The sequence below is a fragment of the Eptesicus fuscus genome, chromosome 20, assembly GCF_027574615.1.
Source record: "Eptesicus fuscus isolate TK198812 chromosome 20, DD_ASM_mEF_20220401, whole genome shotgun sequence".
NCBI classification, from domain to species: domain Eukaryota; kingdom Metazoa; phylum Chordata; class Mammalia; order Chiroptera; family Vespertilionidae; genus Eptesicus; species Eptesicus fuscus.
In genome coordinates, this window is record NC_072492.1 from 4,441,587 (window position 1) to 4,513,675 (window position 72,089).

Here is a 72,089-nt window from a genome sequence, read left to right on the forward strand (position 1 = left end):
ACTGTATGGGTGGACCCGATGTGGAGACTCAGGACATGCTCAGAACATATCCCTGATGAACAGGAAGGCTCTGTTCCACATGAAGCATAGACTGGTAGGGAGAAAGTCTCAGGAGAAGTTTAGGAAGATTTTGTAGCTGATTCTTGGAAGATGTTATATAATTACCATGTGATTAACGTCAAGTGATGAGAAAGACCATACTTAGTCTATGAGGGAAATACTAGTCAAAAATGAGACAAAGAGACTTCTTTTTCTGGCCAAGAAGGAATGATAGGGACTATTTACCTCTGATCAGAAAAAGAAAAAACAAAAAGAAAAACAAACAATAAAAAATACAGGCAAAATATACGGAAAGTGGACACTGGACATCAGACAACAAGCAGCAGTAATCTCGAGAGACAAGAAACAAATTAGGGCCCTGGCCAGTTTTGCTCAGTGGATAGTGTCAACCTGCAGACTGAAGGATGCCAGGTTCGATTCCGGTCAAGGGCACATGCCTGGGTTTTGGGCTTGATCTCCATTGTGGGACTTGCAGGAGGCAGCCGATCAGTGATTCTCTCTCATCATTGATGTCTATATATCTCTCTCCCTCTCTGGTATATAATATACACACACATATACGTATGAAAGAAATTAGGTGAACCTTGTGTTAGCACCCAGTTTCCAATGCTCAAAGAGTTTTCAGGCTCCAGGATGCAAGGAAGAATATGGAGCCAGTTGAAGGAGACATCCCCCGAGGGGTCCTGGACTGCCAGAAGGCATAGGCTGGGCTGAGGGACCCTTCCCCCTCCAGTGCATGGATTTTGTGCACTGGGCCACTAGTCTATATATAAAAGAAGAAGAACATTGTAATGCTTCAAGACCCTCCCTCAGGAAGATGCTTCAAGGGACACTCCTTAAAGCACTCTGCAGTTTTTCCTGGAAATTATACCCTTTGTACTCCTAGTGTGTGCAGGTCGTTAAGAAAGTGTAGCTCGATGGAGGGGGAACAGTTGCCTGGGGCGTGGGTGCATCGTCCCACACTGGAGTGCTGTCCCACAGCCCCAGGAGCACTGCCCAGCAGCGCCCGTACCACGTCCAGGGCAGGGCTGGCCCTCAGCTCAGTGCTACCATCAGGACTGTGGCTCACAGGTGGTTGCAGAACAATGCTTCTTACTACAACTACTTTTTCTAACCAACGAGGTGCTAAATGTTGAGTTATTATTTTTATTATTCAGCATCTTTCCCAAGATAGGGTTCTTTTCCTGTTATTGGATATTACATTGGGGTTTGAAGAAATGCCATTTGGTTCAGTGTTCAAAGGAAAATGGTAATAGTCAGGCTCCTGCCACAGAGGAGAGTCTGGTTCCAGGCCAGGGACTGTGGGTGCCATAGGGCCAGCCTCAGCCCTTTGACAGCAGTGCTGCTTTAAGTGTGGTCCACACACGTGGCCAGAGCCAGCTCACAGCCTGTTCCCGGCTGCCGTGAGCTAAGCACAGACATTGAGAACAAGAACTTCGAAACTCTTCTAGCAGGTTTATGCTTCACAAGGTCCTAGTGCAGGATCAGTGGGTGTGTGCATCTCGCATGTCTAGCAGGATCCTGTAATTGGTTGATAGATTAGGAAGAAAGACAAAAAGGAAGAAAGGGAGGGAGGGAGAGAAGAAATGGGGAAGGGAGGGAGAGGAGAAGGGAGGGAGGGAGGGGGAAGGAAAAAGAAAGAACGATGGCGTTTCACCTCTGTTAGTTTGAGAAGCCCTGCTCTGTGCTGCACCTCACACTCCATGGGTACCCAGAGCTCTTGGAGACCCACAGGCTTCTCCCTAGAACCACAAGATTCTCAGAAATACCTGAAAGTCTCCACTTGGAAGCAATTCCCACAGAACCTCAGGAATCTTCTCAGTGTCTTTCACCTCACCACTCTCCTTCCTCCAAGACGCTGCTGAGCCAATGACTGCAGTCCATCGTCCAGGCTGCCGAGCAGCAGGAGCCAGCGGAGCCAGTCTGCTGCGGCAGGGACACTGCCTTTACCCCTGGCAGAGTCCTGCCCCTGAGTATAGCGTGTTTGGTACCTAAGCCCGACTTCTAGGATTCTTAGTGTACCAGTTTCTTCTGCTGTGTAACAAATCACCACAGAACGTAGTGGCTTAAAAAGACAAATTATTGGTTTTCCAAATTCTGAGGGCTGGCTTAGCCTTAGTTGGTGTCCCTTCTGGTCTGAGCAAGGACCAGGGGTGGTTCACCTCAGCTGGGTTGGCTGGGATGGCTGGGATTGCTCTCCAGGTGGTCTGTCGGTATCCAGCAGGCCTCCCTCGGGCCTCCTTGTTCAGATGATGGGGCCACAGAATGCAGCAGTAAGCAGACAAGCACCAATGAGCAAGCACCACTTAAGTCTCTGCCTATGTCATACTGTTTATGTTCCATTGGCCAAAGCGGGTCACTGGGCCTGGTCCAAAGTCAAGGAGTGGAGGAATAGACTGCACCTTTTCATGAAGGAACATGAACGCTACGTTGCAAAGAGGCATGCATATAGGAATAAGAAGTTTTTGTGACTATTTTTGCTTTTAATAAAGATTGAAGAGGCCAAGTGACTTTGTTTGCTCTTGGCCTACAGTAGCTGCTCAATAAATAGCTATTGAATAAATACTGTTTTAAGAGCCTTTGGTTTTTCTTCTCTTCACCTAGTTGAGGTTAAGATGTTCAAAATACCCTTCTCCCAGAGTCTGGTGTTGACTGTGGATGGCCTGGGATTCCAAAAACACTTAGTCATCTTTTGCCTACTCTGTCATCATGAAAGAAGCCAGCTAAGTCCAGGGACCTTAGTAAGACTGACTGTATGGCTTTTATAGAAGCAACCACTGGTGTAGACTGGGAACTGATGCCTCAGTGTGCAGTAGTTAACAGCCAGTTTTAGCTCTACTGTAGTATTCACACATAACACTGTGTATAGAGTAAGGGTTAGGGACCAGCTGCTGGAATTGTTGCATTAAAAACAGCTCCACCAGGCACCTGAGTGGGACATATGCACTGAGTGTTGGGCTCTGGTGGACAACCCATATGCACAGGTTAATGTGCAGGTTATTATTTTCCTTAGCTCCATAGCTGAGCAGCCCATCATCCAGCCTCATAACTGATCTTCTCCCTCACCCTGATGGTCTGACAGTGCTTTTCCAGTTGGGGGCCCACTGGCGCTTCATATCTATGACTTTCACCCTGGGTTCTCTGGAGGAAACTCTTCATTTGGATTATTTGTGGAAGCTGGGATGGGCAGTGTGATGATAGCTACAGAATGCTTCTGCTTCTCTGGGGGATTGCCCATCCTTCTCTGCAGCATGAATCCCAGTGGCATCGCTGGGTCTCTGTGTACCAGCTCCAGTGCTCCTCTATGTCTTACCTCTCTCTATGGGTTTGTCAGAGGGTCTTGGGGCTGATCTAGGAAAAAATATTTGACCGTAAGAAGCAGTAACAGGCAACAAGCTTTATCAGGACACTTGGACAGGGTTGCATGAGAGGCAAGGTCCCACACAGAATGAGACTGGTGAGCAGAGGGCCTACCACCCAGAAAGGAGGAAACAGAACTCCTGGGAAAGAAGGGGGCCTGAGAGGGGACTACCTGTTTAGGTGATGTTGCTCAGCTGCATGGTGGGAGTCTCTGGGTCTGAGAATTCTGAAAGACTGGAGCAACTAGGGGTCTTATAACTACAAGGCTCTCTTTCATCAATGGCCAGCAGATGTGAGGTGAGGCTTCCTGGGGTATGCAAAGCATACAGATTATAAATGGCTAAAAATCTTGTTTGGGCTATTTTTAAAATAATGAGACGTGTAACACTTTGAGTTAGATCCCAATAGGCTTTGACATAATGGATCTCAGCCTGCAGTGAAGAAATTAACAACATAGGGACCAATACACAGAGGCCACCTGTGGATCACTCATATAGCATTATAACTATATGGTCTTCAAAGACCAGGATGAGGCCACCCCCTGAGATGAATCATGGTGGTCCTCCCAAAAGGGGGATGAACATATAACAAGGGAGAGCCTGAGTAGCCATTGGGAAGGACATGGCAGAGGTGGCCTCAGACCACACCTATTCAGTTCCTTACTTAGGACCACAGTGATGACTCTCTGGCCTCTGTGGATGCTTCTCTTCCCTGCCTGGGAAACATTGCCATTTCCTCCATTTGGCTTCACCAATAGAGACCAGACTGTCAGAGCGGGAGAGGTCATGGGGAACTCCCATGTTTCCACGGGAGTTTCATGGAAATGAAGTCTTAGAGAGAATCTGAGAACAAACGCTCCAGGGTCTGATAAATTTAGGAAATACTTCATAAATATGCCCCTTCTACAGGTCCACAAGCAGGTGCATGTCAATGATTTGTGGTTATATAAGAGTGAGGCCTGAAGCCATGGCAAGTAGGCCACCCCTGAGAAGGCTGTTGAAAATATCTTGCTGGGAAGGAAAATTCAAAAAAAGTCTTGAGGTCTCCCAATCATTGAGGATCTTGCAAAGTAGTGAAATTCAAACATTATAGGTATTTTGATTTCATTATGATTGCACATTGTAATGGATGAATGAGGCGAGGAAGAGAGAGAAAGAGATTGATTATGAGAATAATGTGGTAGGTGACAGACCACTGACAATCATGTAGGGTTTCCCTTTGGTCAAATGGACCATAATTTTCAGTGCACTTTTACTCATCTGAACCATGTCTGACGCTCTTGGTGTGGGTTGTAGGGATTCTCAGGTTCAAAGTCACATAACTTAAATCAATGAACTGTTGGCTTATTTGGGATTCCTCAAGATCAGTAAAGGTCCAGGCCCCTCCCTATCCTAAGTTTTACAGGGTGAGGCCGTGTGCCCCTGGATCCGGGTGAGGCTGGGTCCCGGGTCCAGGTGAGGCCGCGCGCACCTGGGTCCAGGTGAGGCCACGCACCCCCTGGGTCCGGGTGAGACCACGTGACCCTGAGTCTGGGTGAAGCCGTGCCCCTGGGTCTGGCCGAGACCAAACCAGAGGGAGTCGGACCTGCATTACCACCATTTGTCCACCATCCAGAGCTGAGGGGTCAGTGCTGACATGTACACATAAGGAACTGGTGGACATTGATATTGGGTCTCAAAAGAACTGTTGGTCCAGAAAGAAACTCACTACAGACTGATTCATTTGCCTGTCAGCATAACTATTATTGCTCGTCTCACATTCAGTTCTTATAAGTATATCTCTAGTGACACATGACATATTTCGCTCATCTAGGGGAAATGATGAACAACATAGACTGATGAACAAGAACAGAACCAGAAACAAGGAGGCATCGATAGGACTATCGGGCCTCAGAGGGAGGATAGGGGAGGGTGGGGGGAGGGGGGAGAGATCAACCAAAGGACTTGTGTGCATGCATATGAGCCAAACCAATGATTAAGTTCAACAGGGGGTTGGGGCATCCGTGGGGAGGGGTGTGGGATGGGGATGGGGGGATGAGGACAAATATGTGACACCTTAATCAATAAAGAAATTTAAAAAATAATAATAATCTTACCTAATAATAGACAAACGTAAAAAAATAATTAAAAAAATAATAAATAAATAAATAAATAAATAAATAAGTACAAATAAACTTACCAAACTCATGGTCCATATAAATGATTACATTTTACCAGCAATATTGTAGGATGCGCAACTTAACTCCACCCTGACATGACACCTCAGGATAGGGAATGGCCTGGACCTTTACTGATCTTGAGGAATCCCTGGATGTATGACTCCATTTGGAGATGGCACAGAAGAAGAATCAGGACCTGCCTGTGGCTCCCAATTCCACCGCCCCCCCCCCCACCCCATGCCCCAGCCATCCCTGAGGCAGGCCCCATGCTTGTTCCCTCCACTTAAGCCAGAAAGCCACAGATTCGTCATGATGAAGGCATGAGGCTAAGATGTGGGGTTATTAATCACTATTATCCCCATGATATGCTCACTTCCGTGTGAATTTATTTTCCCCCTTTTATGTTAGAACTTGAAAACACAATGTTAAAAGAATTATTTTATACTGCATCCTCCAAGCTGTACAGCATTTCAGGGTTTGCTTTCATTTTTATCCCTGTGGAACTTGGGGTACATCTAAGACTACACATGTGATGAAGTTCAGTGGTTAAGAATGCAGGGTCTTGGCCTCTGGTGTCAATGTTTACATTTGGCTACCCCACCTGCTGGCTGTGTGTCCCTGGGCACTGCATTCACCCCTTGGTGTCCTGGGGTCATGGCAGGCCACTCCTGCTGGGGTTGCTGTCTGTAACAAATGAGAGGTGTAGCACAGTGCCTGGAAGTGTCCAACAGATCACAGGTATAGGAACTTGAAACATTTTCCCAACTAACCCCATTGTAGCTCCTCATTTCACTAAATAATCGTCCTCACGTTATTTTTAACATCTACATAACATTACATCTTTCCACTGTACCAATATTTGCCCAATCATTTTCCTATTGTTTGAGTTAGAATGTTCATATTTCCTTCATCAGAAAGAGTGCTACAATAAATACCGCGAGAGCCACATTTTTGCATACCCTTGACTATTTTAAGATACATTTCTACAATTTTAATTCTGAATCAAAATTCTAAGGTGATTGTGCCATGAGGCCCGGGATTACCACTGGAGTTTCCTAGATTGGGTATTTCCTAGTCTTTAACAACAAAGAGTAAGAATACTTGACACTTGGCCCAGTGTTGGCTTGAACCTCTCAGAAGGATTTGGCCTTTGTCGGTGACCTTACCTGGTGTTAGCTGCGGGATCACACTTGGTAAGTGGTTCAGGGACTCAGAGATGAAGAAACATCTGCTCTCAAGTTTTATGTTAAATCACTGTTTCTCCAGGTCAAAGGTGGGTTGAGGGCTCATGGGTACAATGGTGCATTGTGGGAATTGTTCTCCCAGGTTCCCTTTCAGAATATGTATTCATATGGGTCTCCTCTTTGAGGGAGATTTCTGTCTCACAGCTTGGTGTGGCCTTGTCTGACTGAATCAAGCATTTCCTTGGCTTATAGTTGCCTTTCCTGTCCTCCTCCCACAATGAGTCCAACCACTGACATTAAGCCCAGGCTGCCTTCTACAGCATTGTTGTGCCTGCTCTGAGACGCCCAGAAAATCCATCCCTTGCTGTGTGGCCAGGCGGCTCACATTCCCTGCCTCAGTGAGCTTATCCCTGGCTGGAGTAGAAAAATGTCCCTTAGGAGGAAGAGTCTTAGAAGAGCTTCAGAATTTTCAATTCCAAGTACAAATGAGTTTCAGAAGCTCTCTCGCTTAAATGGTTCTTGAATCCTTCCTCTGCTAGCTCATGACGTGTCAGAGAAAGGACCGCTTTCCCCCTCCACTTGCATCTGTGGAATCTGGCTTTCCCAAGTGACACTGCATTTGGGAACAAAGAATTCTTTGTACTTCATATTGTTCCAATGGCACAACATAACCATTCTGTGCTGGTTCTCCCCAACAGGTGAAGGAGCAAAGATGCAGTGTATCCGCAAAGGAGTTTATTCATCATGTAATTTAGGGACTGGCCAGTGCCACGTGAGTTTGGGTGTCTTAGCTGCTCTCCACCTGTTTCTGCGTTGCTCCTTGAGGACACCTTCTAGGGACTTGGAGGTCACATAACTTCAAACATGACTTTATAGAGGGACCTGCTCTTGGAAGGTAAACTGGCTCCTTCAGGTTCTTCCTTCCTCCCTTCACCTCCCCTTCCTTCTCTTTCTTTTTTTCTCTCTCCTCTCTCCCTCCCTTCCTTCCTCTTTGCCATTTTTTCCAGTTTGCTTGCTCTTTTAATAATCAGCTACTCTAACCCGAGGTCAGAAGAGTCTAGATGAGACTAGATGAGGCAATAACCTGACTTTTGAGGACCCTTCAGGCCAGCGGTGCCCCGGCTTCGCCAAGCACACCCACACCCGCTGTGGCTGCCAGGAAACAGGAAAGGCTTTGCTAGTGTAAACACTCCCAGATGCTGACCGCATGCGGTGCGCAGACGCTCCACAGACAACTGCATCCCCTGGCCAGAGGCCCAGCGGAGCCTCCCTCCGCGTGCTGGGTGGGGCCTCTGCGTCTGGAACGTTCACCGGTTTGGGAACCAGAGAACTGGCTGCAGGTCGCAGCGCTCAGTTTCTCCACATAGAAAATGGCCGCAAGGAGTCCCCGCTGAGGGAGACACTCCATGAAACGGGATTAGTAGCTGCAAATGCATTCAGAAAGGGCCGCCCCCCACTTCCAGAGTCTGCTTGGTTCCACTCCCCAAGGACAGAGGCAGCCTTGGGAAATGAAACTCACCTCTGTGCAGGACCCACGGGCACTGAGGGACACAGAGGCCTCGTGGGGCAGGATGAGGCAGGATGCGTAGAAGGGCACTCACAGGACTGATGCAGTTGGGGGGGCAGGGAGGGTTGGGACACTTTCTCGGTTTATTAACAGGAAAAGAAACGTGAATGCATAAGTAGGTGTAATGTGTCTGGATCTTCGGTAAAAAGGAAATTAGATGGTACAGTGTCTATGGCAGCAGCATGAAAAGGGCATGGATGTGCTATGACTGCATGGTAGGCTGCAAAACTTCACAGGTGCCTGGTTCGAATCTGTCATTCTTTTGTCTTGAGAAACTCACTCGATGTCATGCTGTGCCTCAGTTTCCCCTTATATAAAACAGGTGGTGGGGTATTTCATAAGGTTGTTGTGAGGATCAAATTATTGGATTCATGCAAGAGGCTCAGCATGGCGCCTGGCACATGGTGAGTCCCAGGTAGCTGTGAGCCACTGTGGTTGTCATCACTTTCAGCTCTGACTTCCGGGTGACTTGTCGCTAACAAGCTGAAGTAGCACCCTGTGGTGGAAAAGCTGGGGTGTGGGAATTCGCCATTCTGGCTTTCCTCAAGACGTTTGCCTAATTCTCACTTTCCCCATCTAGAAGATAGGGAAGTAATGATAAGTGTGATTTGGTAAATAGCCTATTCATTATTATGGCAAGTGGCCTAGTGGGATATTCTCCATGACTCTGAGGACAGACACATTGCTCGACGCAGATGCCTTGGGTGCGGGTCCGCTGGAGGACCAGGAAGGCACTGCCTTGGTTGACTGTGGGCAGGCCTGTGTGAGTGAAGACAAGGGCGCCGAACCAGGTGGATGGGGCCGTGGTGTGCAGTGACCAGCTCTGGTGCCTTGCAGCCTCAAGGGCGTGTCTCACAGGTCACAGCCCATGCCAGCAGGCTCTCCAGGGCTTCACTCAGGAGATGGGGCAGCAAAGGAGACCCAAGGCCAGGAGAGCAGGTCCTGAAACCTGGAGCCCTGGAAGCGTGAGGAGCTCACCAGACTGGCTCTGCCTCCTCAGAAGCAAAATGCAGGTGCTTCTTCCCCTGAGCAGAGCCATCCTTTCAGAGGTCTCCAGGCTTAATCCCAGCCTGAAGGGCAGCAGCCTTCAGAGTCTCGCTGTGGAAGGCACCCTAGGAAGGGGGCTGTCTGGGAGGCCTGAAAACCATGCTCACAGGTCCCCCCAGGAGGGATTGAGTGAGGTCTCCCCCCGCCTCTCTCTCTCTTGTTCTCTCTCTCTCTCTCTCTCTCTCTCTCTCTCTCTCTCTCTCTCACACACACACACACACACACACACACATACACACACACACCGTGATCTGTCTGGCAGGACTGTGAGCTATAACTTGCAGAACACTGCAGCCCACACTGGGACTTGCCTCCAATGGGGCTCCACAGGCAGAAGGCAGCTGGAGGGAAACCAGGAGCAGTTCAGGACTGGGAACCACTGCTGGGAAAAATAGAAATGAGTTGCCCAAAGGAAAAGGCTACCTTATTTCCTGGGGACTGGAAAGGCAGGCTGGGAGCAGAACAGGGGAGAGAGCAGCTTGGTCCTAGACCACCTGCACAGCCCAATACACAAAGTATCTGTGCTGAGAGCACTTCCCCAAACTCTGTGGGGTGCTCCAGACTCCGAGTCCCTAACTTAAGAGGTAGGGAGCCCTGGCCGGGTGGTTCACTTGGTTGACACGTCATCCCATACACCAAAGGTGGTGGGTTTGATTCCCAGTCAGGGTACATAACTAGGTAGCAGTTCGATCCCCAGTTGGGTCATATTCTCTGTCTCTGTCCCTGTCTCTGTCTCTGTCCCTCTCTCTCTTCCCCTTCCTCTCTCTAAACAAAAAACAATAAAACATATCCTTTAAAAAAAGTGAGGAAATTGCCAGAATTTCAGGAAACTCATTCAATGAAACCAACTCCCCTTGTCCTGGAGTTTCCAACCAGGAGGCCTTGCAAGAGATGGCGGGCTCTTTGGGGGCGCACAGAGGCACAGAAGCCACAGAGAGCCTGCGAACACCATGCCTTCAGCGTGCGCCTCTTCACAGCTTTCTGATTGCTCCTCTGGCCTGTGCTGCCTGACAGGTTAGAATGTTTTCAGTAGAGGGTTGTTGCTTTTTTTCTTGAATTATCTCATGAAGGTCAACACTTTATAACGAATGACATGGAGACATTTGGTTCCCTGGGGTGACGCTATGAGAGGTGATCTGTGCAATGTTTCAGCTCCTTAAAATGATATTGTTGATTAAAAATGGAATCTGTCTGCACACATATACCACTATGGACATGGACCTTCACACTGTATTTCATCTTTACAGGATTCACTGGGAGGTGGGGTGGGCACTGAAAACCCAGGAGACCTTTTTGCTATTACACAAGCTGGCACTTCCAGTGAGAACATCCCAGGTTTTGGGCATACAAAGAGCTCATCTTATTGATTTCAGGTTCTGCATGCCCTGCAGGGCCTCTTAGGATCACCATGTTCTGCAAAGCGCACAAAGCTGGGCACTGTCTCTTTAAATAGTAGAGGCTGAGATGCTCTCAGGCCACCATGACATATCCCAGCATTGGACCAGCCCCTGAATAACTGGAAGGACGCCTGGTTCGGCTCTCAGTGACAGGGAACACCACCAGGGAGCATCTTGGGAGCCTGGTCAGAAGCAGCGGGCTTGGTCTGCCAGCTGCAGGCCTCTCAGCTGCCCTGTGGGAGGGCCTTGCCTCTGCACCCTTTGCATTTGACTGCAAAGAAAGCCGCGTGGAGGAAGGGGTTACCCTGTTTGGCCGGGTGAGTTTTATTGCAAACTGTGCCTCTGGGTGGCGTGTACTTATTATGCTTTATAGAGTGTTTGTTGCCGAATCCCCCAGTCCCTGCAGAACACAAATGGAAAGGAATCCAGTGGAGGCTGCGCTTGTGTTGGAATTGACTGGGGAGTCAGAGAATTTTTTAATCCGAGATTAAGAGCTGGACGTACACTCTGGCTGAGGTGGTGAGAGTGACCATCCTAGGGCATCTAGAAAGCCCAGTACATCCGGTTTGAAGGGATCAGGGGGGTCCAGATGCTTTTTTCCTGATGGGAACCAGTTCTGCCTAGACACTGGCAGGTGATGTGGCATTGGTAAGCAGGTCGGAGAGAAGCTTCCACCTGTAGCTGAGCCCTGGCCCCTGGGTGTGGCAGAGCTCGCTCACCCTGCACTGAGCCTCCTCCACCACTGGGAGCCCAGTAGGCAGAAGACAGGAGAGGCCATGAGGGCGGCTGGGTTCAGGTTCCACAGCCCACAGCGTGGCTGCGACCTGGTACTGATTAAAATATTGGGTTCAAAAGAAAGGAAGGTCTGAGCTGTGCCTTACAATGTGTACATTTTCTAGATGTATATTTCATTTAACAGTTTACTTGTGGGGAAAAGGGAAGAGAAAAAAATCCTGAGTTAAATATACTAATATTTGTAAAGTGCTTAGAATTGTACTGGGTACATAGTAATTGCATAAATGTTGGTTAAATAATAAGTTAAATAAAATTCTAAGTGGCATAAAGCAAAGCAATAACTCCTAGGGCAAGCCTGACTGTAAAATGACCCGGGGAGAAAAAAAAAAACAACCCACACACTTCGTTTTCTTTAGTTAGTCATTCTCCTTGCACATGCGTTTTCAGTGGATGGGAGTTAAGAGCTATTTTTTTAGTTCAGGGCAGTCAGGCTTGCCCCTGAACTTGTTGTGAGCGTTACATGTGATGTCATAATAAGAATGGTGACAATGTGCTGGGCACTGGGCCCTTATTATGTTTCAGATATTACGCTTGCTGCTTCACGTTTTACTATTAGTCCTGTTTGCAGAGAGAAAACAGATGCTCAGGACTTCAGCTGATTCCCCAAATTCATGAACCCTGAGAAAGCAGGGGAATCAGGTGTGGCTGAGCCCAGAGCCACAGTGCCTAACCATTGGACCATACCACCTCTCACAGACAAGTGTAAAGTCCTGCTAAAGTGCCTGCCATATGATGGACATTGGATACAATTTTTACTATGATTCGTTTTCCAAATCTGATAATATAACAATTTTTAAAAGATCATTGCTTGAATAATTTTTCAAATAACTTATTTTCGCTTAAATATAAGAATGCATATACGATTAGCTACAATATGCAGCTACTTTCAAATAGTAAAATAATGTGGAATGATTTGAATTATTTAAAGTGATGAGATTTTATGACAGTTCACTAGTAGGTAGGTGTGTGTGTGTGTGTGTGTGTGCGCGCGCGCGCGTGTGTACTGCATTATTAGGCAAAGACGCTTAACATCCACACTGGGGCTCTCTGTTCATACACCAAGGCTGGACTGCAGGAGTGTCTATTTGAGCGCATCTTTGCCACGCCCGCCCGGAAGGGCTAGTCTCTCTCCGTGACGCTAGGCGGACCAAGTTCAGGCAGCTATGAATCAGCTGATTTCCCTGGCTGCTCTTCCCCCACCTCAAATGGCCAACTCCCCACCTCGTGGCAGGGACGCCAGCCGAGCCTGGGAGCTAAGCCAGGCAAACTTCGCTTGGAGCATACTCGGTTGTGTTCTGGTTTGCCCAGGCTAGTGGGGGGCTGGACCCCAGGACTGGCTGTCTCATAGTTGCCAGGACTCTCCCTCAGCCCCTCTCATCCAAGCGGGGCCCGTTAGATTGGTCCACTCCGATCCTAGCGCGGCCCGCGGGCAGACACGGATAGCTCGGGAGCGCGCGGTGCAGATGTGCCCTGTTAAGACCACAGAGCAGGGCAGGTGCGCCAGGAACCGAGAGGATTGGGCATCTTCCAACGCTGAAGTGGCAGCTGCCCTCCCCCCGCGTCTCCCCTCCTCCCCCCCCCCCCGACGCCCCCGAGAGTAAGCCAGCCTCGGTCCCTACGTGAACTCAGCCTGCGTGAGTGAGCCCCCGAAACCCAGCGCTGGGCACCCGCGGGGGCGAACTCTGGCTGGCTTTTCCCACGTGGGCTGAGGGGTGGAGGGGCCAGTTTATTGGTCAGCGCTTGGTTTCCATGAACTCGGCGGAGTGAGGGGAAGCGGAGGTGAGAAAGCTCCGCTGTCTCCTAGTTTCCAGTAAAAGTCGCAGCGGTTTTGCAGTGATCGACTTTCTCCGGAGGCGCACTGAAGACGAATAACTGTCTCTTGCCCCCACCCGCCACTTTCTGCCCTTTCTCCTCCCCGAGTCCCGCCCTCCCGCACACGCTGACCCAGGGACACACCCCACTGCGGCGACGCAGACAGGGCGTTGTTCCCGTTAAAGGGAAGGCCGGGAGCCTCCCGCCCGCCCCTGCTCGGCGCGCGAAGCCCCGCAGCGCAGCTGTCTTCGGGGACGCCCGCCGCCAGCGAGAGAACTCAGCGAGTCCGCGCCTGAGGCCGCTCTGAGGATCGGGGACCGCTATCCCTTTGGGCTGTAAGTGCTTTGGTAGGGAAAGTGGAGGAGACGGAGGAGAAACGTGGGCATCTCCCGTCGATGGTGCCAGGGAGCGCGGAGCCCGCGCAGGCTTCCGCTGGCCAGGTCCCTGAGCTTTCCGTATCGGGCGCGGGCAGACGGACCAGGGTCTGTCCCTTGCGGTTCCTACGGGGTTTTTAGGGATACAGAGTGGGGTGCTGCTGACCTGTAAACCTAAGGGGCGCGGGTGTTGGGGTCGGGATATTGGGGAGGGGCGGAACAGTTTTCGCCTCGCTGGAAGGGAGCCTACGCGGGACTCATTGGCAAGGAGTGCCTGCGGTGGACATCGGGGTGCTGTAGTTCCCCGCTTTCCAGCTCTATGCCCGAGCCTCCTCCTCTTGCCCCTCCCCGGCACTAGGAGCCACGGGATTTATTTAAACCTTCTGGGAGACATCGGAAAACCGCTTATTTCTCCCTGTACAATCCTGGGTTTCTTTCAGGGTGTTGCTTATGGAGGATAACGAAGGGGCCTGGGATTGGGTACTTTAAAACCGAGTTATGAAACATCTCCCTGTTTCACGACTCCGTCCTGAAATAGTCCCCAAAGACTCAACTGGTCTCCCAACTTTACCTATCCTCTAACAGGTCACCCCGCTCTCCAGTCCCCCAGGGTCCCTGAAATGCGGGGCGAGGACAGCACCGCGCGATGGCCGCTGCAGTTCTCCTGGGACTCGACCCTTTCCCTCCGCCTCTCCTTCCCACCGACATTTGCTCCGCTCCATTAGATGGGTGGCTTAGTTCACAAAACACCCTTCAGGGTTTAAAATCGGGAAGTTAAAATTGGCTTTTTCAGAAAAGATTTCCCAGTCCCAGCTCTGCGTCCCGGCTCCGCGTGCTTAGGGCCCTGAGGCGCGCAGGGCGGGCCTGCGGGGCGCCGGCCGGCTGGAGGCCCCGCCCAGGGACTGCGGGGTGGGAGGGGGCGCGCGCGGCTGGCGGGAAGCGCCGGGTCCGGGGCTCGCTCCGCCTTTCTTCCCTCCCCACGCACCCTGTGCCTCTCCCCGAACCGCCAGTGTCTCTGGCTGCTGAGCTGGGGCCAGGACGGCTCCGGGCGCGCTGGCAGAACTGAGTGGAAACTTGGAGACCAACGGAATGCGGAGCGCGCCTGGATCTGGGAAAGCGACTCCCTGCCAGGCGCTCTCCCGCCCAGGCTGCCCCTGCTGCCCCCAGGCCTCTCTCAGAAATCTGGGCGCCTAGCCCCTCGCCCCCACCTTCACTCCAAAAGGGAGCGTTGCTCTCCACTTTCTGACCCCTTCCCCAAGTCGGGCTGCCCCGGGAGGCGCCGGGGTGGGTGGAGGCGGGCTTTGGCCTCTGCTTGTCATTTTGGAAAAACCTCTCCTCCTGGACTGACTTAGCACACGTTTTTTCCAAAAGCAGAAGATGTTCTGTGGAGCGGGCCCCCCTCCCTTCTGAGGTTGTGCAGACATTCTACGGTCCGCTGCTGCCCCCTCTCGGCGGCCGCCGGGCGTGCAGGGCCCCCGTCCCGGAGGCGGCGCGGGCGCAGCGCCAGGCCCGGCATTCCGCGGCCGGGAACCTCCCTCGCACCCCTCCCGCCCTCGCTAGAGCTCTCTGGGGCCAGTCGGCTGGGCCTCACGTCCTGCTTGTGCTCTCTCCCGCAGGCAGAAACTCCGCTGATCACAACTTGCCGCCAAAATGCTCCTCCTGCTGCTGGGTATCATTGTCCTCCACGTCGCAGTGCTCGTGCTGCTGTTCGTCTCCACGATCGTCAGTGTGAGTGCCCTGCGGGCTGGCCGGTGGGGCAGGGGCTGAGGGCATCCAGTCCTCACCCAAAGCTAGGGCCTCCTGAGGCCAGGATTCCGCCTGTGCTTCCCCCCCACTCCCTAACCCCCACCCCCCTAGTTCAGGACTGCTTGATTATTTGCAAGGAGAAGTCCCAGAAGTTCCCTAGCGTTTCGCAGTTTCTGGCAATCTGCGCCTCTTGGGTTGTTTTGAGAAAACCAGAGCAGATGAAGGGGTGGGAAGGAAGCAATCACTGGACTAGCTTAGCTGCCAGGCCTCTCTCTAAGCCCAGTAATTTCAGGGCAGATCCAGGGCCCCAGACCTTTACTTGGTAAAGTTGTTTAGCTTTTTTTTTCCTGATGCAGGTTTGTTGAGGATGTGGAATAATTATGAAGGTTTGCTTTTTTCCCACATGTCATAGGTCAGATGGGCAGCTTAGTTCACAAAACACCCGTTAGGACTTACAATTGGGAAGTTAAAATTGGCTTTTTCAAAAAAGAGTTCACAGTCCCAGGTCTGCTTTATGACATGAACATAGCACCTTCTTAGTGAAAGAGCCCCTGTCTGAACAGGCCATCAGGGCAACGTGGGTTACAAAACCACTGAGCTCAAGCAGATAAGCTCTAAACTCATTTCCTGGCTGGGAAGGTGGGCACAGACCCGGGCATCGAGGTGCTGTGGCTCTCACTTCTTCATATGAGGCAGGTCCCAGGCAGGATCTTCTTGTCTGTTTCAAAGGTTGAGAAATAATTATGTTCCGGATTTGTGAATTTTATAAGCATCCGGGTTTATCATTTCTAAGCATTTTAAAGCATTTTATTGTGCCCGATAGTCTTGTCAGGTTGGTAGGAGTTATAAATAAATAAGGAAACAGCAGAAGGTCCGGTGGAGAGGAGGCTTGAAGGCAGGTGGGCCCGGGTTGAGCCCAGGCTCCTTCTACCATAGTCCACAGCTCTGCACATCATGACTTACGTGTGTGCCACTTGTCCATTTCCCAAGTGCTTTTCACTGCCGAGCCCTGGCCTTCCCCCTGACAGTGTCTGAGCCAGACACGCACCTCTCTCCTCTCCAGCATGACAGTGGCCTCTGGCTGGGCAGCACCGGGCAGGGCAAGGGCAGGCCAGGGGGCAGGTTGATGAGGCACCCCTTTGCTTTCCCAGGGTCTTCTCCCTCCCCCTTCTGTCACTCCTCACTGCCTCGCCTGATTTAGGATGTCCGGTTCTTTCTAGCAATGGATCGTGGGCAACGGACACACGATGGACCTCTGGCAGAACTGCAGCATGTCCTATTTGGGCAGCGTCCGCCACTGTTTATTATCATCAACAAACGGTGAGACTGGCATTTTGCTCCCGCAAGCTTGTCCGTCGCATGTTTCCTGGTCCGGACCTGGAAGCCCTTGTTTTGGGCTTGAAAGTTGTTGCTGGGGTTGGGTGGAACGTGACAGGGGCCCGTGAATGAAGACAAAAGGAGAGGGGCAGTCGCTTCCCTGGCTAAGCTCCTGTCCTGACTATCATTGTGCATTCTCTGTACCCGCAGAATGCCCTGGAGCTCCCACTCATCACTAAGTGTAATGCTTCTTGTGAATAAAGATCGTCCCAAGGACAGTTGGGCCAGCGTTGGTCCCCCCAGTTACAAACTGTCTTTCCAAGCTTTGGGACCCAGTGATGCCATGTAGTATAAAAACCTTTGAGTGTTTCCTTGTGCAAGATGGGGTCTTGAAGCTACTTGCAAAAGCCTCAGCTGAACTCGGAAGGGTCCTTCATCAGGGAGTTTGTGTTTCTCCTCTGTTCTCAGCATCCTGGCGTGTGAGATACTGGGAGTCAGGCTCACTTAGATTCAAGTCAAGGGGATAATGGCCATGGAAGCACCTGCCAGAGAGCTCAAGTCCTCGGAGGGGGCAGTGCTCAGCAGGGGCTGTGTCTGGGTGTAGGAAGGCTGAGGGGAATAGATGCATTCTTTTTGGTGTCTGGGTGATGTTTAGTGGCTACGTGGACCCTGGAAGGAGCTTGTTGTTGAGGATACAGTGAGCCCGGCTCGGCATATGCGTGTGTTCCATATAGAGGGAAATAGATATAGGTATGACAGGGTTTTGCTGACACCCTGGGTTTAAATGACCAATAATATACAGGCTTCCTAGTGGCTGCCGTGACCCATAAATCCAGTATTTCTGATGAAGACGTTATACCCGATGGAAGAAACCAGTTCAGATCCAGCTCATCAGAGCAGGCAGTGAAGTAGCCAGTTTCTTTGCTGCGTTTTGCTTCCATACCCAATGGCATCTAAGCTGCTGCTGATGCCTTACAAATGCAACATCTGGAGCCTCAGTATACAGAGAAACTGCTAGAATAGTCACTTGGTGGTTTCTATGGGGAGAACTGGCAAGGAGTAGAAACCCTGCTTTGTGCCTCCACTTTCCTGGGGGGAGAAGACCAAGGCCCCAGTCCTTGCTGAAGCGGGCAGTCCTTTACCTTTTGTCTAAGTGGCTGAAGGATATCGGGTTAAAACCATCCTAGAAGTTGCGCAGTGAGGTTGCGTGGTGAATTGCAAGTAAATGAAATGCTCCTTCGTGCCTAAGAATCTGAGCTAGTGCTGCTTCTCCCAGGAGCCACAGCATGGGTGTGCCCCGCTCCAGGGCCGGCTGAAGTGCCCTGAAAACTCAGGATGGGAGTCTCCTCGCTCGCCACTGACACCTGGTGGTCACTGTGGTGACTCAGTCCAGAAGGCAGGCTTTCCCTGGGGCCCCGCCATGTCCCCAAGCACCGGTCCCAAGTGGCATCTGGCCATGCGGGGTTGGCATGGAATTCTGGACTCCAAGGCCCGGAAGGAGGCAGTTTGGGCAGGCCTGGGGAAACCAGCTGGGTTTCAAAAGAAGTGAGGCAGTGGAGGCGCGGCTGTGTAAACGGCTCACACGTCTGCAGGAAAGAGCAGTATTAGCCTGTGGCCTGTTATTGCCCTGCGCTTGGCGGCATCTGCAGTTTGGAATGGCTGTTGTTCCACGCCAGATGCAGGTCTCAGAGAGGCACTGTCATTGCAACCAGAAAACTTCTCTCTGAACTGGCCCTTCAGTGCCAAGCTCATCCTGCGGGGTTTATGGATGACCACTGGGGTTTGCGCGTGTTTATTTATGCTGACTTTGGGGTTTCCGTGTAGTCCGGAGCGTGGCTTCTCTGCATTCTCACCTCTCACTCGGGCATTTGGAGGAAATCTGGACACGCCCTTAAACAGACCCTGTTATTCGGACCTGGGCTGAGCCACTGCATTGGGAGTTTCCCTTTCAGCTTCCCCAGTCATTGTCTCTGGTGACATCTTCCTGACTGGTCAGCTTGTGTGACAGATCCAGCTCTGACATGGCTGAATTCTCTGGGCCTTTGCTGCTTTTTCAATTGATTTTAATAATTTCTGTGGCAGACAATAAGGCAAAAAGGTATATAATTTAAAAAAAAATTAGACTGTTTTCACAAATGAACTATATCCGTTGTGTCTGAACTTGCTCTTAGAATGTTTGGAACATAATTTTTATTTTACTCAAATCAAAAGTAATTTGTTACTGATAACAATTTATGCAGAATATGTTGCGTGTGTTGTCTATGAAAATACATTGGTTAACACGACTTTTTTTTTTTTTTTTTTTTTTTTTTGGAAGGGGCTCAGTTTTATGTGTGTGGGGCTGCAGCACTAACCTCTCCGGGTTGCCATTCATTTTGTTTCTTATATGAATCATGCCTCTTGCCAGGTTAACTGTATGGCGGTCAAACATCTGTGTTATATAGTTTGAAGGAGGCGTATCAGATCTTTCCCCTAAGTTGCCTCTGCATATTAGAAGTAGTTTTAGATATCTTACAAACTTCCCTCACTCCTGCCTGACTTTCCACTTTTAGAATTTATTTACATACTTTCTGACCCCACCCTGCCCCTGGCTGTAGGTAGAACTGAGAGAGGCTTATTGGGGGGGCATATTCATGGTGACCTTGTAGGCAATCCAAGGCCTATGCCCTTGATGGTCCTGAGCCTCTTCGAGGAGTCAGGAGGTCAGCGTGGAGGGACGAACCACTGTGAAGGCAGCTTAGGCCAGATGCCCAAGGAGTAGGGGTTGGCAGGCAGTGCCAGGGTTCAGGGAGGAAGTGGAAGGGAAGTCTCCTGTGGGAGGTGGAATTTGATCCATCCTCCAAAGCATGGGCAGGATTTAAATAAATACAGGCAAAGAGGAGGATATTCCCTATCAAGGCAAGGACGTGACCTACAGCAAGGGGAAAGCAATGCAGGGGACACAATTAACCAGCCGGCTCGTGTTCCCTTTAGGATTAGGACCCACAGCATACAACAGAACGGGTTCAAAGGACAGTGGTTTAAATGAGATAGTGTCGTTCTCTCTCTTTTACAAAAAGTCTGAAAGTAGGCAATCCCAAGAAGAGGTTTGGCAGTTTCTTGAAGTTTTCAGGCACTCTCTTGCTTATTTCTTTGCCACCTTCTGGCGTTGGCCCTCATCCTCATGGACCTACAGGCTGCTAGAGCTCCGGCCATTTCATCCATGCTTCATGCAATAGGGTGGAGAAAGGAGAAGGAGACTGTGTCCCCTTCTGTTTTGCTGAAACATCCCGGATAGATCACATACTTGTTTCTATCTTCATTGGAACTTAGTCACACAGCCACGCCTAGTGATAAGGGAGGCTGAGAATGGAGTCATTTGGCCTTGGGAGATGCATGACTTCTCCATTCAAACACATTTTATAGCCAGCACCTCCCAGTAAGCCAGCTTGAAACACTTCTCTCCTAGGCCTTGCCTGCCCCTCTCCATATCCACTCGGCCTTTTGTACAGTAGCTCTGCTGGGCCCAGGCAATTTCAGAGCAGATGTGGGATTCTTCAAATGTCCATCTCTGCTATATCTGGGGCTTCGTCAGGAGCACCCCTTTTCCACAGGACCCCTATCAGGAACGTAGAATCCTTCCACTTCCCTCTCTCTCACCTCCCTGGTCATTAACGCAGTCTTATTCATGGTGTCTTTTGAACCTTTGTTTCCTTCCAGTCCGGACCTGTTTCCTGAACCCCAGGCCCTCATAGCCAGCTACCTACTAGGCAGCTCCCCGGGAGGCCGCAGAGGCAGCCCAGCCAGGCAGTGTTCACCGTCCTCCACCCCATTTACCCTTTGACATGTCTAGTATTTTGGTGGATGCTGCCCCTCTGCCAGCAAGCTGAGCATTGAGTCCGCCTTGACTCTGTTCTCAGTCATCATAGGAGCCATGGCCACTCACCCTCCCATGTGTGTGGCCCCCTCACCTGTCAGAGTTGCTGTCACAGCCTCTGAACTCCTAACCTTTCTTGCTCCCTTGTAACTCATTTTTCATATTGAATCCAGGGTGATATTAAAAAACCAAACCTAAGCATAGCATTCTCGAGTTAAACCCTGTCAGAGTCCCCTTATTGGTCCTAACCTCCTGGGGACAGTCCGTGCCGAGGCCTGTTTCCCATGAAAACTCGTCGGCCGTCTTCCCTCCACTCCCCTTGGGATTCCAGCCTTCTCTGAGGTCCTTGTCATGAACCCCCTGCCTCAGGAGCCCCTTCCTCTGTTCTTTCATTCAGAACGACTCATTGAATACCTACCATGCTCAGGTACCACTGTAGACACTGAGGATATGAGAGTAAGAACTCATGTTTTCCTGGGTGAAACAGTAACCAAACATGGGTAATTGTGGGCCCTGGTAGGAACTACAAAGAGAACGAGAGAGGGCAATGTGGTCAGGCGGAGTGGGTGGAGAGGGGGCCTCCTGGAGGAGTGACCCCTTGAGGATGACCGGGAGTTGGCCATATGGACATCTCAGAGAAGTTCCAGGTGGAGGGACCATCAAGGGCAAGGGCACTGGGAGGGAAGGAGCCTGGCTGGGTTGAGGAACAGAGGCAGAATGGCAGGAACAGAGCGAGGAGAAGGGTCGCAGGCCAGCCCCTCGGTCCTTAGACCCAAGTCAGGAGTCTGGTGCATATGGATCCATTTCTAGTTTCTACGATTTCATGTGACCTGCTCTGTCTTATATGTATTCTATCGATGTCTGTTTTATTCCAACTTAGAATAACAGTCCAGAACATTTATAAGGCAGAATGTGTCAGAAATCTTACAAAGTAGAATCATGAAGCAAAAGCATTAGTTCCCTCATTCAGGGCAAGGCCAGCAAGCGTTAAACTCCCTGTGCTGTCTCAGTCCAGTTCTGTGATTATTCCAGGTCACGGATTATGGTCAGTTTTGTGGTTTTCCTTTCCTCTGCTGCCTTACTCACTTCGAGACCTTTCATTTCATGATCAGAAAATAACTGAGGACAATATTTTACGCTAGGAAATTCGATTGAATAACAAACAGGTTCGCTCTGCCTTGATGAAGAAGTGGCGCGCAGGGCGTGGCGGGCGGGCCTGTTGGGTAGCGTGTGCACAGTGGGCCGCCATCTAGAGACAGATGAGGCCAGTCCCTGGAGCCCTGGTTTTCAAACTGATAAGACCTGAGCAGCTGTGGCTGGGGCCTGGGATGGGGGTGCACCAAGCCTCCTCCCCAAGTCCCGAAGGTGCCCATCTTCCTGGGGTCCTCATACCACAGGTGAGTTTAAAATTTACTGGCCAGAGGTTAGCGAAGCATTTGTCTAGCATTGAGTGAACTAATGCTTTTTGTTTCGAAATCTCAGGATTATCCAGATTTTAAGTCCCAGGTATGCACGAGTGTTCTTCCGCTCTGTCTTTGGGCGTGTGGACCTGGTGTGTGGCAGCAAGGGCTGGGGGGCTGGAGTCTGGCTCCCGGCTCTGCGACTGCAAGGCACAGCCCTGGCCGTGCCTGCCCCTGGCCATGCCTGCCCCTGGCCGTGCCTGCCCTTGGCTGTGCCTGCCCCTGGCTGTGCCTGCCCCTGGCCATGCCTGCCCCTGGCCGTGCCTGCCCCTGGCTGTGCCTGCCCCTGGCCGTGCCTGCCCCTGGCCTGCCTTCATCAGCGTCAGAGTGTCACATGGAGGCAGGACGCAGGCAGAGCTCGTCTTCAGTAAAACCCGCCTTCCATGCCCTGTCCCCACTTTCCAAGGACCCGCTTGCCTCAGAAGAGAGTTAACAAACTTTCTCATACTGCGTTATTAGGCACATAAAATGTGTTCATTCTTGAAGCATTTTCATTCTTACTAAAGAGGAGGCCTGTGCTCAACACAAAAGCATGGAGGAAAGAATTGGGCCTTCCTCCAGGGTGTCCCTGCCCCTTGCCACCTCTTGTGTACAAAGGCAGCCGCACACATGCACCCCTTTTCCCAGTGACACCCCTCCCCCAGGCAGCTCTGCTCTGCCCAGAGTGTGGCCTGGGCCAGGCTCAGAAGCCGGGAGAGTGGGCCCCGTGCCTCTCCTTCCTTTCTAAGCGACAGTGACCAGCTCCTGGCCCTCGGCAGTTGTGGGCAGCAGTAGTCCAGTGCTGTGGATGGAAAATTAGGAAAAGAGAAGTCTCGCCAGTGTCAGCGCCCCCCCCTCCAGGGCGCAGTGGTCTCCTGTGGTCCGTGTCCACAGCCCCGGGTCCTCTCGCTCACCCCGCCAGTGGCCTTGTTGTTCAGTCAAGGGCATTAGACCATTTCCTCGTCTGTGGCTCAGCTTTCGGTCAGAGTTTAGAAAACACGGGAGGCCCTCTGCATTTATGGGTCCATGTTTGGCAATTTAACATCTTTGTGGCTCCCTGGGCCAACCCACAACCTCTGTCCAAGTAATTTTACAGGCCCTTGTGGGCTGCCGAAGCCGGCAGCAGAGGCCCGGGGTGGGATGTGGCGTCGTCATGCTGACGTTCCCACCCTCCCCGTTGCTCCTCAGGTGCCAGCAGCCAGGAGCTAATTTGGAATGTTCTCACAGAGTTTGCTTTTGAAAAAAATTCAGATTGCATGCCTAGGATGTCACCCGAGTCCAGAAAGCACCCCTGTCCTATTTCAGGAGCAGGGATTGGCCGGGTGCGGCCTGAGGTGGCGGGTGTTGATTTTCAGTGAGAGAAGGTGCCTGGGAGGAAGCCTCCCGAGTGGGCAGTCGTTGGCACACACAGAAGCCCAGCGTTGGCAGGGCCCCGGGAGGTCACAGGGCCCATCCCTTCGCCCTGTCCCACCTCGCTCAGACCCCTCTGCCCTCTGCCGTGTGCCTGTGGTGTTCATCCTACCAGTGATGGGGAACTCACTACCTGTCAAGAAGCCCCTTTCATTTGAAGAGCTGACAGTGTGGCCTACCCACTTATTCTTTGAACTGGGCACACAGAGCTGAAAGACCCTGTTCTTGGGGAGCTCACCGTTAGTTGGGGGAGACAGAGAAGTAAATAACTGTGATGGTGAGAGTGAATGCTCTGCGTGAGACAAAGCGGGTGTGAAACAGAAAGTCGCCCCTGGGGAGAAAGCCTCCTCCTCTCCTGGTCCTGTGGATTGAGACTTAAAGCCAGAGGGACTGTCCCCTAAGGACACAGAGGGAACTGCAGGAGGTCGTGGAAAGGGCCCAGGGCCTGGGCAGGAAAGGCGATGTGTCCACCAGCGATGGGCTGGCCGGGGGCTGCGTGTGCTGGTGGAGGAAGGCGAGAGGGCTGGTCGCTGGGGCTTCACGGCCGTGTTACTGAGCACAGCCGGACACCACTGAAGGGCTTTAAACGGAACAGTGGCGGGATGTGATTGAGCTTCGAAAGCTCATTCTGACTATTACGCACACCGTGTGGAATGTGAGCAAAGCACTTGGATTTAGATGTCCTTAGCTCATGGCAGAGGTCTGGGCTGGACATTCAGATGTGGGGGCTCTTAGTCCACACGGGTGCTCCCTGTCTCGGTGGGGAATAAAATTACCGGGGAGAACAGGAGAGCAGGGGCAGAGAGAACGGGGTCCAGGAAGGGGTTGGCAGACGAGATTGGGAAGATGTGGCGGTGATGTGGGAGGAATGCCATGCGATGTGTCAATTAAGAAATTACTTGGTTGTCCAGCTGGTTCTGATGGTCTCTGTTCATGCGTGATGTGCTAGGCTTGGGTTTTACTCAGTTGCAGGGCTTGTCCTTAATGAGTCTAAATCCCTTTAGGGTCCCTGGACTGTTTCTGCAATTATTTGGAGACCACGGATTTATCTCCTGGGGCCTTCCTTTCTCTAGATGATGCCTCACTCAGTCAGGGGCTCTCTGATGCTGGGGAGATGGAGTCGCGCTGTGTGAGGATAGGATCGCCTCCTATCCCAGATCGCTCTGATCTCAGATCGCTTCTGCTCTGAGGCTAGATGGGGGTTGGCTTGTGGATGCCTAGAGGATCCCAGAAATCTCTTTCCCTTTGCCGTACCCTTCCCCCTCACTCCCCCCCTCATCCTCTCTATCTTTTGTGGATTCTAAATGTAAGGAAAGGCAGTAGCATCATTTATGCACTCATTTTCAGATAGATCGTTGCACTTCTCAGCACCTCCAGTGTGTTGTCCTGGGAAACCCAGTAGCCTGGGCATCGGGAGTCCTTGCTTTAACTGCTCTGCCTGACTGGACGCTGGGGCAGGGCCCTGGAGGCCTGATGGAGTGGGCTCAGAGGAGGAGGACCTGGGGCGGGTGCCACATCACATGCAGCCCAGCACCTCTTCACATGCAGGATGCAGTGGTGACGTGGGGGGATGCTGAGTGGGGCAGCCTTTTAGCTGGGCCTTGGACACGGAGTAGAACTGGAGAAGGCGTGCAGAGGAGAGCAGGGAGTGAGCTGGGGACGAGCTGTCAATGGCACTCTGTGACGTGGGCAGGGGCCATATTGGGTCTAGCTCTTAATGTGCACGATGCTTGGCCCTTTTTTATACTTTAGGACTAAAAAGGAGAGGGGGCTTAGATTGTTTTTACATGGAGAATGCCTTTTAAACCCAAAGATCTTGAAAAGAACTCAGTCATTCTCTAAGTACATTCTCCATGAAAACCTCTCATGGTCAGGCAATTAAAAGTGTCTTTCTTCTCTTCGCCATCATTTTCGATGGCCAAACCCAGCATTTCCAAGTGAGCTATTCTTAAAACAAAGTCTCTGATAACTAAAATTTGAAAGTTAAGCAGTCCCTCCCCCAACACTGCTTTACATTTCATTGTTCATTGTCATGTCCAAGGAGGGAGGCTAAATATTTGACCATGGAACCCACTCCCTCATTTTTTTTTTTTTTTTAATCAACTGGTGGGTAAGTCTTCCCACCACAATTCTTTGGGAAATACAGCCTAAGCAGATCCTTCTGCAGCTAGAGTTTTCCAACCAGGGAGTAAAAGGGGCCTTGACTTTCAGGTACTTCCGGTACCTCAGTGGCTGTATTGTGTTTCCTATAAATTAGATGCTGGAAAATAGTTAATGTGCCTATTTAGTTCCAGGGAGCCTCTTGCCTGGGAGTGCAGTTAATTGAATGGTTGTGTTAGGTTTAGCCAAAACCCCTGCCTGAGCAGTTTGTGCTCACTAGCTGCCAGCCATAGGTTCTGCCCTAGTTAACATGCGCCGTGCTCATGTGGCTTCCTCCTCGCTCTGAGCTCCAGGTCCACGTCTGTGGGCTGAAGGCCACGTAGCTTTCCACTGGGGCTCACCATCTGCAGGGGCCGCAGCAAAGCTGGCTGGAGGTCTGAACCCTATTTCAAAGCCAGCAGCTGGTCTGGGTTGGGGGTGCTGGGGTCCTGGGGGAGGACCTGCTGGGCCCCGCATGTTCCAGCGGGTGGGCGAAGCCAAGCGCAAAGGCCACATTGTTTAGGATGGAGGCCTCTTGGCAACTCAACTATTTCTGGAATGACATTCTCTCCGAGAAGTAAGGAAAAGGGAGACTTGTGTGACGGCCGTGGGCTGGGAGGTGTGAGGGTGGTGGCCAAGCCTTGTGAGTCCCGTGCCTTTGAGAACAGCCGAGCATCATGCTGATGTGTGGTGCTGCCTCTTGCAGTTGGGCTCATCCCCTCCAATGGCCTCTATCCCCACAGCTTGTTTCTCCCGTGGCCTCTTCAATTTATGTTCCAACTGTTCTCCTAACTGAGTCAGAGAGCTTTTCTGAATTGACCAGAAGGGGACTCGAGGGGAGTCGGGACAAGACGGGGTGGCTCCGTGCTGGCAATGAGAGTGCAGGACCCAGGTGCTTCATCCACCCTGGCTGATGGCACAGTTGGTTGGAGTGCCATCCCATGTACCAAAAGGCTGTGGGTTCCATTCCTGGTCAGGGCACATATCCAGGTTGTGGGTTCAATCCTGGGTCAGGGCGTGTAGGAGAAACAACCAATCCATGTTTCTGTTTCACATCGATGATTCTCTCTCTCTCTCTCTCTCTCTCTCTCTCTCTCTCAAATCAATAAACATATCCTTGGGTAAGGATAAAAAAATAAATAAATAAAATGAAAGGGCTTCATCCTTTCTGGGCCCATAACTTACTGGACTGCAGGGCCCAGGCTAAGAATACAGCTGAGGGGGCAGATGTACTTCCTTCACTGCTTAGCTGCCCGCGGCAGGAATCTGACCTTGAAGTGAGCTTTGATCATGGAGCCACTCACCCTTCCCCGTGTCTCCTGGGGAGCTGGGTCTGCCTGCAGCCGTGGCCCATGCCCAGAGGCCGTAAGTGCTCTTTCACCTGGCCCTCGCAAGAGAACAGTAGGTCTGCAAAGAGTTTTAGGGCTTTTCATTCCTGTGCTCAGCACCGAGGATGGAGAGAAAAGGCTGCCACTGGGAATCCCAACATGTTTACGAGGCCCTGGGGAGGCCGGGAGGGTGACAGTGAGCGCTGGCTGCATCTCTGGTAGTGACTGCGAACTTGTCCTGGGGCTTGGGTAGGTGTCTGCCCCTTGGAATTGGCCTCACAGTAGGTTTGCTCCGTATAAAACAGGTTTGCCATTGGCAGCTGTTCCATTGCATCCACCTAATAGTTATCTTCTATACTTCTGATCTGTTGGGCTATGGCAGAGGTTGGCACATGGTACCCTGCAAATTAAAAATGTGGTCAGTGGAGCTAAGTAACAGTGCCATCCCTGTTCTAACCAGAGCGGGTGACCGCCCGGGAGAGTCGGGGCTCCCATATCCTCACCTGGGACCAGGCCCCTGCGTGCCTGGAGCGTGTGGCGTCAGCTCTTCATCGCTGCCGCGCTGGTCTGGGCCAGTTCCCCTGAGAGGTTCAGGCTGTGGAGCGAAGTCCTATAGACCTCGGAATCACCTCGGGGCGTCATGGGCTTCTCTTCGGGACAGTACCAACCGGGCTTTGGGATCTTTACCCAGCCTCCCGGGCGGATTGGCTGCGCTTCCTCCTGGCTCTCTGTTTACCCCTCTGCCCATCAGCAGCTTGAATGGTCAGTGGGTGAGGAAAGGAAAGTCCCTTCACTCCTCGCAGGTGGACCCAGTCCTGCCCAGGGCTCCACTAGCGCTTTGAGTTTTGGAATTCTAACTTCTTATTGACTGCCATGTCTTCTCTACCGTGTCATCTTTTAAATTGGTTTTAATTGTTTACATATTACATGAAAATAATCTTATTAAAAATAAATCAAATGATATAGGTCAAATGAAAGGCCTTCTAAACCAAATTGTCCTTCATTCTAGCTCCAGTTCCTGGGGATAACCATTGATAGGATTTTAGCACGTCATTGCTTCCTTTTCCAATGAACACACACACATTCATGCATGTGTACCTATGTATACACATGTAGTTTTTTGGTGTGTATTTACATAATGACATAATGTTGTGTGTACACCTTATTCTTTTTTGTTAATATATTTTTATTGATTTCAGAGAGGAAGAGAGAGGGAGAGAGAGATGGAAACATCAATGATGAGAGAGAATCATTGATCAGCTGCCTCCTGAACGCCCCGCACTGGGGATCAAGCCCACAACCCAGGCATGTGCCCTTTGCCAGAATCAAACCCCGGACTCTTTAGTCCTCAGGCTGATGCTCTATCCACTGAGCCAAACCAGCTAGGGCTACCTAGTTTATTTTTGTTAATATTTTCCTGGTGTTTCTTTTGAAAATCTTTGATTTTTGACTTGTTTGATTTAGGTGTACCTCATAATACCTAAGAATGATGTAATTCAAAATTAAATTCTACATCGTATAACGAATTACTTGAATCTGTTCACATATATTGTAATTGATGATGTAATTAGACATACTATCTTTATGTATGTGTTTTACTTATTATGATTCTGGTTGAAAATCTTCCTCTTTAACTTTAGTCCCCAGGGGGTTAACCAACCAAAGGGCCTGACTCAAAACAGTAGGTGTTCAACAAATGCTCATTGAATAAAAACTTCCTGATCTACTCATTCGGATCTGATTTGAGAAACAACTGTTGACAAAATATCTCAGTTGTAATGGAGATGGGACTAAAGTTCAAATTATTGGTAAATGAAGTTTCAAGAAGGATTTAGTTACATTATTTAGTCTAATAAGGGATCTTCCCTATTTATGTAGATTTAACAAAACCATGTAGGAGATTTTGAGTTTTCTCTCAATGTGAGGTCTGGTAGAAGTTCCCGTTGTCATGGCAGTGGGGGTAAAGATTAAAGTGAAGTTCCCGTTGTCATGGCAGTGGGGGTAAAGACTAAGGTGAGATCTCAGACCTGGAGAGGAAGACCAGACACCTACCATACTCCTTCTGCGGGTGCGCGTGAGGAACCCCCCAGCAAAGCTGAGTCGCAGTCTGTTTTAGTTGTGAATCTTCATCTCATCTCAGATTTCTTTAGGTTTCTAGCTTCACCTACTGGAATGCTGGGTAATTAGTTTACTTAAAAATAATAATGTGATGGCAACATTAGCTTTATTGCCGACGGTTCGTCAGGAGAACCACTGTGCTGGATACAGACAAACTTTTCGTTAGGGATATATAAAAATGAAGCCAGGATGGCTCAGAACCCATTCCACATCAGTTTCTTACCTTACTGGACAAAGAAATTGAAAAAATGAAAAAGCACATGTTCTGTCACAGTGAAAAGAAGGCCAATCTGCAGTCAGGCCCTCAGGGTTTGGCTGTGCCAATGGGCTCATCCAGACGTCCCTGGACATCTCTGTCTTTCAGGACAAAGGAGCTGAAGTAGTCGACCTCTCCTGTTCCTTCCAACTCTAAAGCTTCTCCTGTGTCTGGAAAATCTCATGGGAAGCTCCAGTAACAGTTAATCTATCCAGCACCTTTAAAATTCACCATGAGCTATGACTTGTAACCTAAACTGGGTTTATATCCAGTTAGGATTATAAACCCTCCACATCTCATAGCTGTGGATGCTGTGTTGTACATCAGTGTATTTTTTTCTGAGCCGCTGCACACTAGCTGGTTACTGAGCAGAGAGGATAAACCCGGGCCTCCTCCAGTTGCGTTTGCTTGGTTAGAGCCGTGATGCCCCAGCGCGTCTTTGGCACTTGGACGGAAGGACACAGGCAACAGATGGGCGAGACCCAGAGCAGCTCTGCTAGGTGGACGCCCTGGGTTTCCCTCTGGAGTGCAGAGCTCAAGTGTGTCCACTCCTCGGTTGCTGAGATGACATTATTTGCAGAAGAGGGTGAACTCCAGAACTCTTTCTTGCCTGAATTTCAGATGGAAGCCTGGAGATTTGATCTAAGGCGAGGGGGTTCCATAAAGATGCGGAAGTGTAATTCATGAACTCTGTACACATGATTTGAGCACAAACTGCTCTGTGCTGAGATTAATGATGAGGGTCAAGATTGGCCAAGAACAGATACAGCTTGGCTGAGCAAATGGATCTTCATAGCTCTTCTCCATCAGCGTTTTCTTCCAATTTTCAACCATTTCCTTATTCCCATCCATCCCCAAGATACCTATATTCTTTGGGGAATGCTAACATTTTGAACAGTGGTTTTAAGCTATTCTTGTAATGTAGGGATTCCAGTTAGCCCTTCAAAAACCTCTGAAGTTGAGAAGAGAAAAGGCAGTGGGTGGGGCTCAGACCCTCTTTAATACATACATACATATATGTGAGTAATACATTTGGCAGAAAGACTGGAAGGCAACTTAATGCATTTTAATTTGAATTTAACTGCTAGTGGTAGGACTGTAGATATTGTCTTACAGCCCTTTCCTAAAATGTCCACAATTGACTTTTAAGAGGACAAAAGTGAATTGTCCAATTTTGCTCATAAAAGAGAGCTTGTGCAGCCTGGGAGGACTGTGCCTCTCAAGGGTCATGGTGCACCAGGCCCCATGCTCCTCGTGACAAGGCCCTCCCTTGGCCATGCTGGTGGTGCTAACCCCGTGTCTCTTCCCTCCAGAATGGCTGCAGTCTGTCCAGGCCACCATGATCCTGTCCATCATCTTCAGTGTGCTGGCCCTCTTCCTGTTCTTCTACCAGCTCTTCACCATCACCAAAGGGGGCCGATTTTACCTCACTGGGATCTTCCAGATTCTTGCTGGTAAGTGGTGATGATGAAGTGCATGCAGGAGTTGGGTCTGATCAGTTAGTAGGAGGGTGTGGCCCCGGAGTGACTGATGTTTCCTGACTCTGCTCATGGAATGGTTTTCATAAAGTACAGATGTGTGTGCGTGTGTTTGTGTGTGTGCACACCTGTGCATATTCCTTAGAATCAGGGAACTACCCACTTCTTCATGGAATGGTGTGCATAGAAAATAGGAGTTAGGGTTCTGGAAGGAAGGTTTCTGATCCAACCCGACCTGTCACCAGGAAGAAAGCTGCAATATGGACCCATGATCAGAGTCCAATGCTGAGGGTATCAGTACAGCAGAGGCCAGTCCTGAGGATGGGTTCCTAGAGATTAGCTTATGCCCCAGGGAGCTCTCCGGCCTCAGCCTAGAGAATGGCCCTGATGCGCTGTTGAGAACAGCCAAGGTGTTCTCAGGTGTGTCTCTTACTCTGCGCAGCGATGAAGCCACACTAACAAACTCCTGCTCTCCTTCACTCCAGCTTCTCGGTTCCCCTGGGCTTGATTTCCTGTTGTCATTTCAGGTGTTTTCATTTTGTCACCATTGTATAACCTGCCATCATTTCCCTAACAGGGGTCCCTGACAACACACAAGAGCTTTATCTCCTCCCTAAACTGCCTTCAAGTTCCCCCACCAGACAGGTTGTCCTGTGCAAGAGTCCTAGAAGCCTCTAGTGTGGAGGGCGAATCTTCCGACTTTGTCTCTCTTTTCTGAACAGTGTCTTACTCTACCAATTCATCCTTTTGTCCAGTGACTGCCAATTGACTGAGTCAGCGGGACATTGAGAGGAATAAGAGACAAATGTGGTGGGTTCTATAGCCCAAGTTAATAAATCACAGACTCCAGATGGACCAGAGGACATCTGGCTGCTGTGAGATGTTCTAGATTTTGGCCATCCGAGTAGGCAAATGGCATCTTGTTCTGGTTGATTGTGAGAATGTCCCTGGTGCTGAGTCACCAGCTTGTGCTCAGGAGCAGCCATGTGGAGGGTTGAAAACAGCCCATGCATTCTGGGTGGATGGATGGATGGATGGATGGATGGGTGGATATAACAGCTTGCACAGGGCTGTATGGACGGACACAGCCTGAGGTTGAATGTTGATGACCTTTTCTAAAAGCCAGAGAGTTACTGGAAAAAGCAAGTAACCTGGAGATCCACTTCCCATTAAATATTTAAATATAATGTTTCAATATGCACAGTATTAGGGTTTCAAAACCAAATCGTGCTTTGCACTTGCACAGTTTTATTATACCAAACCAAGCTCCTGGATTGTCGCCAGCTTGGTGAAATTACTAACTACGCAGTAAGATCATCTGTAGGCATGCTAGCAGCAGCGTTATCATTACTCACTCCGTTTCCAGAGGCGATTTGCAACTTCATGGTCTGGGATTTCTTCGATTCACCATTTAAGTTTGATGGGTATTCAAACGATGATTATACCCACTGTACCAATGGATGTGTCCTCAAGATAAAGTAATATAGACCTAGGAAGCAGAAGTTTCAAAAATATTTATATTTGATCTGTACAAGCTTGTGACTCTGCTGATGAATAAGCTGGCCTTGGGGGAGAATCACCTGAATGCTTCCACTCCCTCAGACCACAGGGACTGACTACAGGCAGGCGCCCCTTGACATTTGGAGATGCACATACACCAACATTGCCAAGGGCACAAAGTCCAAGGTAGAAACTCTGCTTCCTGCATTATTTTCCCTTGGCCAATTTACAGTAGAAAATCCATGCAAATTTGCATCATTTATTATTCTTAAGGCCCCACGCATCTGTGATGAGTAAGAGCCTGCACCTTCAGAACTACTTAGACTGAAAGCACTGGCTGAGAAGGGCCCCGTCGCTGTTGCAGGCAGCCTGTCCTCCCCAGCTGAGCTAGCTCGGCTTTAAATCCTGTGACACTGCCTCTGCAGCCACGTCCTGATAAGGCCAGAGTTAACGACCATGAAGTCGCAAATGCTGGCCCTGCACTGTTTTAAAGTATTTCGTTTAGCAAAAAGCTCTTAGGAGTTGAGGTTTTCTCATCTTCCGAAGTGTATTTACTGTCCGTACTCGCTTCACTGCTTTGATTCACCTCTGAACCCAATGCAAGCCTTGTTAGAGCTCTATAAAAACCCCTGAATTTAAAAGCACTAAGTTGTTCTTCCTTTATCTCCTTCAAATCTGGCTGCTTATCTCTCACAAGACCCGGTTTTCAGTTACGAGTTTGTCAGTTTAGCTGTCCATATCTTGAATTAGAAATGTTGAGCCAAAATAGCAGTTGTAAGTTGTAAGTCCTACGGATGCTCTGTTCTTAACTGTTAACTCCAGCCAACAGGACCTGGAAGTGTGTCTTCTAGGAACCTCGGGTCTCTGGAATGTTGCATTTGAACCTGATGTAGGGTCTTTCCATTAAAATTGAGAACTAAACGGGTTAGAGGTTTGACAGAGACTTCCTGACTCTTAATGTATGGCAACTTTAAATCAACATCACATGTCTTTCCCAATTCACAACCCATTAAGAAACCAGCAACTAGGGAGAAAAGTAGGGAAGGTTGTCAGAGTTGAGAACTGGGGACAGGCTGAGAAGTTACAGCTTAGTGTTGAGGAACAGATCAGGAAAGCTGAAACAGACAAAAACAAAAAGGGGAAAGGGGGAAGGAGGGGGAAGCAAGTAGCCCACAATCATGGAATGTAAATCAAAGTGTTCCTGCCGCAGTAGGTGGGGTCCACGCAGGGCAGATGCATCCTCAAAGCCGAAAGCATTTTAAGTGGAAGCCAGCAGACTCCCAGGTGACAGGTGCAGGCTGCATTGTCTCTGCATAGCTTCTCTTGGAGGATGGGGGGAGGGCTAGCTGAGATCTTTACAGATCGGGCACCTAAGGGTGCGGGGAAGGTAGTGAAAGGTGTGAGGAGCTCTTGGGCTGACTCAAGATTCGGGAACTGTGTCTGCCTTGCTCGTCATCCTTTCTCCATTTCATAATAAGCCACATGTCTCACATTTAAGAGCTGTCTTTCCTTGATTACATACTGCTTAGGTTGGCTGCTTCCTAAAGACATATCAAGCGGCGTCTTCACCTAGTTAAGTGCTTTTCGAGCTTAGCTGCACAACAGATTTGCCTTTTAGAAGAGGGGGTGCTTTTTAAAAAAATTCCCGTGCTCAGATTTCATCCCTGGAGAGTCCTACGTAAGAGCTCTTGGGTGGGGCCGTTCCCTGGGTGATTCTGAGGTTCCTCCAGGATCTGAACCACAGTGTGTAGCCTTTCAACAGCCCCTAATCCCACTGCCATTTCTTCAGGGACATTTCTTCAAAGACAGCTCCTCCTGTTCACAAGCCACTGACTCTTCTCTACCTCCTTCTTAGAGAAAGGCCATGCTGGTCCTGTGTCTGGGTTTTGGTGTCATTCTCATTTGCAGAGCCTGGAGCCACCTGGTCCCAGATAGTAGTTACCCTTGCCCTAGCTCGGTTGTGTTGGGTTGCGCTAGATGAGAAAAACATCAACAAAATCCTATAGGTACAGACCTGAAAAGGAGCTATGCATGTTTTTATTGACTTCACTCCTTACACCAGCCATGAGCTCTGTGCACACCACATAAAAGAAGGCCCCGGATAACCTACTCGCTGGATGACTCATGACTGTGTTCCGAAGGCAGAATCAAACTCAGGTCACATGTGTAGTTACTGTTCATTGTCATTAAAAGGAACAGAAAACATGGGAGAAGGAGATGCCTGAGTGGGTTTTACTTGCTGCTTGTTTTGTTTCCTGTCAAGCTGATATAGGTACAGGTATAGGGCTTTAGGATGAAATGATTTGAAAGATGAATAAGAGCACAGGGCCTCCCCTGTTCTGCATGGATCAAAGGCAGCTTCAGTTGGGTACCACATTCAGCACCCTCCTTATGAGAGAGTCATTTCAGATGCTGCACTGGCTGTGCCCAAAATCTAGGATGCGGGGGGCAATGTCCAGGGCTCACGTGACTGCTGAGATGGCAACTGGGCCAGCTGTACAGAGAAGACTTGTGTAGATCAGACGTAGAGTAAAAGCTTTCAGCAGGACAGACCACCCAGCCTCTTCCTGCCCCACCTTATCACCCTGAGGATGGGGCTGGGGAGACAGAGGCCCTCACTCACTCATCACACCACCACCACGAGGCACCTTCCCCACTGGCTCCGGGTCTCACCTGGCGTTCACTCTCCAGCTGGTCTCACTCTGGCTTCTGCTGCAGGCTCTCAAACGAGCTGCTTTGCAAAGGTTACCAAGGTCCACTTTTACGTCATTGGCTGAATTCCTCCAATCCTTTCTGTACTGTTTACTATTCACTATTTGAAACCGTTTATTCCCTTGGCTTTCACGCCATTACTGTTTTCCCAGTTACCTAAGTTAACCCACGAGTCATGCCAGAACCCCCTCTCCCTCCTCCATACCCAGTCCACCCGATTCCTGCCAGCGGGTAGCATTCATAGATATTGTGTCCACTTCTTCTCTTTTACTCACTAACAGCATTGCAGCTGTGCAAGAGCCAATTCATGCAACTTTCTGTCCCCACCCCTAGGTCTACTTTCCACAAGGCTGTCGGGACGATCTTTCTAAAACACACATCTGAGCATCCTTTCTCCTCTGCCAAAGAAGTACTTTCCTCCTCAAATTCAACATGCCATTGAAGCCCCCTCTTTCCTGGCCTTATGAGCCCTCCAGCTTCATCTTGCACTGCTCCTCCTGTATCATGGGACACTCTTATCATCACCTGCTGGTGGTTTCCACCAAGCTCTCTGTTTTCCTTGTCTTGCTCATGCTCTTCCTGCATTGCCTTCCACCTTTCTTCACCTGGCTAACTGTTAGACATCCTTTAGTTCCAGATCAAGCACTGTCTCCCCTGTCAGGCTTACCCAGTCCCTATTTTGGGCTCAGTGCCCATCCATGCTCTCAGAGCCTCCGGTGCATTTCTCTCATCCTCCCTTGAGGTCACATCAGACAATATTGGAAGTTTCTACTGACATGTCTGTTTTTGAACAACGCTCACCCCATGAAGGTGGGGGCTGGGTCTCTTTATCTAGATGCTCTAGAACAGTGCCCACATACAATAGGTACTCACTGCATGTTTCTTGAACCAATCAGAATAAAGATAAGGAAGTTTAGAGAATTCCCACCATTTCTTTATTCCTTTGCATTCGGCCCCTTGGTTGCTCCCTCCCAAAGTTTTGGGCTCTAATCGCTGCAGCTGCTATCATCACTAAAGGAGGCTTGAGATCTCCTCTTCAGGAGGACTCTCAAGGAAGAATTTTCTGGGAGTTGTTCAGAGTCAGCCATCCTGAGACAGGTAGAAACTCTTGTGAACTTGTGAATGGGCAGCACTTTTATGTTGTTTGGACAGGCTCTGTGTCCTTAAAATGGCCTATGCTCTCAGACTCAGGCCTCTCTCAGGGCATGTCACTCCCAAAGCACAGACTGTCACCTGTGGGGAAAGCAGAGCACCTGCCAGTGTGTCAGGAGCTTCACTTACCTTCACCATGGGACCTCACCTTCACCATGGGGCCTCACCTTCATCGTGGGGACCTCACCTTCACCATGGGACCTCACCTTCACCATGGGGACCTCACCTTCATCGTGGGGACCTCACATACCTTCACCATGGGGCCTCACCTTCATCATGGGGACCTCACTTACCTTCATCATGGGGGCCTCACTTACCTTCCCCATAGGGGACCTCACTTACCTTTATCATGGGGGACTTTCAGAAATTCATTTCCATGTACTGGCTGCTGAGAAATTGAGTCATAGCCCGCTTATGGGGAGCAATGTGTGACTTTTAGGGACTATTTTATGGCATTAACTGCTCTCGATTCCAGGGCACAACTATTGCTTTATGTATAGAAAGCCTTATAATAACGTATTCCCTAAAATTCCAGTCTACTGACAACAATAATTATGAAGTGTGTATCCTTTCTTTGACTTTGTAAGTATCTAAGCTTGTTGCTTTTTAAAGCAAAACTTAAATTCATTTACTTCTGAGATTCCACTTGGGTAAATGTCATAAATTAAGCCATCTAGTTAGTCATCACACTTGTGTATCCTGCCTCTCTCTATCCCTCCTGGTCATTGATGGAATGTTTTCTCTTTGATGTTTTCTTTGCCAGTGAAGTCTGTGCACATCTGGTCTACATGGCTACGGTTGCATTTTCCACACCAGTGCTGGTTAGACACACCCCATTTGGAAGCCCTACCAACACTATGCATTGTCCTGGCCTCTCAACATTCTCTTTAACCTCCCTCTCTCCTTTGGTCATTCTTCTCTTTTTATAGCCCTGCCCTCATTGGGTAGCTAGGTTAGAGCTCAAGAGGCAACTTCAATATTTCTTAAAGATAAGAATTAGCGTTTTAGAGAGGTGAGTCATGGAGCAATGGGGGAAGATCACTGAGGATCATGGACCTCAAGGCTAATAGTGTGTCTCCAGCAGATCAGAACTGTATCTCTAACACAGATTTGCCAGCTTCAGTTCCCCCTCTGAGACAGATGTCCTCGCTGCCTCTCAGACTTTCCGTAGGTAGCGGGATCCTGGATCTGATCCCACTGTAGTTCTAAGACTATTGTGTGGCTTTCTCAACGGGGGCCAGTGGAGTAGGAGTGTTCTGCTCTGACTTGCAGAAGGACAATATTATCAGGGTAGTGAATGTGACAAATTCCAATTCTGCACTTTATTCAAACAAAGTTGCAGTGTCCCATCAAATAGCAGTGAGGTTAGATGTAGGTGGTCCAGACCATCGGGAGCTTTGGAACCGCAGGAATCCCACACGGCCTGCTGCATTCATAATAGAGTCACTCAGAGCCTTTCAAAGACCCTGTTTTCAGGGGGAAACAGAGCAGGCTTTGTGCAACTCCAGGCTGGGGTGCTGATGTCACTGGACCCCTCCCCACAGGGGGTTCTGACTGCCATGGTGGGCATGGACTATCGCATTTGAACTTACCTGCTTCACGAGGACCAAGGTGGACATTTTCTTCTCCTTCCCACACCAAAGGGCTGCAGTGGTGGCCAGAGAGGGTGGCCTGGCCTACCTGTGTATGTGACATCGTTGTACCTTCTTTTGGCTTTAAATCCAACCTTGGAGGGACCAAGAACTGTTGAAAGGGGCCCGGTGCAATGAGCTTGCCCTTGATAGTCTCCTCCCCCTGCAGCTTGTGTCCTCTTCATGTCCTGTCCTTCCTCCTTGTCTCCTCACTTTTCTTTTCATCTCCGTATGTTCTGTCTGCTTGTTAATGTCTTACATGACAGTCTTGCTGAGGGGATTAGCATGGAGCCCTGCCCCTGTGCTCTGCCTGGAGCCCAACATTGTTGCCATGACACAACTGTGATAATGGTAAAGTGTCATTGCACTTTCATTGGCTCCAGGAAACGCCCCCTCATTTGGAGAGTGGCCAGAGGTTTCCAGAGGCTCCCCTGCCGAACCATCCTTGTAAGGAAATAGGCAGGTTTATCTTGCAACCTGAATTCTCGCTGACCACTCTGTGGTAACTGGGAATTGGTTGACAGTTAAAGCAAGAGAAATGGGGCAGAAAAGATGGCAAAGATGATGGATGGCCTGGGTCACGTAGATTGGAAGTGGAGTGCTGATTGTTTCTCGTGTCCCTGTATCTTCAAGCCTCCTGCTGTCACTCCTGGACCCCGCAGCAGGTTCTTCCAGAGCCCTTCATGCTCTCTGCACACAGCGGTCTATGCCTTCTGGCAGCCCACATGGGGCCTGGTGTGTGAGTGTGTGTGTGTGCGTGTGTGTGTGTGTGTGTGTGTGTGTGTGAGATCAGGACAGCGAGTAGTGTGGGCAAGGTGCCCAGGTCCTGTGGACCCTGTAGTCGGGGGTGGAGAGGGGTCCCCCTGTGATCTCTCCCTCACTCGGATCGTCCCTCTCTTTCCCCAGGTCTGTGTGTGATGAGCGCAGCGTCCATCTACACGGTGAGACACACAGAATGGCACAACAACTATGATTACTCCTACGGATTCACCTACATCCTGGCCTGGGTGGCCTTCCCCCTGGCTCTGCTCAGCGGGTTCATCTATGTGATCTTACGGAAACGCGACTGAGGTGCCCAGTTCATCTGAGGCTCTGGGCATACACAGGGGAGGGAGGAAGGAAACCTAAAAAAAGAAAAAAAAAACAAACAAAAAAACCAAAAAGCTAGCCGAAAACCCAAACTCAAACCAAACCAAACAGAGTGCAGTTGGGGGGTGGGGTTAGTGTTGATTGAAGATGTATATAATATCTACGGTTTATAAAACCTATTTATAACACTTTTTACATATATGTACATAGTATTGTTTGCTTTATATGTTGACCATCAGCCTTGTGTTGAAACCTTAAAGAAATAGCTAAGGAACTTTACATCCTAACCATATAATCAAGCTCAGTATTATTGTTTTGTTTTTTGTTTTGTTTTACCCAGAAATAAAATAACTCCATCTCGCCCCTTCCCTTTCATTTGAAAGACGATACCTCCCTCCCACTCCACCTCATTTAGAAAACCAAAGTGTGGGTAGAAAGCCCCAATGGCCAGAAGCCCTCTCACAGTGGTGACCTGTGTTCTCACAGAGGCACATACTGCCCATGCCCACGCCCAGCCTTACGCTTGTGGACGAAACCCTCAAACTGGAGCCCTTGGCAAAATCACGGCTGTGGCTTTGGAATGCTCGCCCCTGAGGTGGGTATCCTGGTCACACGCCTAGATGAGAAATCAGTGACAAAAAAACCTATGAAATGGTGCTATGTATTTACCATTCCTTATTATCACTAATCTTCTAAACTACTCACTGGAAATTCAATTAACAATTTTACACCATAAAGTAGAATGGAGACTGAATAATTCTGTGTAATATAAATGGTTTATAACTGCCTTTGTACCTGGCTGGGCTGCTATCATTACTCTGATAATAAGTCATAAACACAGCTTTTATCACTCCCACATGTTCCTGCGGTCAGAGGGTCAGGACGAGTCTCTAGACCCTTGCGGCCATGAGTTTCCAGGGCTCCGCTGGGTCTAGGCTGTTCTCTGTCTCCAAGGACTGTCTGGCAATGACTTGTATTGGCCACCAACTGTAGATGTATATATGGTGCCCTTCTGATGCTAAGACTCCAGACCTCTTTGTTTTTGCTTCGCTTTTTCTGATTTTATATCAACTGTGTGGACTAAGATGCATTAAAATAAACATCAGAGTAACTCACTGATCTCTCTTGGGTTTCTGTGGGGACCTGGGTGTGAGTGTGAGTGTGAGGTGCATGTCGGAGTGGAGGGGAGCACTTCAGTGGAAAGGAAGTTGAGCAGAAGATCACTGTTGCAGTTTGGTCCCCAAAGCATAGCTTTGTACAGGCCTTCCAGAGCCTGTGCAGATGTCTGCTGATTGCACAGGGCCCAGAACTTCAGTGCAAACGGTAATGGTGAATGGACTGGAGTTCCTTTAGTCAGCCCTCTTTCATACTCTGCTCTCTGATGACTGACATGGGGACCACAGCGCTACTCATGCACTCACCTAGTGAGGAATGTTAGCATGAGCAGCTCAGATCCCTACCCTTGAGAAAGAAGGGCGGTGTGATATGGTGGAAAGTCTGCATGATGGTGAGTTGAGGTCAGACTCAGATAAAACATTGGTTGGCATCAGCTGAGCTCCTAACACTGTCCTGAGGGAGAGAAAGGGTGACCATGTCATCCTCCGGGTTCTGGGCTGTGTCTCACTGGTACTTTTGCCCATTGACCTTTTATTGTGCATCTGCGATATACCAGGTTAATGATGCATTTAATACTCTTCAATATTTATTGAGCACCTATGTTGAGCCAGAGGTCAAGAGAAAATAATACAATTCTCAATCTCAAAAGGTCACATTTTAGTGAGAGGCACAAGCATTATAATGAAGAGCATAGAAATTAGGCAGCCTGGATTTCAGTCTGCCCTTTGCACCTTACCAGCTGTCTGAGGTTGGACATGTTACTTAAATGAAGATGCCAAGTCGTGTTGATGATATTGTAGAGGCCAAAAGGAGATAGTGAGTGTGAGATACTTGGCATGGTTATGGTGGATAGAAAGTGTCCTATAAATTAGTGTTTTTCACAAATGTTACGATAGAGGCGTGGGAGAAGATGTTGATTGTTCTGGGGAATCTCAGGATTGGGCTGCACATTAGAATCTCCATGCTGGGCCCACTCCAGATTCCAATCCCTGTGTCTGGGGCACCCTCCCTGCTGGTGATGGCAGTGTACAGCCAGGGTGACAGCCTCCATGACTTCCACTGATGATGAGATTTTTATGAGCTAAGGTAGCACCTGTGAAGTAGAGTCTGGCTCTGTAGGTCTGGAGTGGGGGTGGGGTTCTGTGTTTCCAGGTAGAGCCTGAACCATGCTGGTGCTGCTGGTCACACCTGAGTAGCAAGGACCTAGAAGGACGCCCCTGGCAGGCTCCTCATGCTCTCCTGCCCTTGGACATGTATGATGTAGGGCTTCTTTCTTCTGAGGGTCTCCATGATGACCGGCACACTCTGCCTCTGACTCGGACTGATTGGTTCAGTGGCACAGATGGCTACGAAATGCACGTGAAACACAGGCGACTGAGAAGCTGGGGATCTTACTTCCAAGCTTATGCTTTGCAAATGTGTACAGGCATACCTCAGGGACTGTGGGTCAGTGCCAGACCACTGCAGTACATCGAGTCCACCGTTCTGCTGGTGAGGTTTTTGCCGTTAATTTGTAAGAAAAGACAACATCTGTGAAGTGCAATAAAATGAGGACTGCCTGCACTTGTATTTCATAAACATTGTTTTATAGACCATAAAGAAGGACATTTCATAATGATAAAAAGCTCAATACACCAGGAAGGTGTAACAGTTGTCAACATATATGCACCTACTATTAGTACACCAAAATATATAAAGCAAAAACTGACAAAAATGAAGGGAAAATAGACAAATAATAAGTGTTGGAGACCTAAATACTCTATTCATGTGGTAAACAACTGAACAGAAAATCAACAAAGCAATAAAATACTTGAAAAGCCCTCTGAAACAATTGGATTTAACAGAAAAGGAAAGTGCTTTCCTGAGTTCTCTGAGCCATTACAGCAAATTAGTGAATTGAGGTTAGTGTCCTAGGAACCGCTGACTTGGATCCAAGTTGGACGAAATGTGGGTAACTACCCCAGGGCCCACTACTTGCAACTGTCATCTGAAGTGTGGGCAGTCTTATAGGACAGAGTCCTTAACCTGTGGGATCTACACTAACTCTGGGTAATCAGTGTCAAGAGAGAATTAAATTGTAGGACATCCAGCTGATTTCTGCAGAGAATTGGAAAAGTTCTTGATGTGGAAAATCCTGCACATTTAGTATCAGAAATATTGTGATTTATGAATAGAGAATTTGTGACTAGAGAAACAGTTTTCTCTTAATGTCAAAAAAAAAAAAAAATCACCAGAATCAGAAATGATAGAGGGCAAAGTATACTGACCCTAAAGAAATTTAAAAAATAAAAAAGATTGTGAAGGAATACTATAAGATTGTGAAGGAATACTATGAACAATTATATGCCAATAATTAGATAACTTAGATGAAATGACAAATTCCTAGAAAGATATAATTATAGGAAAACCTTGATATAATAGACTAATTCGGGTCCAGTAAATGTGTGCATTCACCAGTCACCTCAAGTAAACAGATGCACCTGGCTGGTGCGAGGCTTAGCACACGTGGAAACATCAGTGTTCAGGGGTTAAAAGTGCTGCAGAAAGTCACACCCTGAGATATCGGAACCAATACCACCCAGGATGCAGTGTGATCATCACATGCTAATCATTCTCAGAACAATGTTTACAAGCAGTGACTCTTGGATTTAAATATGTAGACTATAGTTGCAGGTACACAATATTGATTTATGTATGTGAAATTACTACAGTGTTGTTCCAACATATGGCCTATTTGCTAAAATTTGTTAATAATAACTGAATTAATAACAAAGAAATAACCTGTTAACTTAATTATAAGCAAATCTTGGTTAAACACATTTTTAAATTAACAGGGTATTAATTTTCACACATGACATATGGACAGGAAATTTTTCCACTAAGTCCAAAGTCTGTTAAATTGAGCTCCACAAAATTGATGGTTTACTATACAGAAACTGACTCAAGAATAAATAATCTGAATAGATCTATAACAAGTGAAGAGATTCAAGTAGTTATAAAAACAACAAAACAACAACAACAACAAAAACTACCCACCCAAAATCAGATAAAGACACTACAAAGAAAGAGAATTACAGGCCAATATCTCTGATGAATGTAGATGCTAAAATCCTCAACAAAATCCTAGCAAATTGGATCCAGCATTACATTAGAAAGATCATACACCATGACTAAGTGGGATTTATTCCGGGATGTAAGGATGGTGCAATATCCGCAAATCAATAAACATGATACATCACATAAACAAATTGAGACACAAAAATCACATAGTCATATCAATTGATGCAGAAAACACATTTGACAAAATCCAACACCCTTTCCTGATAAAAAATCTCAGCAAAGTGGAAATAGAGGGATCAGACCTCAACAGAATAAAAGCCTTATATGACATACCTACAGCCAACATCATTCTCAATGGGGAAAAACTAAAACCATTTCCCCTAACAGGAACAAGACAGGGATGCCCACTCTCACCACGCCTGTTCAACATAGTACTGGAAGTGCTAGCCATAGTGATCAGACAAAAAGAAGAAATAAAAGGCATCCAAATTGGAAAATAAGAAGTAAAACTGTCATTATTTGCAGATGACATGATATTGCACATAGAAAACCCTAAAGACTCCATCAAAAAACTACTAGATTTAATAAATGAATTCGGCAATGTAGCAGGATACAAAATTAACACCCAGAAATCTATGGCTTTTTTATACACTAATAATGAACTCACAGAAACAGAAACAAAAAAACAAACAAACAAAAACAATCCCATTTACCATTGCACAATAAAATTAAGATACCTAGGAATAAACTTAACTAAGGAGATAAAAGACCTGTACTTGGGGAACTACAGGACATTGAAAAAAGAGATAGGGGAACACATAAACAAATGAAAGAATATACTGTGTTCATGGATTGGTAGAATCAACATCATTAAAATCTCCATACTACCCAAAGCAATCTACAGATTTAATACAATCCCCATTAAAATACCAACAGCATATTTTACAGACCTAGAACAAACTCTCCAAAAATTCATATGGAATAAAAAAAGACCCCAAATAGCTGCAGCAATATTGAGAAAGAAGAACAAAGTTGGAGGGATCACAATACCAGATATCAAGCTACATTACAAAGCCACTGTTCTCAAAACTGCCTGGTACTGGAACAAGAACAGACATATAGACCAATGGAACTGAACATAATACCCAGAAATTGACCCAAATCATTATGCTCAATTAATATTTGACAAAGGAGGCAAGGGCATACAATGGAGGCAAGACAGTCTCTTCAATAAATGGTGTTGCGAAAATTGGACAGATACATGCAAAAAAATGAAACTAGACCACCAACTTACACCATACACAAAAATAAACTCAAAATGGATGAAGGACTTAATGTAAGACAAGAAACCATAAAAATCTTAGAAGAATCCATAGGCAGAAAAATATCAGACATATGTCGTAGCAATATCTTTTACTATACAGCCCCTAGGGCAATGGAAACAGAGGAGAAAGTAAACAAATGGGACTACATCAAAATTAAAAGCTTCTGCACAGCCAAAGAAACCATCCACAAAACAACAAGAAAGCTCACTGCATGGGAGAACATATTTGCTAATGTATTATATATATATATATATATATATGTATATATATATATATATATATATATCATAAAAGGCTAATATGCAAATTGTCCCCTTGGGAGTTCAACTGACCAGGAGTTCAACCACTTGCTATGATGTGCGCTGACCACCAGGGGGCGGTGCAGAACGAAGGAAGGCCTCAGGGGAAGGAAGGCCCTGATTGGCCCTGATTGCTGGCCAGGCCTAGGGACCCTACCCATGCACAAATTTTGTGCACCGGGCCTCTACTATATATATATATATATATATATATGCCAAGCTACCCAAAGATGGAATGACTGGAATGTCCGGAATGACTGAAATGATCGGTTGCTATGACATGCACTGTGGTGGCCAACCGGCTTGATCGAGGTCACAATTGCCCCTTCTCCAACCTCCCACGGCTTCTCTCCCTGGCCAGCCGTCCAACTGCCCGTGGCCCCTCCCTCCACTGGGGCAGGCTGGCTGGACCCCACCTGTGAACTAATTTGTGCTCCGGGCCTCTAGTATCCGATAAGGGCCTAATCTCCAAAATTTATAGGGAACTCATACAACTTAACAAAAGGAAGATAAACAATCCAATCAAAAAAATGGGCAAAGGACTTAAATAGACACTTTTCAAAAGAGGGCATACAGAAGGCCAAGAGACATATGAAAAGATGTTCAAAGTCATTAATCATCCGAGAGATGCAAATCAAAAAGACAATGAGATACCATCTCATACCTGTCAGAAGGGCTATCATCAACAAATCAACAAAGGACAAGTGCTGGCGAGGATGTGGAGAAAAAGGAACCCTTGTGTACTGCTAGTGGGAACAGACTGGTGCAGCCACTGTGGAAAACAGTATGAAGTTTCCTCAAAAAATTGAAAATGGAACTTCCATTTGACCCAGTAATCCTACTTCTAGGAATATATCTCAAGAAATCAGAAACACCAATCAGAAAGGATACATGCACCCCTATGTTCATAGAAGCACAATTTACAATAGCTAAGATTTGGAAAAAGCCTAAGTGCCCATCAGCACATGAGTGGATTAAAAACTGTGGTACATCTACACAATTGAATACTATGCTGTTGTAAAAAGGAAGGAACTCTTGCCATTTGCAACAGCATAGATGGACATGGAGAGCATTATGCTAAGCGAAATAAGCCAGTCAGAGAAAGATAAATATCACATGATTTCACTCATTTGTGGAATATAATGAACAACATAAACTGATGAACAAAAATAGATCCAGAGACAGAGAAGTATCAAACAGACCCTCAAACTTCAGAGGGAAGATGGCGGGCGGGGGGGGGGGGGGGAGGGAAGATATGGCGGGGAGGGGTAAGAGATCAACCAAAGGACTTGTATGCATGCATATAAGCATAACCAATGGACACAGACACGAGGGTGGTGAGGTCATGTGCTGGGGTTGGGGGTGGCCCGGGAGAGGTCAATGGGGGAAAAAGGAGACATATGTAATACTATATGTAATGCTTTCAACAATAAAGAATTTAAACAAACAAACAAACAAACAAACAAATAAATAAATAAATAAAATGAAATAAAATAAACTACCCACAGCCCTGGCTGGTATCACTCAGTGCTTAGTGTCAGCCTGAGAACAGAAGGGTCTCAGGTCCCACTCCCAGGCAAGGGCACATACATGGAATGCATGTTTGATCCCAGCCCCATAGTCTGGGTGAGTGTGGGAGGCAACCAATCTGTGTCTCTCTCCCATGGATGTTTTTCTCTCTTTCTCTCTCTATTACTTTCTCCCCACCTTCCCTCCCTCCACTCCTTCCTTCCACTCTCTCTAAAATTCAATGGAAAAAAATCCTCCAGTGAGGATTAGCAAAAAATAAAAATAAAATAATATTAATAATAATACTAAACTACCCACAAAGAAAAGCCCCAGCCCAGATGGCTTCACCACCAAATTCTACCACATATTAAAAAAAAATAGTTAATACCAATTTTTCACAAACACAAAAAATAGAAGAGTGAAGGAATGCTTCCGACTTTTTATGAGGCCAATATTATCCTCACCAAAACCAAAAACATCACAAAAAATGAAAACTACAGACCAACAAATATTCTGGAACTAAAATATTCTCAAAAATACTAGCAAACCAATTCCAGCAACATAATAAAAAAGCACAATGCTCCACAAACTAATTGCATTTATCCTAGAAACACAAGATTGTTTCAACATCAGAAAATCAATTAATGTCATACATCATATCAACAAAATAGAAAATAAAAGTCAGGTTGTATCTTAATAGACTCAGAAAAATATTTGACAAATCTCAACTCTTTCATGATAGAAAACATTTGACAAACTAGGCATAAGGAAAAGATCATCTGGGAGTTCCAAAACGGCAGCCGCAAAGTAAGTGGAAGCTACGCTGACACTTTTCCAGGACCAAACTGGAATTACAACTAAAACAGAAAAACCATCCTGAATAATCAACCAAAGACTAGCTGGAGAGAACCCTGATAACCAAGGACGGAAAGTGGAGACCCCATAGAGACTGGTAGAAAGTGCAGAGGCTTGAGAGGGCTGGCCAGACTCCTACAAGCAGCAGCTGAAGTTCCAGAGAGAGAGATATCAGCTGTGGGGGGTCGCCACTGAGAACTCTGAGGTCTAAACTTCAAGCTGGACTTTCCAGCTCAGAGCACCAGAACTGTGAAGGGTATTCACATAACATCTGGCTCTGAAAAGTTGTGGGGTTGCTGTCTGCCAGGGAGAGAAGGCTGGAAATGCAGGCACCCTCTTAAAGGGCCAATGCACAAAATTTCATGTGCAGCCGCTCACCTTGGGCTCCCACAGAGGGAAGGCAGAGTGGTCTAGAGCTGTGTGAGGAGAATCTAGAGTGGCTGGGTGGGAGGTGATCAACCAAAGAACTTGAGTGCATATATGCATAATCCATGGACACAGGCAATAGGGTGGTGAAGGCAGGGAATGGGGGGAGTGGGAGTGGGCTAGAAGGGGTCAATGGGGGGGGGGAAGAGGGACATATGTAATACTTTCAACAGTAAAGATTTTTTATGAAGAGAAAACAGTTCTAGACTCAATTGCTGTTTGAAGTCTGGCTTAGGGACTGCCTAAACCCTCCCTTAAAGGGCTTTCACTGATTGAGTCAGGCTCACTGGGGTAATCTTTCTTGATCCAACTGATTAGGAACATTAATCACATCTGCAAAAATCCCTTTACTGTAGCACCTGATTAGTGTTTGATTGAATAACTGGGAGAAGGTATGTGTATGTCACAAAAAGACTACTGTTCTTCCTTCTGTCCTTGTAGTTTACTGTAGCCAATCACATCAAACACCATCACAGTGAGTGGGTAAAAAAAGCTGTGGCACATTTACACCAGGGAACACTATGCAGCAGTAAAAGAGAAGGATCTCTTACCCTTTAAGACAGCATGGAGTGACCTGGAGAGTATCATGCTAAGTGAAATAAGCTGGTCAGGAAAAGACAAGTATCACATGATTGCTCTCATATGTGGCATCTAATGAACAAAATAAATTGATGAACAAAATAGATCCAGAGGCATAGAACAGACTGAAATCTCAGATGGAGAGTGGGGGTGGGTGGATGAGTGGGAAGAGATCAACCAAAGAACTTGTATGCATATATGCATAACCCATGGACACAGACAATAGAACAATGCCCAACCAATTGAGCCACACCGGCCAGAGTTTTTTGAATAACTTTTTATATACTGTTGGTTGATAGATACTTTCTTGAACCTGGATCATAGAGAATACCAGAATTTATTCAGGTTACAACTCTAAAATGAGGACCCTTAGGCCTTAGGGTCCTCGCTGACATGTTTGTGGCTTTCGAAGCTTTGAAGAGTTTTCAGGGTTTTAGTGGATGTTTAGAGGCTTGTGAGGCTGTGATGCTTTTCAGAATCTCTGCTTCGTCCTTTCCCTCCAGGGAAGAAAGGGCTGAACAAAATATGACAAGTCCTGCCTTTTGTAGTCGCTGGAGCTTGGCATCATCCTTCTACGTTATACAAACATCTCTTAGGACGAAGTCTCTACCATTCATGCAAGCTGTATGTGACCTGGGCCCTACATGCCTCTTAAACTTCGCTTTCTGCCACCATTGCTTTTAATCCTTCTATGCCATGGGTCTTACTGTTCCCCAAAATACCAAACACCCTTCTCCCTCAGGGCCACTCCACTTGCTGTTCCTTCCACCTACTTTGTGGCATTCTCCAGCATCTCCCAGCTTTATGCTGTTACCTCCAAAGAGAGATGTTCCTTGAGAAAGACTGTTTAAAATAGTTTCTCCACCTGATTCATTCTTTTTCATAGTTAACATTTACTACTGACATTTTATTTATTCATACTAGTGGCCCGGTGCACAAAATTCATGCATGGGAGGGGTGTCCCTCAGCCTGGCCTGAACCCTCTCCAATCTGGGACCCCTTGGGGAATGTCTGACTGCCAGTTTAGGCCCATTCCCTGTGGGCCTAAACTGGCAGTCGGACATCCCTCTCACAATCTGGAACCACTGGCTCCTAACCGCTCACCTGCCTGCCTGCCTGATTGCCCCTAACCACTCTGCCTGCTGGCCTGATCAACCCCAACTGCCCCCCCTGCTGGCCTGCTCACCCCCAATTGCTCCCCCAGCCGGCCTGATAGTCCCCAACTGCCGCCCCCCCCTGCCAGCCTGCTTGCCCCCAACTGCCCCTCCCTGCTAGCCTGCTCACCCCAAACTGCCCTCCCCTGCCAGCCTGATCACTCCTAACTACCTCTGCCTCGGCCCCACCACCATGGCTTTGTCCGGAAGGACATCTGGAAGGTCTTCCTGGAAGGTCTCCTGGTCTAATTAGCATATTATCCTTTTATTAGTATAGATATGTATGTATTTGGTTCTCTCTATTTCACTTGAACAAATCTCTCTAAAGTCATTACCTTGGTGTGTTTATGGCTGCATTCTAAGGGCAAAAAGCAATGCTTAATAAATACTTGTTGAGTGAATGAATGATAAATAATGATGGGTCATGTTTCTCCCTTAACCACATTGCCAGCATCCACTGCCGGGGTACAGAACTCAGTGTAGGATAACTATATGAAAAAAACAGAAGAAGACATTTAAGCATCTAGGCTCTTAGAAAGGTTACAGACAAATAGAATGGGGTAGACAGATGCATACCCAGAATCTCTGTGGCACAACTTACAATTTGATCAAAGTTCAAAATGACGTGGTTGCATCCCAAAGTGAGAAATAATAGTGTCACCCGCCATTTATTTAGTGCCTTCCTGTGCAGTGCTGGAGTGTTGCCACACATTGTTTCTTTGATGCTGCATGTGAAATTGATATGAAAATCTGAACTTACAAAACAGGTCAATTAAGGGGGACTATTTGCATTACAAAAGAATTCTTTGTGGTACAAAAGGATTAGTTCAGGGTTCCTTTAAATAGCATCTCTACTAGTGTATTAAAGTGTTTATTTATAGGTCATTAACTGCTTGACCAAGATGCCTCAGGGCAGAGCAACTAAAAGACAACTGGTCAGGAGGCCCTACCAGTGGAAGATCAATTAAATTTGAAGACAAAATGTCTTTGATGTGATGCATGAAGACAATGGGGGAAGGGGGTTCACTTGCTCAAATGTGTTTTATCACATCTATTGAATGAACTGCATACCTATGTGCTTCTATTGATGCTGGACCAAGGCAGATGTGTTCTCTGCTCTGTGTGGCTAACTCTGATGTGTCCAGGGTCATAGCTATGTTTGGCCTCCTTTTGGTTGTACTTTAATTAAGAGGTGAAATTATTAAAGTGGCAGATGTTTCTGGCCTGAGGACCTGGGCCCAGTTATATCAAGCAGATGGTCCCAAGCAAGATAGCATCCTTTAATGAAGAAGCATTTGCAATTCATGAGCATTCATGATGTCCATTTCTCTTACTCCTGATGTTCTGCTTGTCAGGGGTCCCATTGTGTGGCCGGAGAGCATGATGGATTAAGCAAACCCCTTCTGGTTTGGGGTGTAGTCTTGTGCTCATGAAAATTAAAAGTATTATCTCCCAGAAGATCAAGAGATCCGGCTCTCCAGAGTGGAGCCTTCTGCCCTCCCTCTTATCTGCCTGATGATCTGCTTGAGAGTCATCATCTATGTCACAGGCCTGACCCATGATATGACTTTGCCTCAAGGACCCAGAGCTGTGAACAAACTTACTAGCTCCTCCATCTGATTTCTAAACTCTCACCTTGGAATTGACCCTGGTCAGATCTGGGGTTCACGTTGATGCTTTGTCAGGAAGACTAGAAGGCAGAGGCTCAGGAAAGACTCAGACAAACTATTTTGGCTAGACACTAGACAACTTAAATTCTGCTTCTGATGACCAAGGGCAAGTCTGTCTCTCTCTCTCTCTCTCTCTCTCTCTCTCACACACACACACACACACACACACAATCTGTGAATCATGGTTTCTTCATTTTTATCTATTCAGTGAAGTAAATTGTTATTAAGGATCTACTCTAGGCAAGTCAGCTGAGCAAGGGAAGTAATCAAATTTGCCTTCTTTATCCCACAACAGAACAGTATAAGAAGGTTCATCACTTTTTCTCCCTAATTCCCACATGCCTCTAATGGAGGATATGCCATTGCTTTAATAAAAACTTCTCAAGAAAAAGAAAAGTATCCATTAAATATGACATCAGTTGCAGACATCCCAATATAAAGGTTTTAAAATGCCAAAAAAAAAAAAAAAGTGTGTCAAAATTAAGAAGAAAATGCTATAAAAGTCAGGGATTTTCATGAAACCCAAATGTGGCTATGCAGTATTGTAACCCTGTTGTGTTAATATGACTTCACTATATTCTCATTCTTGCAATGTAAATTAAGTGGTGGAAGAGGGAGAGAAGGAGGGCAAGTAATGGTGGCAAAAGGGCTTTAGAATTCATTTTAGAAACTCTGTGGGGGGAGGGGGTGTTTATCTGTAAAACAGTGAATATACATTAACCTTCAGAGTCACTGTGAGAATTAAATGTAATAGCAAAAGATGATTGCAAAATTAAATTAGGTCCCTGACACCTAATATGTGCTCAGTAAATATTAATTTCATCCAGCCCTCCACTTCTCATTATCTTGTTTATTCATAGTGAGTGATTGATAGCTAGAGTAGGAAGTATGGAGTGGGGCATATAATTCAAATAAATCAGATAGAATATAAGAAGATTATTTTATGAAAATGCTTAGTGATGGTAAGAGAAATCAGCTTATATAATGGTCAGACTACTTAGACTGTGACTGTCAGAAATCTAGATGGAGGGCAGCTTAAATAAGATAGGGAGTCTATTAGCATTTGTTCCTAGAAAGTCCAAGGACACATATCTGGCAACAGGAACTGTGAGATAATGAAAAATATACACTGAGTGGCCAGATTATTATGATCTCTGAACGCATAATATATGGCCCAGTGCATGAATTTGTGCATGGGTGGGGGTCTGGGCAGCCTGGCCACGGGGAGGGGACATGGACGGTTGGCCGGCCTACCTGCTGGTTGAACTCCTGGTTGAGGGGACAATTTGCATATTAGCTTTTTATTATATACTAGAGGCCCGGTGCACAAAATTTGTGCACAGAGGGGGGTTGTCCCTCAGCCCAGCCTGTACCCTATCCAATCTGAGACCCCTGGAGGGATGTCCGACTGCCACCGGGATTAGGCCTAAACGGGCAGTCGGACATCCCTCTCACAATCCAGGACTGCTGGCTCCCAACTGCTTGCCTGCCTGCCTTCCTGATTGCCCCTAACCACTTCTGCCTGCCAGCCTGATCACCCCCTAACCACTCTGCTGCCAGCCTGTTTGCCCCCAACTTCCTTCCTCTGCTGGCCTGGTCACCCCTAACTGCCCTCTCCTGCAGGGTTGATCACCTCCAACTGCCCTCCTTTGCAGGCCTGGTCCCTCTCAACTGCCCTCCCTTGCAGGCAGGGTGCCTCCCAACTGCCCTCTCCTGCTGGCCATCTTGTGGTGGCCATCTTGTGTCCACATGGGGGAAGGATCTTTGACCACATGGGGGCAGCTATATTGTGTGTTGCAGTGATGATCAATCTGAATATAACTCTTTTATTAGATAGGATAGAGGCCTGGTACAGGGGTGGGGGCCAGCTGGTTTGCCCTAAAGGGTGTCCCTGATCAGGGTGGGGTTCCCTTGGGGTGTGGGTCGGCCTGAGCGAGGGGCCTGTGGTAGTTTGCAGGCTGGCCACGCCCCCTGGCAACCCAAGCGGAGGCCCTGGTATCTGGAATTTATTTACCTTCTACAATTGAAACTTTGTAGCCTGGAGCGGAGCCAAGCCTGGAGCTCCCTCTGCAGCCAGCAGCCATTTGTGTTGGGGTTATAATTGAAACTTTGTAGCCTTAAGCGGAGGCCTGGTCCTGGCCAGAGTGTGTGGAAAGCTTTGCTTCCCCTGTTGCTGGGGGCAACCCTGGCCTGCTCTCTCAAGCTCCATTCTGCCACCATTTCTGTTTGAATTTGTTTAACTTCTATAATTGAAACTTTGTAGCTTGAGTGGAGGCTTAGGCCTGGCAAGGGCAGGTGGAAAGCTTGGCTTCCTCTGTTACCTAGGAAACCTTGCTCTCTGTGGCTGTAGGCATCTTGGTTGGGTTAATTTGCATACTCGCTCTGATTGGATGGTGGGCGTGGCTTGTGGGCGTGGCTTGTGGGTGTGTCAGAGGTATGGTCAATTTGCATATTTGTCTATTATTAGGTAGGAGGGTATACACTGAGTGGCTAGATTATTATGCATTCAGAGATCATAATAATCTGGTCAGTCAGTGTATATTGCCCTCTGCTCCCAGTTCCTGGCACAGAGCTCCTAAAACTCTGGTAATTTCCTGGGAGATAGGAAGGTCCTTTGTTCCACTTAGGCAACTCTGGATGGCTCTGGGATGGCTGGTCACAGGAAAGACCACGCCCTATTAGATTAGAAGCCTGGACGTTTTAGTCCCACCTTCTATTCTCCAGGGAAGGGAGAGGGGCTGGAAATGGAGTTAATGATTGGTCATGCCTGTATGTGGTGTTCCATAAAATGCCAACAGTAGGGGGTTCAGTGAGCTTCCAGGTTGGTGAGCACATGCACTCCAGGAGGTGACCCATCCCAACTCCATGGAGAGAGAGAAACTCCTGTGCTTGGGACCCTCCCAGATCATTTGTCCCTCTTCCTCTATCTGTTCATCTTTATTCTTTATCATATCCTTTAATAAATTGGTAAATGTAAGCATTGCTCTGAGTTCTATGACCTTCTCTAGCAAATTAATTGAGCCTGAAGAGGGGGTCATGGGAACCTCTGATTTGTAGCCAAGTCAGATTTACACTGGGGGTAACCGGGGAACCTACAACTTGCAAATGGCATCTGAAGCAGGGGAGTCTGGTATCTAAGGCTATCTCCAGGTGGACAGTGTCAGAATGGAGTTAAATTGTAGGACACCAGCTGCAGTCACCGAGAATTGCTTGGTGGGGGAAATCTTCACACACGGTGTCAGAAGTGTAACTATGGTGATCAGTGAGAGCCAAGGAGACACAGGAGGAAGACTGTCGTTTCTCAACACAGGCGCACATGGTAACAGCGTTATCCTCATCAGGATGCTGCCTCTCTCCTCATCCCTGGAAGTTCTTGCCTGTGGTTGGACGTTTCTCAGATGGGCTTCCTCCACATAGCTACAGGACAGCCTCCAGCACTCCCGGCCCGTATGGTTCTGGAGCCCCAGATGCAAGAAGAAGAGGAGCATCCTGTTGATAACTCCTGCAAGGCCAAGATCTGGGGAGGACTCTGAATGGACAAACCTGGATCATGTGTCAGTCTCTGGACCAGTGTGGGTGGGGACTAAAAATCTAATTGGCCAGGCCTGCATCACAGGTCCACTTCTGTAGTAGTGGGAATGGGGCCAGACAAATTCACATGTGCACTTTAAAAGATTATAAGTGAGTAAAGATGATGGCTTGATCACATATATTTAATTCTTTATGTGCATCCTTAAGCCTCAATTTTTTAATTATCAAATTTACTTAAAAATAAGGAAAAATTTGTACCCACATAGCATGAAATCATATACTAGAAACCTCAAAGTACATTTGCTCAATATCCAATTGTTTTAAGAGAATCTTCCACCAATCTGTTTCACATATGAAGAAAGCTCATTTAAGAAGTAAGTGCAAACCTCTTTGATACCTTCTAACTTAGATGAGAGACGGCTGGTAAAGAGGGTGAACACTGGGTTTGGTGGTCACAGGGGATGGGCTGGGATGCAAACTTCAGCTACACGTCCAGGGAAAGCACCTGGTGTGGAAGATCACACCGCAGAAAGAGCCCTGTGGTGCTCTCTCCAGCCACGCCTCTGGCGCAGTCCTGGCCAACAGGATGCAGCGGAGCTACCACGCGGGTCCTGACAGAAGAGTTGTGTTTTTGAGGGTTTGGGATTGTTGGTCACAAAACTTCCAACTACTCACAACAAACTGAAAGAGGAATTCTATAAGGGAGAAAACGCCCTTATTTTTTTCACACTCTTGGGTCTCTGATCTGACAAAGTGACAGTAGAGTAAATTTAAGCAGTTTCTTTTTCCCAGAAGGGCTAAAGATTAAAAAGGAAATTCCTGGAAAAATCATCTCTGTTCTAAATACTAGATCAATACCCTTTGACAGGTTGGGAGAAAAAAAGCCCACATAAATCACAATCATTGAAAGGACATAGTTGTTCAAGAAGAGAAGCAATATGATATAAAGCAAAGCTCTCCTTTGAAACAAAATTACTCTATAAAATGAAGAGAACTTAGGGGAAAAAACCTCTTCCAACTGGTATTTTAATAAGATTCATGATGACATTGCATCTATAAAATGTGAGTTATGAAAACAATGCAAGATTGCCTGAGGATGAAACCACTGTCAAATTTAACACTTGAAGGTAGTAAACATTTTGATTTGTGCTGAAAATCATCAGATTTAGAAGGCATGAATTTGAAGACATGAAAATAAAGAAAAAATAGATTAGTGCTACAGGGTTCTGGTCTAGGAGAGTTTACATATATTTTCCCCTATTAAACAGCCATCTGTTTCAGAAGATTTCTTGCAATATAAATTTTACACTATCGGTTTCTTGAGCAGACAAGTGGGCCTGGCTGATGCTAGAAAATTAGGACCTCAGTTTTAGGCCTAGGAGGCAGGAAAGATTGAAGGATCTTGAGAAAACTGTGAAGTACTGTAGAACCAAAAGTCTTTGAACTTGAACTCATCAGTGTTAGAGCTGGCCCAGCTGAATTCCAGGATGCAAACTTAGGTGCCAGGTAGATATCTTACTGACCAAGTCAGCAGCCAGCTGTGCATCGTATTTCCTCAGGACAGTAGGTCAGTGGGTTCTAAATATTTTATCACAGATAAGTCATATCAAATTTGTCAACAAGGCAATATACTCCTTTGGCTCTGAGCCATGCTGGACCATAGGTGAGAAGCCACGGACTGGGGAGCATCTTCAGCCCCCTTCCTGCAGCCCTTCCCATCTGAATCATTCCTGCTGTCACCTGCTTTCTTTCCTGCTGAGAGGTAAAATGGTCCAAGAAGAGGTTGAGGTTTTCTCCTTGAGAATTCATTGTTAATTCAGAATATTCTAAATTAAGTGAATAACATTAAAGATATTGTTTCATTAAAAAATGGCATGAAGTGATTTTTGCATTTTAACTGTATTAAAATAAAAATAAAGTATCAAAACATATCATAATGTAAAATATAGATTTCAAATGGAAAGATTTGTGTCAGGAAACACTTTACATATGATACAGTACCATCAAATGACATTTTGAGTTGTAGTTTTATTGCATTGGTATTTTTTAGATATATTCTTCTCTCTACCACTCCCCCTTTTGACATATTAATATAAGATTGCCAACTATACCTTTTGGGGGGAAGAATTGAAATTATATGCTTCTGACTTGTAGGTTTCTCTTTTTAAATAAAAAGATGGTGATGGTAGAAGGCAAACTTTGAAAAAAAACCTCTATTTGGAAAAATAAGTTAACTTTGGTGGCAATTATTGCCTATGGATTCAGTAGACCTATCCCACCTCTGCTGTTTATCTTCTCATGAAGTGTCTGGCAGCCTTCTTAGGGTCATGGGCCATGGTGCTCTCTCCCATGTTCTGGGCTACACCCCACCTAGGCTGAAAGAGAATGTTTTCTTATGGAGGCAATTGCTCACTTTCCTTTCTTATTTCAGACTCCCATGTATCCTTATGTATGTGTACATATAATTATTTTAAATATATTTTTAGTTGTAGAATTTCTATTTGGCTCTATTATTACTGTTGATATATTTCTGCTAAAAAATACTATCTCTAAATGCATTGTGAGTGTATTTTCATTTACTCCCAAAAGCATAGTTATAATGGGGGTTTAAAATTCTAACTCATATACCTGGGTCATCTTGGAGTAATATCTATTGATTGTTTTGTCTCAAGAATAACTCACATTTTCTTCTTTATTTATGTCAAATATTTTGAAATGTATTCTGGACATTATAAATATTATATTGTAAAAACTCTGGATTTTTTTATATTCCTCTGAAGAGGATTGATTTCTGTTTGCTCATTTTAGTGGGCAATTCATTTGGTAGGATTGAATTGTACAGATTGTGTCCCTTGGACAACAGCTCAAATTTCAGTTCGGTTATTTTGTTCTTGGTAAGCTAGTTGGAGTCTGTCCATACATGTGCGGTTCAGAAATTAGCCTGAAATTTAATCCAAGTACATACACAGAATTTGTGGCTCTCTCTTCTGGCTCTGTCCTTTCTAAAGTTCCTTTCTAACTTTCTAGTGGTTGTGGTTTCCTCAAACTCTTCCAGCTCTTTCAGCCAAACTCTTTCCGCTTTTGAGGCAGGTTTTTCATTAAAGCTTTGGCCATCTCCACATGGTGAAGGTTGGGGCCTGTTTTCAGACTAAATGTTTTAAAAATGGGAAACATCCAGTGTTATTCCAATTTGTCAAATGTCAAGTCCCTTCCAGAATATGCCTACTTTTAGTCTCTCTCCAGTGCCTTAAAACACTTGTTTTAAAATATTTATTTTTAAAATTTTGTCCAGAATTCATGGTTGTAATCTTCAGGAGGATTGGTCTAATAAAAAATTATTTAGCACCCAGCTGGCATGGCCCAGTTGACCTATGAACCAGGTCACTGTTCAATTCCTGGTCAGGGCACATGCCTGTGTTGTGGGCTGAATCCCCAGTAGGGGACGTACAGGAGGCAGCCAACCAATGATTCTCTCTCATCATTGATATTTCTATCTCTCCCCCTCCCTTTCTCTTTGAAATCAATAAAAAATATATTTTTTAAAAATCAGTCAGCCATATCAGAAAGGGACACCATTTCTACAACCTATATATATAAAAGCCCAGCGACCAAACACTGAACAACCAAATGACCAGTTGACCGGTTGCTATGACATTCACTGACCACCACGGGGCAGACGCTCAGTGCAGGAGCTGCCCCGTGGTGGTCAGTGTGCTCCCACAGCAGGAGCGCCACTCAGCACCAGATGGGCACCAGAAGCTGGGCTCAGGGCTGGTAAAGGCAGCTGCAGTGGTGCAAGCCTCTCCCACCTCCATGGCAGTGCACTACCAAGTGGTGGCGGTAGGTGCAGCAGGTCCTGGATGAGTGGGAGTGGCGCGGTGCCCAGCCCCACTACTACATCCCTCAGGGATGTTGCACTGCAGGTTTCGGCCCGATCCCTGCAGGCCAGCCTGGGATATGGCTGAAACCAGCAGTCTGACATCCCCCAAGGGATCCCAGATTGCAAGAGGGAGCAGGCTAGGCTGAGGGACCCCACCAGTGCACGAATTTGTGCACTGGGCCTCTAGTTACATAATATGTTTGGAATCAGTCTTCTTAGTTTCAAACAACTAAAACCATTTTAGCAAGTTCTAGCAGGCCACAAAAATATTGAACAATATCAATGTATTAGTTTGCTATGGCTACTATAATAAAATACCACAGACTAGGTGGACTAAACAACAGAAATTTATTTCTTGCATTTTTGGGTCTGGAAGTGCAAGATCAAGGTATTAACAGGGTTTGTTTCTTCTGAGGCTTCTCTCCTTGGCTTGCAGGTGGCTGTCTTCATTGTCTTTTGTATGTACAGAGCATCCTTAGTTTCTCTCTGGTATCCTAATTGCCTCTTATAAAAACATCAGTGATATTGGATTAGGGCTCAGCCTAATTCCCTCATTTTAACTTAATCATTCTTTTAAAGGCCATATTTTTCAAATGTAGTCACATTCTGAGGGACTGAGGGTTAGGGCTTCAATGAGTGAATTTTGGGGTGTAACACAATTCAACCCTTAATAATAGGCTACCTCACCAGAATGAAGCTATGGAGTCAGCAACAGCTACCAGTTTAAACCACGTGTGAGCATGTCCATGAGCACAGCATCACTTCTCCTGTTGAGCATAGAGACATCAACTTGTTTTTACAGCTGGGCCTGGGATACAACCTCCAATGTAGCAGACAGAATTGTCAAAAAAAGGACCAACATATAGACATATTCTGTTGAAATTTTAATTTTAAAGTTTAGAAAATAGCCTACATGAATTAAAGGAAAATGTTCTCATTAATTCTGAAGGAAAAAGGATGTTTGTCATCAGCCTTCTCAGCAACATTAAATGTTTTAGAAAGTTTTAAAGGACAATGCTTGTGAACCAAATAATTCCCATCAATGTAATGTCACATACATACCAACAATACTGTTCCCATACATTTTCTAAAAACATTGTCAAGCACTATTTTTACAACTCAGTGGGAGAGTGAATAATAATAAGGAATTTTAGAATGGGGGAGAAGTATTACAAATGAAATGAGAACAGGAAAATAGATAAGCCAATTATTATAAAACTGCAAAAGTGTGAAAAGTAATTCTTCAATGAGAAGCTACATAATTTAGAAATTAAATTTACTAGAAAAATTATCACCTAAAACATTAGGATCATCACAGACTGAGATATGTGGATCTGGAGGGGAGGGTAGAAGTAAACACAAATTGCATTTCTCACCTTATTCAAGAATGAATCATTTCAATGTTACTAAATAGCAAAAAAATAAATTCTTTAAAAATTTTGAATAACATTAAGTAATATGTAGAAAATTATTTAGAAGTTACTACCAGTAGAATAATAAAAGTTTGTGTAACATCCAAATAATTTGTAAGTAAAGAAAAAGAACAACATTATATACTAAAGGAAAAGAAAACAACTGCAAAGTAAACAATGACACATAAAGATTAAAATAAGAGATGAGGTCACGTAAATAGAATAAAGCAGAGCAAGAATGTTCATAACAGATGGAGTTGAAATCAGGTCAAAGGACAATAAAGGAAAAAGAAGTGTTTTTTGTGTTTTTTTTTTGTTTGTTTATAAAAGAATCACTGCGCAATAAAGATAATGACATCATAAAATTTTATGTGCCAAATGGCATCACAATGAAATAGATAAAGCAAGAATAGTTAAAAGCACAATGAGAAATTTACAATCCTAGAGTAAGAGTTTGAAAACCACAGACAGGTCAGATAGCCAAAATTTCAAAGAGATCCATTTAAAGATGTAGAACTTTCTCTCCTTCAAACAGAGACTATTCAACAAATATCCATGGAACAGTTATAAAAGTTTATCTCATATATTTTTTAAGTGAACTCTGTGAACATCAAAAAAGTACATGCATTGCATATTTGTTATCATGGAAATAATGAAAACAAAAACAAAAACACCACACTTGTAAATCCTTTGCTATGAAACAGAACATTACCCAGAAGCTTCCTGTTTTCTCCTATTATTTTCCCCAAAATTATTTCTTCCAAATAATTATTTTCCTGAATCTGCTTATTATTCTCTTGCTTATCTGAACAGTTTTATCAAATATGTATATATCCTTCACAATTGTGAACATAAACTCATATGGTAAGGAGTCTTCTGCAATTTGCTCCTCATCATGTTTTTGAGGTTCTTTGAGGTAAATTTGAATAGCTGCATCTCATTCATTGGCATTTGAATAATAGTCTGTTGTGAATGTGCCATAGTTTATTAGCCATTCTTCTGGCCAGTTTTATTGCAGTTGTTGGACGTGTGTTTTTTCCAGTTTTTACCAGACCTGCTCTGAGTATCCTCACACATGTCAATTGGCTCATGTGCACAAGTTCTCTGTTGTGGTGCCTTTCGAACTCTAGAGTCCAACTTATTGGTAAGTGATTACATCGATTTTGTGAGCTGCAAAGAGTATTTTAAAAAATAAATTAATTAACTTTTAAATAAGAAAACATACACACACACACACACACACACACACACACACGCACACACAATCAACAAAATAAGAAAAAACAACATTAGGAGTGAGACAGGGAAGGTGACCACAGATTCTGAATAGATTAAGACAGGTAAAGACGAGTGTAAAAAATTTCATGCTCATATATTTAAACTGAAAGAAGTAGATGCTCTTTTAGGAAATATCAGTTACCAAACTTGACGAAAGAAGAAGAAACCTAAATAAAGTAATAAACATGAGAAAAATTTTCAACATTTGTCAAAGAAATATGCCATCCCTCAAATGCTAGGCCAAGAGGTCACTAAAAATTAGTTCACTGACCTTCAAAGACTAGAAAATTCTTGCTACATCTAATGTGTTTCAGAGCACAGATAAAAACGGAAGACTCTCCAGTTCATTTTACTAAGTTAACTTAACCACAGGCATCAGCCAGTTCCTCAGAAGAAAATTGATGTCGCCCTCACCTAGGGTAACTTGAAGTGTTTAATAAGGTGTGGGAAGGGTGGTGCTGCAGTCCTGTTACCAACTCATGGTTTGAAGGGGCAGGGGAAAGGGTAGTTGTCAGAACCTAGTGGGAGGCCTGACTGGAGCTGGGATATTTGCTCGAGGGTCCCAGACAGCTTCCCTTGACTGTTCAGGGAAGGGCTGGGAGATTGGATGCCCTCACCTCATTTTCCTTCCACCCTTCAATTTTCTTCCTGGGTCCCTCATTGGCCAAACCCAACTGAAAGCCTTACGGTCTATGTAGCCAGCCTCCGAGGGCAGAGAGCAGGTGAAAGATGGAGGTATCTCTGAAGGGGCAAATGAAGGCCATAAGGTACACCATGGTGCCACAGTGTCTGGGTACAACATGAAAAGAATTGCACAAAGAATATAAGAAGAGAGCAATCTAACCTCTGAATACAGATGCAAAAATATTGAAATAGAATATTAGCATATTAAATTCAGAACTTTATTATGATACTAAATAATGCTTTGGTAAATAACAAATCATACTTTGGTATTTAATGGGGTGTTTTTCCAATTCTTCATGTTTTAAGGAACATTTCCACAACTTCCCTCCTCATTCTCTTCTTCTCAAGGGAGGAGAAATGACTTACTTGAATGATGAGTGCTGAAGAGGATGCCAAGCCTGCTGGATCTCTTGGGAACCAGGCTGTGCTCAGATGTAAGCCTCCTTGGCTTCTCCACAGGATAACATCACAGGGAGCACCTCCAGGCTTCAGCCTGACCAGTGACCAGGGGTCCAAATTGTTAAATTCAGGTGATCAAGCCCATTTGGTTGTCTAGTCCACATCTTCCAATCCAGGTTTTTTTGTTTGTTTGTTTTTAATCAGTAATCAAGCTAATACATATGTTCATCTGATTCCTATGTCTTTTATTCATTCTGTACTTGGAAAGAAAAAAAATGAACATGTTAATTTACTGGCCTTTAAGAATGCCAATACCACTTACCCTCTTAGTGTAGACACTGCCACTGTCATCACCATCAAACAGCCATACATCCATGGGACTCTATAAATATGGTTTCTGGGTAGGGAAGAACCAGGGAGAACAAAGAATTCACTGGTTTTTGAGCTCTGAAAAGCCTTTATAAAGATATCTAAAACGCAGATTTAAAAGCCATGACTCTTCAGCAAAAAAGAACAAAGCTTTGACTTCTTAGAAACGTGGCTGTGAGTAGAGGAATCAGACACAAAATGTATACTATCTATTGGAGTGTGGGAAGGATTGGCAATGAAATAAGAGTCTTTTCTCTGCCCACAATAAGGAAAGCCATCAAACATAGGGTAAGAAAAGAAGATTGAGAAGCTATTTGAGGTTGGAGGTGATATTGAAAAATGGAAATTCTTGACGAATCTTAGAGGAGGAGATTCCCAAGAGCTGAAGGAGGATGCCAGAGCAGAAGAGGCACTTTCAGGCCCCAAATGGAGTCACTTGTGCTAAGTCCCTTATCAACAAATGAAGACCAAATTACAGTTTTGGGCCTCACAGAAATGGAACCTTAAGCCAGTCGATCAGGAATAGTGTGGCCAGCACTAGTGAGGTCATCTGCCTGAGAGACCCACTTTTTTTGCCAGTATAACTTCATGTCCTGTTCCCTTCTGCCCATAACTGTCTTTCACATCGTACAGCTCCTCAGAGCTCTTATCTTTAGACTAGAGGCCCGATGCACGAAAATTCATGCAAGAGTAGGCCTTCCTTCCCCCAGCTGCTGGCACTGGCTTCCCTCTGGCACCTGGGACCCGGGCTTCCTTCCTCCAGCTGCAGAAAGGTACCCGGGGCCAGCCTGGCTTCCCTTGGGCTGCCCGCAGGCACCTGGGACCTGGGCTAGCTTCCCTCCGGTCCCGGCTTTGTGAGGAAGGACATCTGGAATGACATCTGGTGTAATTACCATATTACCTTTTTATTATTATAGATGGGATGCTACCTGATTCATAAAGTGTTGAATAAAATCAGTAAGGTCTTTAAAACTTGTTCAGTTGAATTTTGTTCTTTTTAACAGGCCTAAGTCCACACAACAAAAGAAAACAAAACATGGATGTTAGTTGCATTGGCTGAGGTTGATGGATATGAGGGTGGCCTGCAGCTTCTTTGAGGGAAAGGAGCCCAGAATTCCCTGCCTACACCCCCTTCGAGAATACCAAATATCTGGAACAATGAGTATTCTATGGAACACACCCCGGGATTTGCTGCTGTGCTTAGTTCCTGGATCTGAGGCTTAAACTGGGGCAAAAGGGTGACCTGATTACCATTATCTTATATAATAAAGAGCTAATATGCTAATTAGACTGAACAGCAGAATGACCATCCGGACAACCTTCTGGATGAAGCCGGGGCTGTGAGAGCCAAGCCCCTTGCACGAATTTCATGCACCGGGCTTCTAGTCATCTATACTAGTAAATACCGTTTGGACAGTATCTGAACAACAGCCCACAGATGCTATAAGCTGGCTGCACTTTATTCTCTTGTGGGCCAGGTGGATTGCAACCGAATTTGCCAGAGGCCAGCGGCTCTTGTGTTTTCCAATAGCCTGATTCTATTTCTCAGGTCTTTCTGACCCGGATGCTCCACAGAGCTGCAAGGCAAGACAGAAGTGTCCTTGGCCATCCTAAAGGGCCTGCTGTACCAGAAGAAGAAAGGAAAGGGGTGAGTGGTAAGAATGAGGACACACAAACGTACTAAATCTTTCGAAACACTTGCTCATTGCAGCACTGAATTGGAGTTATTTGGAGATGAGAAAAGTGGTGTCACAAGAGATTACAAAATTCACCCAGGAAAACAATGCTGTGGAGCGGCAGAAAGGGCATTCACACACAGATGTTATGCTTCCCTGCTGGGTGCATCCTCCCTCCACCTCTCTGGGCTATGGGCAGGGCTCCAGCCCTGGCGAATGTCAATGAACTTTTAATGAGGTCTTAATCAAGGGCTTCATTACTTGGACTCTCAGGGAGCCTTCAGGAGACAAAAGCTGGCTTTCACGCCAAGAGGGCTTGGGAGAGCTCACAGGTTCTGATCTTTCAAGGACAACACTGTCAGCTTTTTCACCCCTTTGCTCCCACTGCCCCAAGACCTGGGCGCAAACAAAAGGGAACCCTCAGATCTACTTTGCATGAGCTCTGGACTGCCCTTGGCCTTGGTGCTAATGAAGTAACTTAACAAATCCCCTCTGAAAAGTTGCATTGCATTTGCATACATTTAGTTGCTCCCAGTGTCCCTACTTCCTAAGACTGATGTGACCCTCATAAAACCACAGGAAGCCACATTTTTCTTCCCTTTTTTTCCTCCCCCCTCTTTCTTACCCCAGCTAGACTTGTCCTCCTCCTTGAAGCCAATCTGACAAGAAAGTTCAGCCCCTGGCAGAGTTTTTACACAACTGAAAGGCAAAATCCATATGCCTTTATTTAGAGCTGCTAACTGAGTTTGAAAATCCCAGCTTGACCTCATTTCTTTCTGTACATTTCCCCTGAAAGACCCAGAGGTGGATATGCTCACAATTGATGGAGCTGCTGCTAGATTAATGATCGTTCTCAGTAAGCTCCTGGTTTCAATCGGTTTACCAAATGGTGTTGATCTGTCATAAGCATTATGTCTGGATACCAAGATCAGACTCGAGGAAAATGGTGTATTTTACACTCATTTGTATTGTGGACGAAAAGGGGACATATGCTAACCTGACTAACTCAGGGAAAACCTGTGTGGTGGCCTTGCAAACTCAGAGACCTAAAGTAATCACAAAGGATGGTGGGTCTGAAATTAAAACCTTTTAATTAAAAAGCAGTTTATAATGGGTAGTCATGTCCTAGGCCAGTATCTTCACTAACAAAGATCAACTTCAATCTTTACTGAGCCTATTGTCTTTTTGCATCTAAGATAATATACCTGTGGAATGTCAGGGTAACTTGTAACTTCATTTTTTTCCAGACCCCTCAGGGCACAACTGAAGGCACCAGAGCTCAGACCACAGATTCCCTCATTGTTATTGTTATCTGGTAATTGTTGACTGTTAACTGTCCTATATTCACCAATGTAAGAGAAGCATGTGTCTATCATTTTACTTTTTATCCAATCTCAGAGGTTTCCTCACTTGGCTTTCTCCCTCCTCCCTAATCTATCACCAATAGATTTCATGTAACTCACTTACATCTCCTCCTTTGATGGTAATTTTATAAAAATAAGTGAAAAACCACCATACTCCGGAGCATTGTCTCAATACATTGAGAGTCTGCTTCCTGGCAATTGTCGACAGTTTGGCTCAAATAAACTCACAAAAATTCTTTATAGGTTTGAATGTTTCTTACGTTAACAGTATCTGCTCCTTTGAACATGGAGCCCCAAGAGAGCAGATTTTAAAAATTCAAGTGCTGATTCTGAATACATAATGCTCCACTGGAATGAGCTAGACATCCTCCTATTTCACTCTCTGGAGAATTCGTGAGCAGTAATATGCTAGAAACATGAAAATGTTCATAAGAGAAAGGCCGTTGGAGGGAGCATGAGGGGGATTAAGAACACCTCTTTATTGGGAGGGTAGTAGAAAGCAGTTTTGTAGTTAAAAAAAGAAGAAGATGGTTCCAGTGCATTCTCCTTCCTGCTTCATTTCTATTAACATTAGGTGCTCAATTCAGCATCAGCCAGAAAATGACAGAGAAATGATCACCTTCGGAGATCACGCTCGGTCTGTTTCCTCTAGATCAGTGATTCCCAATGCGGGGCACACGCACCACAGGGGGGCAATTAGATTTTTAAGGGGGGCAATTAAAGAATGAGTTCCTGACAGTGAATTTTTTGCATTTCTTCTGGTTCTAGGGGCCTCATATACAGCATATAAATATATATTGTGACATATTTATGCATTTCAGTTCTCTGTTATATGTTCCAAAACTTTATTTGCTATTTTTTCATCTCACTTCATATTATTATTATTATTTTTTAACAATTTCTTCCTCATGTTAACGAAAAAAAACCATTGAAACCTGTAAAGAATTTTGTGAGTTTATTTGAGCCAAATTGTCGACATATGCCGGGAAGCAGAACCTCAATGAATTGAGATAATGCTCCGGAGAATGCAGGGTTACATCTATATTTATACCTTGAAATCAAAGAAAAGGGACGTAGGTGAGTTACATGAAATCCATTGGTGACAGATTAGGGAGGTGGGACAAAGCAAAGCGGGGAAACCTCTGGGATTGGGTGAAAAGTGAAATGATGGACATGTGCTTCTCTTACAGAGATAGATACAGGATACTTTAACGTAATTAACAGTTGACAATTAACTCGATAACAATAACAATGAAGGAATGTCCCGGTGCCATTTGTTGTGCCCTGAGGGGTCCGGGGTAAAAAGGAAGTTACAAGTTACCCAGACATCTCACAGACATCTCACAGGTATGTTATCTTAGAGGCAAAAAGGCAAATGGGCTCAGGAAAAAAGATCTAAGTTGATCTTTGTCAGGGAAGATATCGGACTAGGACATGACTGCCACATATAACCTGTTTGTAGTTAAATATTTAATTTTCAAACCATCCTTTGTGGTTATTTCAGGTCTCTGAGTTTGCAAGACGGCCACGCAGGCCTCCCCTGAGCTTGTCAGGTTAGCGTGTGGCTCCTTTCTTTCACACATTCCCCTTTTGGTCATAAATCGATCCAAAGGATGCATTGATGACCAACCTTTTGGTTGGATAATGGAATCCCACGTTGCTAGGAAGGCTCATTCCTAGGATGTCTCAGTGTCAGCATGTCTCGCTGAACAGGTGGACCACTGGGGATGGGGGAGAGACCATAACCTTAGATGGCATTTAAGGTCGAATTACATTTTTTTTTTTTTTTTTAAAAGGCAGGTAAATGGGAGGCAGTCAGATCCTATATGTCCTTGTTAAAAGTATTCTGGATCATTTCTAATTTTTGAGCCACCATGATCCGAGTCTTTTTGCTGTTTGTCTTACGTTTTGCTTTTCTGCATCTAATATAACATTTACATATTATGGACAAAAGTAACAATAGTAAACCAATAACAGTGATTAGGAACAGAAAATGTCTAATATTAGACAAGGAAAAGTCTAAGGGGAACAAGCATCCCAGCCAACCGAAAAACCCTTTACATATATTATCATAATTTTTTATTAAGCTAATTATGTGTTTTCCTCCTTCATCCACCGTCATTTGTACTTTATGATATGTTTGGCCAGATGAATTAAGACTCTCTACTATTTCATCATCTAGAAGTTCTAATTTTTCTTCTGGCCAATTAGTTTCCATAGAAATGACTTCATGGGGAGGATTAAGTTCAATTTCCCAATAAATTGGTTTTTCAGTATCAATATTATCATAGGTTTTATGAACCTCAGGCAAAGTTATTTTGCCTATAATTTCAGTATTACACCATATTCCAGTATTATTTAAAGTAAACGTGGTGTTATTACAGTAAAAATCACTTATTATAACAGAAGAGTTTTTTAACCCTTCCCAGCAAAAACGCCCCTTTCCCATATACCATATGTTGTTATTCATGGGGGTAGATACAATAGGCCAGGACTGGGTGAATTCAGTATTCCATATGGATTGGGGGCATAACCATTCACCTTTCCAACTTTCACAATCAGACAGTGAGATGGGTTCCCATTGTTTATTATTTTTAAATATGGCCCATCTACTTCCCATTGGAAGTATTCTAGTATTATTGAGGATGGTCCCTATGCCAACCAGTTGAACTACTGGGAATTTAAGCCTAGGATTTAACCGAGGCACCTGGGCCTTTAAGACACAACGTCGTAGATCGCATTTCCCATCCAAAATTTTCCAAATTCCTGGGGAACCATATGAGTCCCATAAGTGTCTGGCCTGGGCTTCTGCAGCCATTATAGTTGGCCATTGTTTCATAGCCACTTCAGATTCCATTTGCATTAACATAGACAATAGGCCCTGTTGAGTTAAGGCACAGGCACGTTCCCATTGTTGGGTTTGTGCATGAGTTTTTAGAGTCTGTCGAGTCTGTTCTATCCATGAAACTAAGGCTTTATTGTCTTTCCATGCTGCTTCCCATCCTTTTCCTTCTTCCTGAAACAGCATTCCCTCTATATGACCTATTTGAGATAAAGAATCTTTTTCTAATGAATGACGTTCTTCATTAGCTGCAAGTTCAGCTTGTCCCAGGATACCAAGGCCAGCCCCTACTCCTCCAAGTATTCCCCTTTTTCTTCTTTTAGGGGGCCAATGTTGTTGGATCCACCAGGAATGTTGTTGCCATTGGGTAGCTATGGCTTGGGAGCAGTTAGGGTATACTGAGTGGATCCAAAAATGTTGAGTTTCCCATGCCATAGTTAAATGGGTGGAGGTGACCCCCAAATGAGCTAGAGTTTGAGTATTCCATAGGGCTTCCCACAAGCGTCCAGGACGCAAGGATGGTGGGGTAGTTACAGACATATCTACCCACCAAGTAATGCCAATAATTTCTGAAATAGGGACCCATCGATTTCTTTCTTGCTTCACAGACATCCAGCCACAAGAACATGGCTGGTGAGTCTGAGGACAAGATATGCTATGACAGATAGGACAGGCTGCTGCCAGCCTTTTGCCATCATATCCAGGTGTTTTTCTTAGCTTTTCATCATCCATCTCTATAGCTATACAATATTCATCCAGGTTAGATCCATATATAATTCTACCAGTGGAATTATCAGGGAGGTGTTCTTGGAGGTATTTGCTTAAGGTGGGTCCTTTATAGTAGATATAGCCAGAAAAATATGTACCAAAGCTTATATTGATAGTAGGAGAAGACCAATGTGTGGCCAATAAAGCATTAATTTCACTATCATACCTGATAATCAGAACATCATTGTATACTAGGTGGGAAAGATTAGCAGGCATCCAAGTTAAATTTTTCATATCTAATAAGGGAGGAGGTCTGGGGAGGCAGATATTGTTTCCACTAGGGAACCATAAGGAGGATAATAATAATATGAAAATCATTTTATATACATTCAATCAATAACAATCAGATGGTATAAAACAAGGTTCAAGCAGTATCAGTTTGTGATCATACAGGCCTTGTTGATGTCACCTTGGGATAGCTGTCTGCCTCTGTGGTCGGCGACTTCTCGTCCTCGAAAGGTCTCAGCTGTTCCTTGTCCTTGAAAAGTCTTTGATCTCCGCGGCAGACGGAGATGGGTGTCAGAGATGGGAGTAGACGTCCATTCACAGTCAGGTGCCTTTTTTAAATGAGAAATGTGAATCCATGAGCTAACTCCTTTAAGTTCAGCTGCACATGGGTTAGTTAGTAATACCTGGTAAGGTCCTTTCCAACGAGGTTGGAGAGAATCTTTTATTTGGTGTCTTTTCCAATACACCAAATCTCCTGGTTGTAAGCCGTGATCTTTGAAATCTTCGTCTCCCGGGAGCGCACTGTGAAATGAATCTGTTACCAATTTATCAATTTCTTTAAGTTGGTTAATAAGCCCTTGACAATAATGTAAAATGTCTCCTTTTAGTAAAGTTGGTTCATATGCCCCTTCATCCAGATGCATAGGGCGACCAGTGACTATTTCATAAGGAGAAAGCTTATGTTTACCAAAAGGAGTAGATCTCAGGTTGAGGAGTACTATGGGGAGAGCTTTTGTCCAGGGGAGATTAAAGGCTTCTGAAATTTTGGCTAGTTGAGTTTTGATTATACCGTTGGTACGTTCCACCAGTCCAGAAGACTGGGGGTGATAGGCACAATGGAAATGCTGTAGTATAGGCCAAATGTTACAGATGGATTTTATTATTTGCCCAGTGAAATGAGTCCCTCGGTCACTATGCAACTCAGAGGGAATTCCCCAATTAGGAATAATTTTTTCTAGTAACAGTTTACCAACTGTTAAGGCTGTTGCTCTCCTGCAAGGAAATGCCTCAACCCAGTGAGAAAACATACAAATCATTACCAATATATATTTGTAACCTTGAAATGATGGCATTTGGATAAAATCCAATTGCCATATTTCAAATGGGCCCAAAGGAAGTGGGAAATGTCCTTGGGATCCATGGAGTGGTTTTCCTGGGTTATATTTTGGACAGATAGAGCATTTGCTGTACACTTTATGAGCTACTGTAGGAGAAGGTTTCCAGTAATATTGTTTACTCCAAGAAATCATCTTTTCAGGACCCCAATGCGTTAGCTCATGTACATGATGAAGTACAGGTAGTTGGGCCCCTACAGGTAAAATAGGTTTCTGATTGGGTCCAAGCCATATCTGTCTGTCTAGGTCAAAAGTTCCCCCTTTTTGTTGCCATATTCTCTTTTCGTCTTCTGTGGCTGTATGTTGAAACTGTAAAAGATAATCTTTTATTGATTTAATAGGAAGTAAAGAACATTCTCGGGTCTGGATAACTTGACTGTTCAATGCTGCCTGCTTAGCTGCAGCATCAGCAAAATGATTACCTTTTGCTTCCATGGTGGTGGCTTTAGAATGCCCTGGAATTTTTATAATTGCCAATTGTTTTGGTTGCTGTATGGCATCTAAAAGTTCTGCAACCAGTTTTCCATTTTTTATGGGCTGCCCAGAGGAAGTTAAGAAGCCTCGCTGCTTCCATAACATTCCAAAGTCATGAGCTACCCCAAATGCATAGCGACTATCAGTGTAGAGATTGGCTACCTGACCTTTGGCCAATTGACAAGCCCGAGTCAAAGCAATGAGTTCAGCTTGCTGGGTGGATCTGATTCCAGGCAGATAAGAACTTTCAATTATATCCACCATGGAAGTTATAGCATATCCAGCTCGGAAATGTCCTTGTTCATTCTTTAGATAGGATCCATCTGTGAACCAAATTAAGTCAGCATTATCAATAGGAGTTTCCTGTAAATCATTCCTAGGAGCAAGAAGGTGGTCAGTAAGTAAAACACAATTGTGGGTGTCTCCATCCTGTAAAGAGGGTAACAACGTGGCAGGGTTAAGGCGATTACACCGAGTTAAAGTAATATTAGGTGCAGAGAGCAGGAGTACTTCATAAGAAGCCAGTCGACTGACAGAGAAGTGTTGAGTGTGATGAGAGTTCAGCAAGGATTCAACAGAATGAGGAACATATATAGTTAAAGGGGAGCCCATGACTATCTCTTCTGTCTGTTTACATAACAAGGCTGTAGCTGAGATGGCCCTCATGCAAGGAGGGAGCCCTTTTGCCACTGAATCTAGTTGCTGACTATAATACCCTATAGGTCTATGGTGGTCTCCGTGTTTCTGAGTTAGAACTCCTAAAGCATTGCCCTTACTTTCATATGTGAAAAGGAAGAAAGGAAGTTTATAGTTTGGATGCCCCAAAGCAGGAGCTTTAGACAGTACTTCCTTTAGAGTCTCAACAGCTTGTTTCCCTTCAGGGTTCCACTGAATTGGATCAGGTGTATCTGACTTTAACAGGGCATAGAGAGGCTGGGCTATCAATGAAAAGCTTGGAACCCAATTTCTACAATATCCGGTCAAGCCCAGGAATCCTCTAAGCTGCTTTTTTTGTTTTTGGAAGAGGGAAAGATAGGATTCCTCTAAGTCTTTCTGGGTTAAGCAGTAGCCCATCCTTTGATATGAGATGGCCAAGATATTTTACTTGAGGTAAGCAAAATTGAAGCTTATCCTTTGAGACCTTATGTCCC

The 72,089-nt window shown here is 46.0% G+C and overlaps 1 protein-coding gene across 1 annotated transcript; it reads left to right on the plus strand.

Annotated features, from left to right (window-relative positions):
- Positions 1-13,546: 13,546 nt before the first annotated feature.
- Positions 13,547-40,040, plus strand: PMP22 (peripheral myelin protein 22). Its single transcript, XM_028133881.2, has 5 exons — positions 13,547-13,715; positions 15,371-15,482; positions 16,721-16,820; positions 30,677-30,817; positions 38,743-40,040. The coding sequence occupies exons 2-5, from the start codon at positions 15,405-15,407 to the stop codon at positions 38,904-38,906; spliced, it is 483 nt and encodes a 160-aa protein (XP_027989682.1). The 5' UTR covers positions 13,547-13,715; positions 15,371-15,404; the 3' UTR covers positions 38,907-40,040.
- Positions 40,041-72,089: the final 32,049 nt, after the last annotated feature.

Bases quoted from the DNA above. Each gene is read 5' to 3' on its own strand.
- PMP22 (XM_028133881.2), top strand. From the start codon at position 15,405: ATGCTCCTCCTGCTGCTGGGTATCATTGTCCTCCACGTCGCAGTGCTC. The intron at 15,483-16,720 runs GTGAGTGCCCTG...GGTTCTTTCTAG, and splicing joins TCGTCTCCACGATCGTCAGT to CAATGGATCGTGGGCAACGG. The intron at 16,821-30,676 runs GTGAGACTGGCA...TCTTCCCTCCAG, and splicing joins TTTATTATCATCAACAAACG to AATGGCTGCAGTCTGTCCAG.